Source organism: Ranitomeya variabilis, chromosome 4 (assembly GCF_051348905.1).
Source record: "Ranitomeya variabilis isolate aRanVar5 chromosome 4, aRanVar5.hap1, whole genome shotgun sequence".
In the NCBI taxonomy this organism is placed as follows: Eukaryota; Metazoa; Chordata; class Amphibia; order Anura; family Dendrobatidae; genus Ranitomeya; species Ranitomeya variabilis.
In genome coordinates this window covers 400,620,538-400,689,410 of record NC_135235.1, presented here as the reverse complement: position 1 = coordinate 400,689,410, position 68,873 = coordinate 400,620,538, and the positions used below count along the sequence as shown (strand labels likewise).

The 68,873-nt window shown below is 46.1% G+C and overlaps 1 protein-coding gene across 1 annotated transcript; it reads left to right on the top strand.

Moving 5' to 3' along the window:
• Positions 1–22,787: 22,787 nt before the first annotated feature.
• On the top strand, positions 22,788–67,882 carry LOC143764912 (oocyte zinc finger protein XlCOF7.1-like). The gene is made up of 6 exons (XM_077251014.1): positions 22,788–22,878; positions 24,556–24,765; positions 26,530–26,696; positions 58,932–59,108; positions 66,012–66,135; positions 66,225–67,882. The coding sequence occupies exons 3-6, from the start codon at positions 26,619–26,621 to the stop codon at positions 67,412–67,414; spliced, it is 1,569 nt and encodes a 522-aa protein (XP_077107129.1). The 5' UTR covers positions 22,788–22,878; positions 24,556–24,765; positions 26,530–26,618; the 3' UTR covers positions 67,415–67,882.
• The last annotated feature ends 991 nt before the right edge of the window (positions 67,883–68,873 follow it).

The following is a 68,873-nucleotide window of genomic DNA, read 5'->3' as shown; positions in this document are numbered from 1 at the left end:
TTTAATACTTTCTCAGTAAACTGGATGGGGATTTAACTGGAGGATGAGGATCCTCCTGGAGCCAGACAGTAAATTTACAGCTAAAAACTTGCAAAGATGCTTCTTATTAATTTTTTTTCTCATTTTATTGCATTGTTCTCAGTGGGAGAAACAACATACTGTAATAATCTTGTAGTCATGATAGCCTTAATATGGCCCATTCGGTACAAAAATAAAAAAGTTACATCTCTAAGAATTTGATGATACAAAAACAAATTCAGTTTTGTAAAATATTGTTTTTAACCCCTTCATGACCTTAGGATTTTCTGTTTTTCCGTGTTCGTTTTTCGCTCCTCTCCTTCCCAGAGCCATAACTTTTTTACTTTTCCGTGAATATGGCCATGTGAGGGCTTATTTTTTTGCGGAACGAGTTTTACTTTTGAACGACGTCATTAGTTTTACCATGTCGTGTACTAGAAAATGGGAAAAAAATTCTAACTGCGGTGAAATTGCAAAAAAAGGGCAATCCCATGCGTGTTTTTTGTTTGGCTTTTTTGCTAGCTTCACTAAATGCTAAAACTGACCGGCCATTATGATTCTCCAGGTCATTACAAGTTCATAGATACCAAACATGTCTAGGTTATTTTTTATCTAAGTGGTGAAAAAAAATTCCAAACTTTGCTTAAAAAAAAAAATTAAAAAATTGGTCCATTTTCCGATACCCATAGCGTCTCCATTTTTCGGGATCTGGGGTCGGGTGAGGGCTTATTTTTTGCGTGCCGAGGTGACGTTTTTAGTGATACCATTTTGGTGCAGATACGTTCTTTTGATCACCCGTTCTTACATTTTAATGCAATGTTGCGGCGACCAAAAAAACATAATTTCGGCGTTTCTAATTTTTTTCTCACTACGCCATTTAGCGTTCAGCAATCCTTTTTTTTTATTGATAGATTGGGCGATTCTGAACACGCCGATACCAAATATGTGTAGGTTTGATTTTATTTTTATTGTTTTATTTTGAATGGGGCGAAAGGGAGGTGATTTAAACTTTTATAGTTTTTTTATTTATTTCATATTTTTTAAAACATTTTTTTTTTTACTTTTGCCATGCTTCAATAGCCTCCATGGGAGGCTAGAAGCTGGCATAGCCTGATCGGCTCTGCTACATAGCAACGATCATCAGATCGCTCCTTTGTAGCTTAATTACAGGCTTGCTATGAGCGCCGACCACAGGGTGGCGCTCACAGCAAGCAGGCATCAGTAACCATAGAGGTCTCAAGTACCTCTATGGTTACTATCCTGATGCATCGCTGACCCCCGATCATGTGACGGGGGTTGGTGATGAGCGCTATTCCGGCAGAGCGGCCGGATGCGGTAGTTTAATGCTGCTGTCAGCGTTTGACAGCGGCATTTAACTAGTTAATAGCGGCAGGTGGATCGCGATTCCACTCGCCGCTATTGCGCGCACATGTCAGCTGTTCAAAACAGCTGATATGTCGGGGCTTTGATGTGAGCCCACATCAAAGCAGGGGATCTGACCTCAGACGTACTATCCCGTCCGAGGTCAGAAAAGGGTTAATGTGTAAAAGTCACAAAGCATAAAAAAATAAATCTGATATCTCTGTATTCGTACTGACCCAAAGAACAAATCGGTCTTATCAGTTTTACCGCACGGTGAATAGTGAAAAAAATAAAAACAATAACTGAATTGTTGGTTATTGTTCTTTCTGCATCTGAAAAAAAAAAAAAGCCCTCATACAGCTCTGTTCACCAAACAATAAAAAAGTTACAGCTTTCAGAATGTGTCAATGAATTTTTTTTTCTTTTAGAAAAACAGCATTTTTACTGTGTGACAGCAGCAAAGCATAACAAACTAAATCTGATATAGTTGAAATTGGAGTCACTTTTGATTGCAGCTTGTCTTTGTTTCCACGGAGTCCCATAATTTTAGGTGCCTTTTTAGTGCGCAAGTGCGAACAACCACAGTTTTGTGAACACCTAAAAATATGGATACCACCGGCACAGACGCCAAACGGACTCCAAAGCATCTCAATCTGCCTAATTATGGTCGGTGGTTCCATCAGGATTTCATCTGAATCACATTTTTGTGGAATTTACATGGAAACTGCTATGTAAGTGATCAGCGTAGAACACAAGAATGTGATTCCAGCCTTAATCTTAAAGCAATTATAAAATGTTATGCACCTCAAAATGTTGCGAATCAAAACCCCTAATTTATCCTGCACAATACCAGACCCAACACAGGTGTCATGTCGGACGCTGTTCAGACCAGGTCGTTCGACAGACAGCGGTAATTACGCTTTTGACCACTATTTGCTCATTGGCATCGGCTAGATTTTATCTAGCTGTTCCGGGGTTAATTTACCTGATCCTCGGATTGGAAGCTGGGCCATGCCCATTGCCTTTAAATAGTTCTCCTGATCATTGGGCGTCGCCGATTATAGCTTCTGTCTTGTGTGTTGTTATCTCGGTCTGGAGTGGTGAGCTGGTTGTTAAAGATTCGTTGCTGGTGGTGTATTTTCCTTTGTCTTATTTACTCCTTCCTATATTTGTATTTATTTTGCCCTGCACATTTATAGTGTATTCCTGAGTGACTGCGGCGTGGTGTATATTTTCCTTTATCCTTGTCTGTGCTAACTGTGGGTATTGGTGTATTACCTCTTCACTGGGTGGTGGGCGAAGGTTTCAGCCTAGGGTTGAAACAGGAGACAGGGTGAGGGTCGAGGCCTGGACATGCACACCATCAGTGTAAACTCCAGGTAGAGGGTCAGTCAGGATTTCCCTAGTCTGAGGGAAATTGCAGGGGCCCGGTTTAGTAGCTCTCGCCCACCTAGTCTCCCCGTGACATTATAATCGGCCCAACAACAAAAAAAAAAAGGGGGTTTCTTTTTTTTTGTGTGTGTTTTGTCATGGATCCCATGACTTCCGTAACCCGCCAGCTGAAGGCGCTGTCCCTACAGGTCACTGAGTTGAGGGGGGCAGTACAGCAACAGGGACTAGCAGTATCTAATGTGCAAGCTGGAGCGACAGGAAGTGTTGCTGAGCCTAAATTTCCTTTGCCTGAAAAATTTGCTGGGGAACGCAGTAAATTTGTTTCTTTTCGTGAAGCTTGCAAACTATATTTCCGTATGCGCCCGATCTCCTCGGGTAATGAGGCTCAGCGTGTGGGCCTGGTGCTGTCATTGTTAAGCGGGGATCCCCAAGCATGGGCGTTTTCTTTGCCATCTGATTCTGCTGCATTTGACTCTGTGGAGAGTTTTTTTCCTCTCTTGGAAAAATCTACGATGAACCTGACAGAATGGCTCTAGCAGAATCTAAGGCTACTTTCACATTAGCGTTTCCCTGATGTGCGGCAGGCTGCGGACTTCCTCTGTGAAGCCCAGCCCCCGGCCGCACCTCTGCTGCTAGCTCCGCCTACTTCTGCATGCGGCGCGCACGCGACCTCCGTACCTATCTTTAACATTAGGTAAGCAGGTCGTGCGGCTGTATGCTGATGCTGCCGCATGCGTCGTTTTGACGATGCGGAAAAAAAAAAATGCTACAGGCTGTGTCCTACGCTGGTCGCCGCATCGTCAAAATGACGCATGCGGCAGCATCTGCATACAGCCGCACAACCTGCGTACCTAATGTTAAAGATAGGTACGGAGGTCGCATGTGGGCCGCATGCAGAAGTAGGCGGAGCTATAGGCGGAGGTGCGGCCAGGGCGGGGCTTCACGGAGGAAGTCCGCAGCCTGCCGCACATCAGGGAAACGCTAATGTGAAAGTAGCCTTAGATACGCACTATTTGCCAGGGGGAGCGAGTTGCAGAGGATTACTGTTCTAAATTTCGTCGCTGGGTGATCGATACACAACGGAATGATCCAGCATTGCGGAGTCAGTTTATACATGGGGTTTCTGGAAGGGTTAAAAAAGCCCTTCTGATGTACGAGACTCCTGCTTCTCTAGATTCCGCTATGAGTCTGGTTGTCCGCATTGATCGCCGTTTGCCTCGGGGAGCATGAGACACCGCCTATGGGAGAGGGTTTAGGTTCACGTGAGGTTGCTGCAGGTGAGCCCACGGAGTCTATGCAAATCGTAGGGGTGTCACATGAGAAGCGTCGAGCCCCTGAACTCAGGAAGCAGGGAGCCTGTTTTTACTGTGGTAAAACTGGTCCTTTTATTAACATCTGTCCTCTGCTGTCTAAGAAAAACGCAAAGGCGGAAAACTTCTAAGCTCAGTGGGTGTGGAGGAGACCAATCTGGGCTTATGTATATCCTCCATGGTGGTTTCTCAATGCATGCTCCCTGCTAAGGTTTTTATCGCTGGCAGTGAGCTGCCAATAACTGTTTTTGTGGATAGTGGTTCAGCCACAAATCTCATTGATGAGGAGTTTGCGCGCACAGCAGGTTTTAGGATTGAAAAACTGTCTCATCCTATCCGCATGGTCACCATCAATGCTGCTCCTCTCTCTCAGGGGGAGATTACTGAATTTGTGGCTGAGGTGAAACTCCACATTGGAATTCTACATTCCGAGCGGGTTACATGTAAGGTGCTCAGGAATCTTCCTGCTCAGGTGGTTTTGGGTTTTCCTTGGTTGTCTATGCACAACCCAGTAATTGACTGGAAAACTCAGGACATAATTCAGTGGAGCGAGTTCTGCCAGAATTGCCTGGCCACATGTGTGGCTGCGGTGACTTCAAGCGTTCTGGAGTCACTTCTGGATTTTGTGGATGTGTTCTCTGAGAAGGGTTGTTCAGAGCTGCCGCCACATCATCCCTATGACTGTTCTATCAGGTTTAAACCAGGGGCAAAATTGCCTAAAGCAAGGATGTTTAACATCTCCGGTCCGGAGAGACAAGCGTTAAAAGATTACATTGCTGAAAGCTTGAGCAAAGGGCACATCAGGCCGTCATCCTCGCTGGTGGCAGCAGGGTTCTTCTTCGTGAAGAAGAAAGATGGCGGATTACGCCCGTGTTTGGATTTCAGGGAGTTGAACCAGATTACGGTTCGTGATCCATACCCTATGCCACTGATACCAGATTTGTTCAACCAGGTGGCAGGTGCTAAGTGGTTTACCAAGCTTGACCTCAGGGGGGCGTACAACCTCATAAGAGTCCGTCAAGGTGATGAGTGGAAGACGGCTTTTAATACCCCTGAGGGTCATTTTGAAAATTTGGTGATGCCATTTGGGTTGACTAACGCACCTGAAGTGTTCCAACATTTCATCAATGATGTGTTCTCGCATGTTTTGGGGAAATTCGTTATCGTGTACCTAGATGACATTCTCATATATTCTTGCGACCGTGATGCTCATTTAGATCATGTCAGGCAGGTGTTACAGCTACTCAGAGAGAATAAGCTGTATGCTAAACTTGAGAAATGTGTATTTTCTGTTCAAGAGTTGCCTTTCTTGGGTTATATTGTGTCTGCTTCTGGTTTTAAAATGGACGCCGCTAAGGTGCAGGCGGTGCTGCATTGGGATCGTCCTGATAACCTGAAAGCACTTCAGCGGTTCCTTGGGTTTTCTAACTACTATAGGAAATTTATCAAGGATTTTTCCATCATTGCTAAACGCTAACTGACATGACTAAAAAGGGTACCAATTTCTCCGTTTGGCCTGAGGCTGCTGTGCGCGCATTTGAATTTCTTAAGAACAGTTTTGTTTCAGCCCCCATTCTTGTGCAGCCAGACGTATCTAAACCCTTTGTTGTGGAAGTCGATGCGTCTGAGGTTGGTGTGGGGGCGGTACTATCTCAAGGCTCATCTTTGAGTGGTTTACGTCCGTGCGCCTATTTCTCCAAGAAACTGTCGTCCGCCGAACGTAACTACGATATCGGCAACAGGGAGTTGTTGGCAATTAAGTTGGCCTTTGAGGAATGGCGATACTTCTTGGAGCGGTCGGTACATCAGGTAACTGTTATTACCGATCATAAGAATCTGCTGTATTTGGAGTCAGCCAAGCGTCTGTCCCCCAGGCAGGCTCGCCGGGCATTGTTTTTCACGCGGTTCAATTTTGTTGTCACTTACAGACCGGGGTCTAAAAACGGTCATCTTGGTGATTGTTGATCGGTTTTCTAAAATGTCGCACTTTGTGTCTTTGCCTTCGTTGCCTAATGCTAAGACTCTGGCTCAGGTATTTGTGCAGGAGGTGGTCAGACTTCATGGGGTTCCATCTGACATCGTGTCTGATAGGGGGTCTCAGTTTGTGGCAAAATTTTGGAAAGCATTTTGCTCACGGCTGGGGATCAAGTTGTCTCATTCTTCGGCGTTTCATCCTCAGTCAAATGGTCAGACGGAGCGTATGAACCAAAATTTGGAACAGTACCTACGCTGCTTTGTCTCTGATAACCAGGAGGAGTGGTCTACCTTTCTTTCTTTGGCTGAGTTTGCCATCAATAATCACCGCCAGGAGTCGTCTGGGGAGTCTACATTTTTTTGTGTTTACGGGCTACATCCTCAATTTTGTACTTTGAGTCAGAGGGGCTCTTCCGGCGTTCCGGAGGAGGACCAGTTAGGAGCACAATTGTCATCAGTCTGGAGGAGAGTTAAACAGCGCCTGTTGAGTGTGGGTGCTAGGAACAAACATGTGGCTGACAGTAGGCGTGTGCCAGGTCCAGACCTGAGTGTGGATGACTGGGTGTGGTTATCCACAAAAAACATAAGACTCAAAATACCGACCCTTAAATTGGGTCCACGGTTTATTGGTCCATTTAGGGTCACCGCCGTCATTAACCCAGTAGCGTACCGATTGGAGCTCCCTACGGTGTATAAGATACACAATGTGTTCCACAGGTCTCTTCTAAAGAAGGTGGTGGGTTCTGTGGACGCGGCGCCTATGCCACCTCCAGTCTTGGTGGATGGTAATTTGGAGTTTGAAGTCTCCAAGGTGGTTGACTCTCGTGTAGTGCGTCGCACTTTACAGTACTTGGTACACTGGCGTGGTTATGGGCCTGAGGAGAGGTCCTGGGTACCAGCCTCGGACATTCATGCGGATCGGCTGGTCAGGTTTTTTCATCGTCGCCATCCAGACAAGCAGGGTCCTATAAGCCGTGAGGGCCCTGGGGTCCCTCGTAGAAGGCAGGGTACTGTCATGTCGGACGCTGTTCAGACCAGGTCATTCGACAGACAGCGGTAATTCCGCTTTTGACCACTATTTGCTCATTGGCGTCAGCTAGATTTTATCTAGCTGTTCCGGGGTTAATTTACCTGATCCTCGGATTGGAAGCTGGGCCATGCCCATTGCCTTTAAATAGTTCTCCTGATCATTGGGCGTCGCCGATTATAGCTTCTGTCTTGTGCGTTGTTATCTCGGTCTGGAGTGGTGAGCTGGTTGTTAAAGATTCGTTGCTGGTGGTGTATTTTCCTTTGTCTTATTTACTCCTTCCTATATTTGTATTTATTTTGCCCTGCACATTTATAGTGTATTCCTGAGTGACTGCGGCGTGGTGTATATTTTCCTTTATCCTTGTCTGTGCTAACTGTGGGTATTGGTGTATTACCTCTTCACTGGGTGGTGGGCGGAGGTTTCAGCCTAGGGTTGAAACAGGAGACAGGGTGAGGTTCGAGGCCTGGACATGCACACCATCAGTGTAAACTCCAGGTAGAGGGTCAGTCAGGATTTCCCTAGTCTGAGGGAAATTGCAGGGGCCCACGTTATTAGCTCTCGCCCACCTAGTCTCCCCGTGACAACAGGTGTCCGTAGTCTGTCACTGGAACTATAGGGGGTTCCCAAGTTATGGCTAGAACAAAGACTCTGGAAAACTGATACGGCTCCCGCCCCCTCAAATAAAATCCAGTGAAATCTACGCTACCAAATCCAAATGCCCCCCTCTTTCTGAGCCCCACTGTGCCTAAACCACAGTAAGTGGCCACGTTTGACATTATTGTAATGGTGAGAGAGCACTTAACAATTTACTGGGTGCATGTCGGCAGAATCACTATGTATGGGTGCGCTACATATGGGGGCACAATGTTTGGGCATTAAACTGGCAGATATGCGATTCTCCAGAATAAAGCACAGCATGGATATTATAAAATAGTGACTGCAGCTGGGGTCCAGTTTCACCTATTAACCCTTGTGTATCTGATAAATTTGCAGCAAATCAAAAATAATATATTTTACAACTAAAATGTTACATTTCCACGTCCCAATGTTATAAAATCCTCTGATGCACCTGTGGTATTAAAATACCCTGTATACCCATATATAAATTCCATAGGCAGTGAAGTTTTCAATATGAGGTCACCTGGGGGTTATTCTGCTGTTCTGGCACGTCAGGGGCTCAGCTAATGGAGCCCAGAATCTATTCAAATGGAATCTACGTTCTAAAAGCCAAGTGTCGCTCCTTCCCATCCAATCCCCACCGTGTGCTCAAACAGTAGTGTACAATCACGTATGGGTGCCGCATTCAGTAAAAATTGCATAACAAATTATGGGGTCCATTTTCTCCTAATACCCCTGGTGGAAATTATAAAATTGATTCTAAAACAGTATTTTAGTGGAAAAATGTCACTTTTTGTTTTCACATCTAAACAGTGCCACAAATCACCTGAAGGTTAGAGATACTCAGTACACAAATAGATTAACTCCTTGAGGAGTCTAGTTTCCAAAATGGGGTCACTTGTTGTGATGCTGTTTTGTTATGCCAGGGGCTCTGCAAATGCAACATGGCATTTGCAATCTATTCCAGACAAATTTATGCTCCAAAAGTCAATAACCTCTCTCCTTTCCGAGCACTGCCTTGTGCCGAAACAGAGGTTTTTGACCACATATGGGGTATCACCACATTCAGGAGAAATTGCATGACAAATTATGAGGTCTGATTTATCCTATTATCAATTGTGAAAATTATAAATTTGGGGCTAAAACAACATTTTAGGGAAAAAAGAATAATTTTCATATTCACATTTTAAAAAGTTCTGTTAATCATTTACTGGTTCAACACGCTCAACACACCCCTATATGAATACCTTGATCAGTCTGGATTCTAAAAGGTCACCTGTGGGGGGTTCTGCTGTTTGGGAACCTTATGCGACATGGGTGCCCACAATCTATTTTAGCCAAATTTATAATCCTAAATTCAAATAGTGCGCCTTCCATTCTGAACCTTGTTGTATGTCCAAACAAAACTTTTTGACTACATGTGTGGTATAACCACGCTCATAAGAAAGTGGGTAACAAACTGTGGGTCCACAGGATCCACCATTCTTATCACACAGGTGACCCTTCACAATTACCTTTGCACACTCAGTCAGAGTCTGCTCAGTCCTGCTATATGGATTTTCGGAATCAACAGGAAGTTAGAGCCTAAAAAACAACCCAAGTGGTCAGTGTGAAAAAAAGTTTTCATTTTTAATATAGATCATAATGAGAAATAAAAAATATGTAAAAAAATTACATTTAAAATAAAAACTTGATTTAAACAGTAGGTTATTTTCTGATGACACCTCTGGTTGCTGGTAATTTTGGACATTGGGATTGTAGTGTCAGAGGTGAGAAACATGTTCTTATGCTGTAGTTAAGTGAGACAAGTTCTTCCTCCCTCCATCTATGGTCACATTGTTTGGATTATTACTCTTGAACCAATCAGCAGTGCATCTCAGTATGTTGTGATGCCTGTGAGTATTCCCAGCAGTGCCATAACCATTAAGATTTCCTTGCACAATGTCTAAGCAAGGGCCTTCCCCATCTAATATACCCCAGCTAGGGAATGCCCCATAATAGTCAAATAGTATTGTCATATACACTGCATTGCCCCTTATACAGTGCCCCAGTCATAGTAGCCCTATCAATAATAGTTGGATCCTGTAGTTATGTATTTATGTCCTTTTGGGAGGATCACAGATGGCAGACTGGCTTCAAGACTGCAGGAAACTCATCCTTTCACTGGCACACCGCGGCACTACTCTCAAGCAGGACATTATTGCAGCATTTGGTGTCGCTCACCAATTTATCTATAGTGCTAGATAGGACTGCAGGTACAATTTACTTCATTATCTGTACTGAGTAATATCTCTGTGTTACTTGTGTTAATCACATCCTCTTTCCCCCAAAAAAATAACACAAGTGACACAGAAAACTCTGAGTATAGATAATGTAGTATATGTTAACTGCAGTCCTATGTAACACCACAGGTAACACACAGTGATAACTCAAGAGTACAGATAATCACCTCCCTTTCCCCCCCAAAAATTATCTGTACTCTGAAAAATCAGTGTTTTACCTGTGGTGTTACATAGGACTGCAGGTAATAGCTGCATTATCTGCACTCAGAGAATTGTCACTGTTATCTGCACAGTTATCATTGTGTGACCTGTGGTGTTACATAGGACTGCAGTCTACAGTACGCGCTCCACCTTATGCCCCCTCTGTTTCAAGCCAGCCAAAAATTTCTGAAGAAAAAGAGGGGCATGGATGTTCTCCCTGGGCTCCCAAGACGTCTCCTCGGGATCAAACCCCTTCCAATCCACAAGAAATTAGGTCTTTCCTCTGGGTGGCCAGAATGTTCTCTACCTCAAAAATGTTCTCAGTGCTGATAGGAGCTGGAGTGGAACTTGGAACCTTGAAGAAAGAACTGAGGACAACAGGTTTGAGAGGAGACACATAGAAGAAATTGTGGATTTGCAAAGAGGCCGGAAGTTTGAGTTTGTAGGCTACTGGATTAATTTGATTCAACACCTCGAAGGGAACCATGAAGCGAGGACCCAATTTATAGGATGGTATCTTGAGAAAGACATATTTGGATGAAAGATAGACCTTATCTCCGGGAAGAAACTGAGGTCAATCCAGACATCTATTGTCCATGAGTCTTTTTTCATCTGCTCTGTGAATTTTACTAAGGACGCTTTCTGATGGCACAGGCAAGGGGGCCAACCGACCGGTCAGAAGCTGCTTGGGAGTCTTACTTTGGACACGCAAGGGACAAGTAGAGATGAAATTCGCAATATCTTTGCGCAGGGTCGGCTACCAAGTGTCGAAAGATAAGGAGAGCTGTGTTCTGTCTGGAATGGCCTGCTACCTTAGATGAATAACCCCAGAGAAGAACCCGCTTTTTGTCAGGTTCAGCCACATAATTCTTAGCAGAGGAAAGACGAGATATGTCCAGCGGAGCAACTATGATTATTTTGTATGGCTCTATGATGTGTTTAAGCTCCTCTTCCTGGCCGGATGCCTGGAAGAACTAGGAGCGAGCGTCCGCCTTGACGTTTTTATCAGCCGGCCGAAAATGGAGAGTGAAGTTGAAGCTAGCGAAGAACAAAGACCACCAGGCTTGTCGAGGGTTAAGCCGCTGTGCAGATTGCAGATAAGCAAGATTCTTGTGGTCAGTGTATATAACCAAAGGGTGCAACGTTCCTTCCAGCAAGTATCGCCACTCCTCCAGAGCCATCTTGATCGCAACCAGTTCTCCATCACCAATAGAGTAATTGCGTTCCAGTGCAGAGAAGAGCTTAGAGAAGAAGCCACAGGACACCATGCGACCGGATGAAGACTTTTGAGTAAGAACGGCACAAGCCCCTTTGGAAGATACATCCACCTCCAGGGAGCACTCCTTGTTTGGACGATGGAGCTGAGGAGAATGTCTCCTTGAGGGATACAAAGGCTTCTTCTGCCTCTGGTCCATACCTTAGGATTGGCCCCTTTGCGGGTCAGGGCAGAAATAGGAGCAGTCCGGTAGGACAAATGCAAAATAAATTAGTGATAATTTGCAAACCCGAGAAACCGCTGGATAGCCTTAAGACAGTCCGGACGAGGCCACTAGCAAGTTTTTCCTCAATATGCTCAGACATGGCAGTAGTCTCGGCCTGGGACAGGGAATAGATTTGGCCTCATGGAGTTGATGCGACAGGCAGAAGGTCAATTGGGCAGTCAAATGGCCTATGAGGTGGCAAGGTCTCAGCCTCTTTCTTATCAAATAAGAGTTCTTGCCACCTGATGAAGATGGCGTCTGACCGTCAAAACGCGTTGTGAAATTAAGAAAGTGCTCTCTGCCACTGTGTCCTTAGCGCTCCTTTGAACGTGTTTTTTTGCACCTTACTTCTTCCCTCTTCTGAGGGCACATGGCTGGAGCTGCAGCGGACCCACTGTTTTTGAAAAAAAACTTTGCAACCTCCTGTGGTCTTTTCCTCAGAGCTCCCTTGAGACCGCAATCTCTTACTCTCTTTATTGTCAAAGACTTTTGCATAAATCCTATATGCCACAGGCAGGCCAGGCAAATTAGCAAGAGAAGTAGGAGACCAGACAGAACGAATGGGAGCAAGACAACTTTTGTGACAACCTGAACTCCAACTGAGTACTTCTCGAGAGCTCCAGTGTTGTGATTCGGTTCGTGGGCTCCCCCGGTGGTCTCTTGTGGTACTGGTGTCCTGCAAGCTTTGCCTTCTCAGTTCACCTGTTCCTATCAGGATGTGGGAGTATCCTATTTAACCTTGCTCCTCAGTCATTCTAATGCTGGCCATCAATGTATCCAGAGTGATTCTGTTGCATGTTCCTGCTCCCAGTTTTCTGCTCAGCTAAGTTGGACACTTTAGTCCTTAAGTCTATTTTTGTATGTTTTGTCCAGTTTGCACTTATGTGAATCTCTGCAGCTGGAAGCTCTTGTTGGGCTGAAATTACCACTCCAGTGGCATGAGTTGTCACATGAGTTAAGGTAATTTCAGGATGGTGTTTTGAAGGGTTTTGCAGCTGACCGCGAAGTCCTCTGTTGTATCTTTCTGCTATTTAGTTAGCGGGCCTCTCTGTGCTAAATCTGCTTTCATACTACGTGTGTCTTTTCATCTGCTCTCACCGTTATTATATGTGGGGGGCTGCTATCTCCTGTGGGGACATTCTCTGGAGGCAAGCCAGGACTGTGTTTTCTTCTACCAGGGATAGTTAGTTCTCCGGCTGGCGCGCGGCATCTAGAGACAACGCAGGAATGCCCCCTGGCTACTTCTAGTGTGGTGTGTAGGTTTAGCATCGCGGTCAGCTCTAGTTTCCATCACCCGAGAGCTTGTCCGTTTATTCTATGCTTCTGATGTTTCCTTGCCATTGGAAACCATAACAGTATGGCCAGCCCAAATGTTTAATCTATAGGCTGAAGCAGGAGAGAAAAGGAACTGTGTGAAACCTTTTTTTTTTTTTTTTTTCCTTCCTCTGAAGTTGCACTCCAGCTCTAATTGCAGTCTCCTGTTTTCCTCTCCTCTTAACCCCTGAATGGCTCAGACTTTATCTGTTGAAATATGGATCCCCAGAGTCTGGCTACCAATTTGAATAATCTTGCCTCTAAAGTTCAGAATATACAAGATTTTTTGTTACATGCTCCTCGGTCTGAACCTAAAATTCCTATACCGGAGTTTTTTTCTGGAGATCGATCTTGTTTTCTAAATTTTAAATACAATTGTAAATTGTTTCTTTCGCTGAGATCTCATTCTGCTGGAGATCCTGCCCAGCAAGTAAAAATTGTTATTTCTTTACTGCGGGGTGACCCCCAAAATTGGGCATTTTCATTGGCACCAGGGGATCCTGCGTTGCTCAATGTGGATGCGTTTTTTCTGGCTTTGGGGTTGCTTTATGAGGAACCAAATTTGGAGATTCAGGCTGAGAAAGCCCTAATAGCCCTCTCTCAGGGGCAAGATGAAGCCGAAATATATTGCCAAAAATTTCGAAAATGGTCTGTGCTTACTCAGTGGAATGAGTGCGCTCTGGCGGCAATTTTCAGAGAAGGTCTCTCTGATGCTGTAAAAGACGTCATGGTGGGGTTTCCTGCGCCTACTGGTCTGAATGAGTCCATGACAATGGCAATTCGGATTGATCGGCGTTTACGGGAACGCAAACCTGTGCACCAGTTGGCGGTGTCTTCTGAAGAGGCACCACAGAGTATGCAATGTGATAGCTTTCTGTCCAGAAGCGAACGACAGATTTATAAGCGCAAAAATCATTTGTGCTTCTATTGTGGAAATTCTACTCATGTTATATCAGCATGCTCTAAACGAACAAAGAAAGTTGATAAATCCTCTGCTATTGGCACTTTGCAGTCCAAGTTTATTTTGTCTGTAACTCTAATTTGTTCGTTATCTTCTATTGTTGCGGATGCGTATGTGGATTCTGGCGCCGCTTTGAGTCTTATGGATTGGTCCTTTGCCAGGCGCTGTGGGTTTGATCTAGAGCCTCTGGAAGTTCCTATACCTTTAAAGGGTATTGATTCTACACCATTGGCTAGTAATAAACCACAATACTGGACACAAGTGACTATGCGTATGACTCCAGACCATCAAGAGGTGATTCGCTTCCTTGTACTGTATAATCTACATGATGTGTTGGTGCTGGGATTGCCATGGTTGCAAACTCATAACCCAGTCCTTGACTGGAAAACAATGTCTGTACTAAGCTGGGGATGTCAGGGAAATCATGGGGACACATCTTTGGTCTCCATTGCTTCATCTATTCCCTCTGAAATTCCTGAGTTTTTGTCTGATTATCGTGAGGTTTTTGAGGAATCTACTCTTAATTCTCTTCCTCCTCACAGAGATTGCGATTGCGCCATAGATTTGATCCCTGGCAGTAAATTTCCTAAGGGTCGTCTATTCAATCTGTCTGTACCTGAACATGCTGCCATGCGAGAGTATATTAGGGAGTCCTTGGAAAAGGGACATATTCGTCCTTCTTCGTCTCCTCTTGGAGCGGGGTTCTTTTTCGTAGCTAAAAGCGATGGTTCTTTGAGACCTTGTATTGATTATAGACTCTTGAATAAGATCACAGTCAAGTATCAGTATCCTTTGCCATTGCTGACAGATTTATTTGCTCGCATTGAGGGGGCGAAGTGGTTCTCTAAGATTGATCTTCGCGGTGCGTATAATTTGGTGCGAATTAAGCAGGGGGATGAGTGGAAAACCGCATTTAATACGCCCGAGGGCCATTTTGAGTATTTGGTGATGCCTTTTGGTCTGTCAAATGCCCCTTCGGTCTTTCAGTCTTTTATGCACAATATTTTCCGTGAATATCTGGATAAATTTATGATTGTGTATTTGGACGATATCATGATTTTTTCGGATGACTGGGAATCTCATGTTCAACAAGTTAGGAGGGTTTTTCAGGTTTTGCGGACCAATTCTCTGTTTGTTAAAGGTTCAAAGTGTGTTTTTGGGGTTCAGAAGATTTCTTTTTTGGGGTACATTTTTTCCCCCTCTTCTATTGAGATGGATCCTGTGAAGGTTCGGGCTATTTGTGACTGGACGCAACCGACTTCTCTTAAGGGCCTTCAGAAATTTTTGGGCTTTGCTAACTTTTATCGTCAATTCATAACTGGTTTTTCTAGCGTTGTCAGGCCTTTGACTGATTTGACTAAAAAGGGTGCTGATGTTGCAGATTGGTCTCCTGCTGCTGTGGAGGCCTTTCGGGAGCTTAAGCGCCGTTTTTCTTCTGCTCCGGTGTTGTGCCAGCCTGATGTTTCTCTTCCTTTTCAGGTGGAAGTTGATGCTTCCGAGATCGGAGCGGGGGCGGTTTTGTCGCAGAAAAGTTCAGATTGTTCAGTGATGAGACCTTGTGCGTTCTTTTCTCGAAAATTTTCGCCCGCCGAGCGAAATTATGACGTCGGTAATCGGGAGCTTTTGGCGATGAAGTGGGCATTCGAGGAGTGGCGTCATTGGCTTGAGGGTGCTAAACATCAGGTGGTGGTCTTGACTGATCACAAAAATTTGATTTATCTTGAGTCGGCCAGACGTCTGAATCCTAGACAGGCGCGCTGGTCGTTGTTTTTCTCCCGGTTTAATTTTGTGGTTTCGTATCTGCCAGGTACTAAGAATGTGAAGGCGGATGCCCTTTCTAGGAGTTTTGAACCTGATTCCCCTGGTGATTCTAAACCTACGGGTATACTTAAGGATGGGGTGATATTGTCTGCTGTCTTCCCAGACCTGCGACGTGCTTTACAAGAGTTTCAGGCGGATAGGCCTGATCGTTGTCCGCCTGGTAGATTGTTTGTGCCGGATGAGTGGACCAATAGAGTCATCTCGGAGGTTCATTCTTCTGCGTTGGCAGGTCATCCGGGAATTTTTGGTACCAGAGATTTGGTGGCTAGGTCCTTCTGGTGGCCTTCCCTGTCTCGGGACGTGCGTACTTTTGTGCAGTCTTGCGATGTTTGTGCTCGGGCCAAGCCTTGTTGTTCTCGGGCTAGTGGGTTGTTGTTGCCCTTGCCTGTTCCTAAGAGGCCTTGGACACACATCTCTATGGATTTTATTTCTGATCTCCCTGTTTCTCAGAAGATGTCCGTCATTTGGGTGGTGTGTGACCGCTTTTCTAAGATGGTTCATTTGGTGCCCTTGCCCAAGCTGCCTTCCTCATCTGAGTTGGTGCCCCTGTTTTTTCAGAATGTGGTTCGGCTGCATGGTATTCCGGAGAATATCGTTTCCGACAGGGGATCCCAGTTTGTGTCCAGATTTTGGCGGGCGTTTTGTGCCAGGATGGGCATTGATTTGTCTTTTTCGTCTGCATTTCATCCCCAGACAAATGGCCAGACGGAACGTACTAATCAGACCTTGGAGACTTATTTGAGGTGTTTCGTGTCTGCTGATCAGGATGACTGGGTCTCCTTTTTGCCGTTGGCTGAGTTTGCCCTTAATAATCGGGCCAGTTCTGCCACTTTGGTCTCCCCTTTCTTTTGCAGTTCAGGGTTCCATCCTCGTTTTTCATCTGGTCAGGTGGAGTCTTCGGATTGTCCTGGAGTGGATACCATGGTGGATAGGTTGCATCGTATTTGGGGGCAGGTGGTGGACAATTTGGAGTTGTCCCAGGAGAGGACTCAACGTTTTGCTAATCGCCATCGTCGTGTTGGTCCTCGTCTTCGTGTTGGGGACTTGGTGTGGTTGTCCTCCCGTTTTGTCCCTATGAGGGTCTCTTCTCCTAAGTTTAAGCCTCGGTTCATCGGTCCTTATAAGATTTTGGAAATTCTTAACCCTGTGTCTTTTTGTTTGGACCTCCCAGCATCCTTTGCTATCCATAATGTCTTCCATCGGTCATTATTGCGGAGGTATGAGGTACCACTTGTGCCTTCTGTTGAGCCTCCTGCTCCTGTGCTGGTTGAGGGTGAATTGGAGTACGTGGTGGAGAAAATCTTGGACTCCCGTGTTTCCAGACGGAGACTTCAATATCTGGTGAAATGGAAGGGCTACGGTCAAGAGGATAATTCTTGGGTTACAGCTTCTGATGTTCATGCTTCTGATTTGGTCCGTGCCTTTCATAGGGCTCATCCAGATCGCCCTGGTGGTTCTTGTGAGGGTTCGGTGCCCCCTCCTTAAGGGGGGGTACTGTTGTGATTCGGTTCGTGGGCTCCCCCGGTGGTCTCTTGTGGTACTGGTGTCCTGCAAGCTTTGCCTACTCAGTTCACCTGTTCCTATCAGGATGTGGGAGTATCCTATTTAACCTTGCTCCTCAGTCATTCTAATGCTGGCCATCAATGTATCCAGAGTGATTCTGTTGCATGTTCCTGCTCCCAGTTTTCTGCTCAGCTAAGTTGGACACTTTAGTCCTTAAGTCTATTTTTGTATGTTTTGTCCAGTTTGCACTTATGTGAATCTCTGCAGCTGGAAGCTCTTGTTGGGCTGAAATTACCACTCCAGTGGCATGAGTTGTCACATGAGTTAAGGTAATTTCAGGATGGTGTTTTGAAGGGTTTTGCAGCTGACCGCGAAGTCCTCTGTTGTATCTTTCTGCTATTTAGTTAGCGGGCCTCTCTGTGCTAAATCTGCTTTCATACTACGTGTGTCTTTTCATCTGCTCTCACCGTTATTATATGTGGGGGGCTGCTATCTCCTGTGGGGACATTCTCTGGAGGCAAGCCAGGACTGTGTTTTCTTCTACCAGGGGTAGTTAGTTCTCCGGCTGGCGCGCGGCATCTAGAGACAACGCAGGAATGCCCCCTAGCTACTTCTAGTGCGGTGTGTAGGTTTAGCATCGCGGTCAGCTCTAGTTTCCATCACCCGAGAGCTTGTCCGTTTATTCTATGCTTCTGATGTTTCCTTGCCATTGGAAACCATAACACTCCAGTCCAGAACTGGCTTGTGTTTTTGCAGCCATGGGAGATCTAAAAACAGAGGATAAGGTAGACCAGACAGCACATAGAGAGAAATCTTCTCAGAATGGAGCATCCCCATCTGAAGTTCCACGGGCTCCGTTATGAACTGGACGGTCTAATGTAGAGGCTTTCCATCCACCGAAGAAATCACCAACGGTTCCGGAAGATTTAAGATCGGGAATTTATACCACTCGACCACAGCCACAGCAAAATTGCCCGCGGAGCCAGAGCCCAGGTGGGTCAATTAAACAAAAGACATTTTGCCGCAGGAGACCGATACAGTCAGGGTCAACGATGGAGAGGAGGAAGTCTGGCCGAAGGTGGCCTGGCTCTGTCTGAGCCTAGGCACTGGTGTTTCCCGATTTCTCTGGGCAGAACTGCAACAAAAGCATGTTCCTTCAGAGTGACAAACCTCCTGGTGGCATTTAGATAGTTTCACCTGGTCAATCTGCATAGATTCAAGGAAGGATGTCACAGAAAGAACTTGCTTAGTGATCGACTATTGAAAGGTGAGAGCAAAGCACACCGATCTCCTTTCGCGGTTCATCTCTTTGGTCCGCTCTTGGAACCTGATGTCAATCCAGGTTGCCAGGGACATCAGGTCATCCAGAGAGGTGGGTATCTCCCGACCAACCAGTTCATCCTTGATCCGCCCGGAGAGGCCCTTCCAGAAGGTTGCCACCAGAGCCTCATTATTCCACACGAGTTCAGAGGACAAGGTACAGAAATGGACTGTATACTGGCCCACGGAGAGATTACCTTGGAATAACCAGAGTAGAGAAGAAGATTCAGAACAAACGTGGCCAGGCTTGTCAAAGACTTAACGGAAGGCTTCCAATAAGGGCTGTAGGTTCGACACCAAAGGATCCCTTCTCTCCCACAGAGGATTGAGCCATGCTAGGGCATCACCAGATAGATGGGACATGATGATGGCCACTTTGGCTCTGTCTGACCCGAACTGACAAGCCAGAAGTTCGAAGTGCAGCGTGCACTGGTTAATGAACCCAGGACACAGGCCAAAAAGTGGAGGAGCCAACAAACGATGTCCGGAATCTGGTGCATAACTGGCAGCCTGATGGGTTACCGTCATGGTAACTGCCGCTTGAGAAAATGAGGAAGCGGCCTTTACTGCCAGTGTGTCCAGACGGGTATTTAAAGTCCGCAGATAGGATAAAATCTTATCCTGCTGATCCTACTGACAGGACCTCTCTTGGTATAGGTACGAGATGGAAGATACCTGAGAGCCAGCGGATTCCATGGCCTGTGCAAACTGTAATGGGCAGGGTGGTGGAACCACTGTGCCGAAGTCCACGGAAGACCTGGAGGAGCGTGACTAGGAACCTCACCCAATCAGACAGACCATGGATATGCAGCAGCATACAACATCGAGATCTGAGGAGAAACAAGGGAGGAGGTCCAGGTGCTACTCCAGAACTGACGCTGGGTAGATGGCAGCTAACCTCCTAGGATCAGGTAGCTGGGGCGTCCTAAGGGAATGTCCAACAGATACAGGTAGGAGGAGTAAGATGACAGGTACCGGCTGACAGAGAGATGAGCATTAGCAAGTGCAACTGGACCAGGTGATGTTGAGATGGGCACTTGCAGGTGCAACGGGACCGACTGATGTTGAGATGAAAACGGGCAGGTGCAGTGTGACCGAATGATGTTGGGATGAGCCTGGGCAGGTGCAACTGGACTGTCTGACATTGAGATGAGCGCTGGCAAGTGCAGTGGGACTCTCTGACGTTGAGATAAGCACTGGCAGGTGCAGCGTACTGGGATATGAGTGCTGGGACCTGAGAACTCACAATATTGTTAGGAAACAAACACAGCATTGCACAGACACCGCCATGTTGCAAGAGGTGCTTTAAAGTGTCCTGCAGATATTGGCTGGGGACACTTTTGGCTCCTTTAAGAAAGGGGAAGTGTGTGCGCGCACGCTCCCTAAGCATAGTGCCTGGGGACCTGTGTGCTCTGCACGCACCCGGGTAGCAGCAGACCCGGAAGGAGCAGGACGGGGGCTGCGGCAGTATGTTTGTTTCTCTGCAGGGAGAGAGGGACTGCAGGTAGAGACGCTGGTGCTACACATTATACTATATGCGTATAATTGGGTTCTGCAGCAGCTCGGGTGCATATTATCGTGTTCTGCACAAGCTCGGGTGTGTATAATAGGGTTCTGCAGCAGCTCAGGTGCATCTAATAGGGTTCTTCAGCAGCTCAGGTGTGTATAATAGGGTTCTGGAGCAGCTCAGGTATGTATAATAGGGTTCTGTAGCAGTCCGGTTACATATAATCATGTTCTGCAGCAGCTCGGGTGCATATAATAGGGTTCTGCAGCAGCTCGGGTGCGTATAATAGGATTCTGCAGCAGCTCAGGTGTGTATAATCGGGTTCTGCAGCAGCTCAGATGCGTATAATCCGGCTCTGCGGGTGCATATAATAGGGTTCTGCAGCAGCTCATGTGTGTATAATAGAGTTCTGCAGCAGCTCAGGTGTGTATAATAGGGTTCTGCAGCACCTTGGGTGCATACAATAGGGTTCTGCAGCAACTCGGGTGTGTATAATAGGGTTCTGCAGCAGCTTGTGTATGTATAATAGGGAACTGCAGCAGCTCGGGTGCGTATAATAAGGTTCTGCAGCAGCTCAGGTTTGTATAATAGGGTTGTGCAGCAAATTGGGTCCATATAATAGGGTTCTGCAGCAGCTCAGGTGCGTATAATCGGGTTCTGCAGGAGCTCAGGTGTGTATAATAGGGTTCTGCAGCACCTCGGGTGCATTTAATAGGGTTTTACAGCAGCTCAGGGGTGTACAATAGTGTTCTGCAGCACCTTGGGTGAGTATAATAGGGTTCTGCAGCAGCTCAGGTGCATATAATCGGGTTCTGCAGCAGCTAAGGTGCGTATAATCAGGTTCTGCAGCATCTCGGGTGCGTATAATATGGTTCTGCAACACCTTGGGTGAGTATAAAAGGGTTCTGCAGCAGCTCAGGTACGTATAATCGGGTTCTGCAGCAGCTAAGGTGCGTATAATCGGGTTATGCAGCACTTCAGGTATGTATAATAGGGTTCTGCAGCACCTCGGGTGCATATAAAAGGGTTCTGCAGCAGCTCGGGTATGTATAATCGGGTTCTGCAGCAGCTTCGGTATGTATAATAGGGTTCTGCAGCAGCTCGAGTGCATATAATAGGGTTCTGCTGCAGCTCGTGTGCGTAGAATAGGGTTCTGCAGCAACTCGGGTGTGTATAATAGGGTTCTGCAACAGCTCGGGTATGTAAAATAGAGAACTGCAGCAGCTCGGGTGCGTATAATAAGGTTCTGCAGCAGCTCAGGTTTGTATAATAGGGTTGTGCAGCACCTTGGGTCCATATAATAGGGTTCTGCAGCAGCTCAGGTGCGTATAATCAGGTTCTGCAGGAGCTCAGGTGTGTATAATAGGGTTCTGCAGCACCTCGGGTGCGTATAATAGGGTTCTGCAGCAGCTCAGGGGTGTATAGTAGGGTTTTGCAGCACCTTGGGTGAGTATAATAGGGTTTTGCAGCAGCTCAGGTGCATATAATCGGGTTCTGCAGCAGCTAAGGTGCGTGTAATCAGGTTCTGCAGCATCTCGGGTGCGTATAATATGGCTCTGCAGCACCTCGGGTGATTATAAAAGGGTTCTGCAGCAGCTCAGGTAAGTATAATCGGGTTCTGCAGCAGCTAAGGTGCGTATAATCGGGTTATGCAGCACCTCGGGTGCGTACGATAGGGTTCTGCAGCAGCTCGGGTGCGTATGATACAGTTCTGAAGCAGCTCAGGTGTGTATAATAGGGTTCTGCAGCACCTTGGGTGCGTACAATAGGGTTCTGCAGCAACTTGGGTCTGTATAATAGGGTTCTGCAGCAACTTGGGTGCGTACAATAGGGTTCTGCAGCAACTTGGGAGTGTATAATAGGGTTCTGCAGCAGCTCGTGTATGTATAATAGGGAACTGCAGCAGCCGGGGCGCGTATAATAAGGTTCTGCAGCAGCTCAGGTTTGTATAATAGGGTTGTGCAGAACCTTGGGTCCATATAATAGGGTTCTGCAGCAGCTCAGGTGCATATAATCGGGTTCTGCAGGAGCTCAGGTGTGCATAATAGGGTTCTGCAGCCACTCGGGTGCGTATAATAGGGTTCTGCAGCAGCTCAGGGGTGTATAATAGGGTTCTGCAGCACCTTGGCTGAGTATAATAGGGTTCTGCAGCAGCTCAGGTGCATATAATCGGGTTCTGCAGCATCTCGGGTGCGTATAATATGGCTCTGCAGCACCTTGGGTGAGTATAAAAGGGTTCTGCAGCAGCTCAGGTACGTATAATCGGATTCTGCAGCAGGTAAGGTGCATATAATCGGGTTATGCAGCACCTCTGGTGCGTATGATAGGGTTCTGCAGCAGCTCGGGTGCCTAGGATACAGTTCTGAAGCAGCTTGGGTGCGTATAATAGGGTTCTGCAACACCTCGGGTGCGTATAATCCAGTTCTGCAGCAGCTCGGGTGCATATAATAGGGTTCTGCACCAGCTCAGGTGCGTATAATCGGGTTCTGCAGCACCTCGGGTGCGTATAATCATGTTCTGCAGCAGCTCGGGTGCATATAATAGGGTTCAGCAGCAGCTCGGGTGAGTATAATTATGTTCTGCAGCAGCTGTGCCACGTCTTGACATTACAGTACCACAGCCTGTCAGCCATGTTACAGTTCAGTCTTCCACATGCTTTCCTTCAGACTTGCTCTCTTCTATTTCCTTCCTAGGAGGAGTGTAGGGTACAGACTACATTCCCCATAATGCATTGCTACAACATACCAGCTTGGACTGACAGGACTGCACGATCCCTGTACAGTAGTGATGGGAAATCTAGTTCATTTTGGTGATTAGTTCACCATGAACTAGTTCACTGAAAAGATTAGTTCAAAAGATTAGTTCATTTAGTTCATTTAGTTCAGTAGTGCTCTGGATTCTGCTGAGAAGAGATGGATCAGTTCTAGTTCGTTACACAGAAGCTGTGGCTCCTAGGATGAGTTATAGTTTTGTTAAAATGATCAGAAATAGTTAATACATCTGATCATTAAATAACAAACTCTTGTTAAAGGGGTACTCAGTCTGGAGAAAAAAAATTCTAAAGTTATTTATTCAAGTTAGTAATTTCTTTTTTTTTCTTTGTGAAATATTCAAGCCTCCCAGTGCGCAGTGTGTTATCTGCACACATTATGGTCACTTGCAGTGTCTCTGGTATTCAGCACTGAGCAGACAGTATTCATTTCACACTACTGCAATAGGTTACAAAAGGAAGAGATGGGGTGAAACTACACAGAACTACAGATTTACCAAGCTGCCTTAGGGTATGTGCACACGTTCAGGTTTTTTCGCATTTTTTTCGCGTTTTTTCACAATAAAAACGCTATAAAAACTCATTAAAAACGCATACATTATGCATTCTATCATTTAGAATGCATTCTGCGTGTTTTGTGCACATGGTGCGTTTTTTTCCGCGGAAAAAACGCATCGCGGTAAAAAAAGCAGCATGTTCATTAATTTTGCGTTTTTTTTGCGTTTTTCCAGCTATTCTATGCATTGGGAAAAAACGCACAAAAAACACGTCAAAATCGCGGTAAAAACGCATGCAGATTTCTGGCAGAAATGTCCGGTTTTTGTCAGGAAAATTTCTGCCAGAAATCCTGATGTGTGCACATACCCTTACAGTAAATGGATCTTTTGCTGCCCATAGCAACCAATCACAGCTCAGATTTCACTTGCCAGAGCACTGCACTACTGCAGTATCAGAAAGCTGACCTGTGATTGGTTGCTATGGGGCAAAGAAAATCTTCCTATTAGACAGCCTGATAATTCTCCACCCTAGCTCCTGTGAGGAGCTGATAGGAAATGCATCATGTCATGTGACCTGTGAACTAAATGAACTATGTGAACTAAATGAACTGCTGAACTAGATGTTCTGTTGAGAATGACTCAGGACAGCCTAGTTCAACGTGATGCATCTCACTGAGCCCAGCAGCCATTCCCCCTGTATTAGTGTAGAGTACTGACTCCTAATGATTGTGTATGAGGGAGCTGAGAAGCCGTTCAGCATCCTGAGAACAGAACAGGAGCCAGTGGTAAAGATTTTAGCAAGGCTGATCCTGTACAGGAGGCTGATCTTATCATAAAGACTGGTGAGGGGGGGCATGAACCACACCACAGAATCACTCTCATACACACATGAGCTGGGTCTGTCTACTGTACAATTTCAGTTTTTATTATTACTATTATATTTGTATTTGATGTGTGGTATAGTGTTTTATTACCTTCTTTTCCAGCATCAGGAGCTATAAAGAGCAAGTGTGAGACCAGGGATCTTCAGTGTGAGGAGCTGTATGAGGGATCATTCTCTGTCTCCTCCCACTTGCTGTTTAGTTCATAATGAACTAATCTCTGTCAGGATGGTGAACTAGATGAACTAGTTCACTCTGAAGATTAGTTCATTTTGAACTACTCACTCACGAACTACCCATCACTACTGTACAGCCACTGCCTCACTGTGCCAGGCATGATAGGTGCTGTAGTCCCCCAGCCTCCAGTCACTCCACCTCCTGCCTGAGCAGACTACAGGCTGGAGAAGACATACAACCTGGAAGTGAAGTGAGACGCAGCAACAGGAAGTGGAGGGGCAGGAGAAAACTTTTATCTCCCAGCAGCTAGTGAGGAAGAGGAGCTGCACCAAGTGCCTGCCTGCAGGTAATGCTGTGTATGCTGCTGCTGTAAGCAGTGTGCCCACCTCAGACTGTCCTGCAGTCAGCACAGATGAAACATGTCCACAGGGGTGGGGAGTGTGACATTAGGGTCTCCTGATGCAATGGTCTGGCTGTAGGGTGTGCAGACGTTGCCCTTGTACGCAGGGTCTGGCCCTATATGTGTCCACAAGGCAGTAATTCTTCTGGGTTTTCAGTGCGACATGATCATAACTTCACAGTATTGTGTTCACAATAGGGACTAATGTGTTGTAGTATCACGATTGTAGGCTCCATGTCCCCCTGACAAGTCATAGTGTGAGCTCAGTAATGTGGCACATAAAACTCTAGCATCAAAGGGGTTAATACGCAAGAGATCTAGTTCAGCAATAAGGGGCGAAGTCCTGTGTCAAGGGTTCATTGGGTATTAATGACCTATGGAACTCGGTGCCTGCAGTGTAAGGGTATGTGCACACGCTGCGGATTCGCAGCGGTTTCCCATGCATTTACAGTACCATGTAATGCTATGGGAAATGAAATCCGCAGTGCACATGCTGCGGAAAAAACCACGCGGAAACGCAGCGGTTTATTTTCCGCAGCATGTCAATTCTTTGTGCGGAATCCGCAGCGGTTTTTCACCTGCTCCAATAGGAAACTGCAGGTGAAAACCTGCAGCGGAAACCGCAATAAAAACCGCGATAAATCCACAGTAAAAACCACAGCAGTTTTGCACTGTCGATTTATCAAAACCGCTGCGGAAATTCCGCAATGGAATCCGCAGCGTGTGCACATGGCCTGAGGGTTTACACCAACACCTTCCAAATTGTCTGTTTTCCATCTGGACAGTCTTCCACATGTTCGTTTTCCCTATCTGTACTGCTTCCTTGTCCACACGGATGGTTACATGAACAGGTTAAAGGGAATCTGACAGGTGGCCCGCCTGTACGACTAGTGCACAGTGCGGCTCAGTCCCCGGCACCTTTATAAGTATGTTTTTCCTTGAAACATCGCAGTGTTTCAGAGTCAGACATACATGGTTGCGATCGTACAGCTTGTGACTGATACAAAGCGACCTGCTTTTTGGGCAGCATGTATCACCTGTCGGGTTCCCTTTAATAAATAATAAAGGATAAATATAGTTTTCTATCTTTATAATTGTAATCCTGACATACAGATGGCAACCCATATGTGATATGTTTTTTTGCACACCCCTTGATTTATAATTTGGGAGTCGGATCCAGAATACGGAGCATGCTGCGATTTTTCCCATGCAGACCATATGTCCGTCTACGTAATTGTTCATGTGAACTAGCAGATTGACTTGTCTTGGTCAGTGTGCTGCAGCCATGCAGGGTCCTTAAAGGTAAGGGGGCAAACTTCCACCTCCAAGCAGCAAGCGTAAAAAGGTGCCAGTATACTGTTCCCATAAAAGTGCTCCCGTGTTCACCACTGGGTGACATGCCAGTGACCTGGCAACAGAACCTCAACACTGAGGTCTCACAGGCTGCCACATGGGAACTTGACATGGAACCATGCTGACTGTGACACCACTCCATTATGTATGATGATTGGGAATACATGCTAATGGATCAGTTTAGAGTCATTTCATTTTGATACTCACCTTAGGGAAAAACCATGAAATCTTACATTATGTGCAAAGCCAAAACTTTTTGTCCACTGGTGTCAATCATTGAGGATGTTCACATTTGTAGAGCTCTGAGGTTTTCTAAAAAATAAATAAATGTTTGTTATATCAACATTGACTTTTTAGAGACTCTCCTCCAACAAAAGAAAAGTCAAAGTGAATCCTATGTGTTTGAAAAAGGGTTTCACAGACGTCATCTGACATATCCACAGAGGATGGACAAGAACCCGAACCATCTTACCAACAAGATACTAAACCTCACTCTGGAGATAATCTTCATTCTAACTGGAGAGGTAAATGATTATGGTAATTGTCTCTGTAATGTGGCAACTGGACAGGTCCTGGACGGGAGGTATGTATCACTGAGGTGACAAGCCTCTGTGATGTAGGACTTGGAGAAGCAGGCTCTAGTGCGTACAGTGCTGACAGGTGTTTTTAATGGGCCCAGATTTTGGGTCAGAGTTTTAGGAACTGCCAAAGAGCTGGGTGGGACTTGACGTTCCCTGTTGTGAATTTGCTTTTTGCTCCCTCTAGTGGTTACTAGTTTTTTGACTCTGGTTTTTCTGTCATTCCTTTTATCCGCACCTGGGTCGTTAGTTAGGGGTGTTGCTATATAAGCTCCCTGGACCTTCAGTTCTATGCCTGGCAACGTAGTTATCAGAGCTAGTCTGCTGTGCTCTTGTCTACTGATCCTGGTTCCAGTTATATCAGCTAAGTCTGCCTTTTGCTTTTTGCTATTTGTTTTGGTTTTGTATTTTTGTCCAGCTTGTTCCAAATCTATATCCTGACCTTTGCTGGAAGCTCTAGGGGGGCTGGTGTTCTCCCCCCGGACCGTTAGACGGTTCGGGGGTTCTTGAATTTCCAGTGTGGATTTTGATAGGGTTTTTGTTGACCATATAAGTTACCTTTCTTTATTCTGCTATTAGTAAGCGGGCCTCTCTGTGCTAAACCTGGTTCATTTCTGTGTTTGTCATTTCCTCTTACCTCACCGTCATTATTTGTGGGGGGCTTCTATCCAGCTTTGGGGTCCCCTTCTCTGGAGGCAAGAAAGGTCTTTGTTTTCCTCTACTAGGGGTAGCTAGATTCTCCGGCTGGCGCGTGTCATCTAGAATCAACGTAGGAATGATCCCCGGCTACTTCTAGTGTTGGCGTTAGGAGTAGATATATGGTCAACCCAGTTACCACTGCCCTATGAGCTGGATTTTTGTATTCTGCAGACTTCCACGTTCCTCTGAGACCCTCGCCATTGGGGTCATAACAGTTTGCCAGGCCAGTATTAAATGTTTAATGCATTGCAGAAGAGGGATTATAAGAAAGAAGATTCTGAGTTTTTTTTTTTTTCTTCTTCCCCTTTACCTCAGAGTGGCTATGCTTGCTGCAGACATGAATGTCCAGACCTTGATTACAAGTGTGGACCAGCTGGCTACTCGTGTGCAGGGCATACAAGATTATGTTATCAGAAATCCTAGGTCAGAACCTAAAATACCGATTCCTGAACTGTTTTCCGGAGACAGGTTTAAGTTTAGGAATTTCGTGAATAATTGTAAATTGTTTTTGTCCCTGAGACCCTGTTCATCTGGAGATTCTGCTCAGCAAGTAAAAATTGTTATTTCGTTCTTACGGGGCGACCCTCAGGATTGGGCTTTTTCGCTGGCGCCAGGAGATCCGGCATTGGCTGATCTTGATGCGTTTTTTCTGGCGCTCGGTTTACTTTATGAGGAACCCAATCTTGAGATTCAGGCAGAAAAGGCCTTGCTGGCTATGTCTCAGGGGCAGGACGAGGCTGAAGTGTATTGCCAAAAATTTCGGAAATGGTCCGTGCTGACACATTGGAACGAGTGTGCACTGGCCGCTAATTTTAGAAATGGCCTTTCTGAAGCCATTAAGAATGTTATGGTGGGTTTTCCCATTCCCACAGGTCTGAATGATACTATGGCACTGGCTATTCAAATTGACCGGCGGTTGCGGGAGCGCAAAACCGCAAATTCCCTCATGGTGTTGTCTGAACAGACACCTAATTCGGTGCAATGTGATAGAAAAACCGCAAATTCCCTCATGGTGTTGTCTGAACAGACACCTGATTTAATGCAATGTGATAGAATCCTGACTAGAAATGAGCGGAAAATTCATAGACGCCGGAATGGCTTGTGCTACTACTGTGGTGATTCTACACATGTTATCTCAGCATGCTCTAAACGTATAGCTAAGGTTGTTAGTCCTGTCACCGTTGGTAATTTGCAACCTAAACTTATTCTGTCTGTAACTTTGATTTGCTCACTGTTATCTTATCCTGTCATGGCGTTTGTAGATTCAGGTGCTGCCCTGAGTCTCATGGATCTCTCATTTGCTAAGCGCTGTGGTTTTACTCTTGAACCATTAGAAAATCCTATTCCTCTTAGGGGTATTGATGCTACACCATTGGCAGCAAATAAACCGCAGTATTGGACACAGGTTACCATGTGCATGACTCCTGAACACCGCGAGGTGATACGTTTCCTGGTTTTACATAAAATGCATGATTTGGTTGTTTTAGGGCTGCCATGGTTACAGACCCATAATCCAGTCCTGGACTGGAAGGCTATGTCAGTCTCAAGTTGGGGCTGTCGTGGTATTCATGGGGATTCCCTGCCTGTGTCTATTGCTTCCTCTACGCCTTCGGAAGTTCCGGAGTATTTGTCTGATTATCAGGATGTCTTCAGTGAGTCTGAGTCCAGTGCACTGCCTCCTCATAGGGACTGTGACTGTGCTATAGATTTGATCCCAGGCAGTAAATTTCCTAAGGGAAGACTGTTTAATCTGTCGGTACCTGAACATACCGCTATGCGTTCATATATCAAGGAGTCTCTGGAGAAGGGACATATTCGTCCGTCTTCTTCCCCTCTTGGTGCGGGATTCTTTTTTGTGGCAAAAAAGGACGGATCTTTGAGACCTTGTATTGATTATCGGCTTTTAAATAAGATCACTGTCAAGTTTCAGTATCCTTTACCGCTGTTGTCTGACTTGTTTGCCCGGATTAAGGGTGCCAAGTGGTTCACCAAGATAGACCTTCGTGGTGCGTACAACCTTGTGCGCATTAAGCAAGGTGATGAATGGAAAACCGCATTCAATACGCCCGAAGGTCATTTTGAGTACTTGGTGATGCCTTTTGGGCTCTCCAATGCGCCTTCAGTTTTTCAGTCCTTTATGCATGACATTTTCCGGAAGTATCTGGATAAATTTTTGATTGTTTATCTGGATGATATTTTGTTTTTTTCTGATAATTGGGATTCGCATGTGGAGCAGGTCAGGTTGGTCTTTAAAATTTTGCGTGAAAATTCTTTGTTTGTCAAGGACTCAAAGTGTCTCTTTGGTGTACAGAAGGTTCCCTTTTTGGGGTTCATTTTTTCCCCTTCTGCTGTGGAGATGGACCCAGTCAAGGTCCGAGCTATTCTTGATTGGACTCAGCCCTCGTCAGTTAAGAGTCTTCAGAAGTTCTTGGGCTTCGCTAACTTCTACCGTCGTTTTATCGCTAATTTTTCTAGCATTGTGAAACCTTTGACGGATATGACCAAGAAGGGCTCCGATGTAGCTAACTGGGCTCCTGCTGCCGTGGAGGCTTTCCAGGAGTTGAAACGCCGGTTTACTTCGGCGCCTGTTTTGTGCCAGCCTGACGTCTCACTTCCCTTTCAGGTTGAGGTGGATGCTTCGGAGATTGGGGCAGGGGCCGTTTTGTCGCAGAGAGGCCCTGGTTGCTCTGTTATGAAACCTTGTGCCTTTTTCTCTAGGAAGTTTTCGCCTGCCGAGCGAAATTATGATGTGGGCAATCGGGAGTTGTTGGCCATGAAATGGGCATTTGAGGAGTGGCGTCATTGGCTCGAGGGTGCTAAGCATCGTGTGGTGGTCTTGACTGATCACAAAAATCTGATGTATCTCGAGTCTGCTAAACGCCTTAATCCGAGACAGGCCCGCTGGTCATTGTTTTTCTCCCGCTTTGATTTTGTTGTCTCGTATTTACCAGGTTCAAAGAATGTGAAGGCCGATGCTCTTTCTAGGAGCTTTGTGCCTGATGCTCCTGGAGTCGCTGATCCTGTTGGTATTCTTAAAGATGGAGTTATCTTGTCAGCTATTTCTCCGGATCTGCGACGTGTGTTGCAGAGATTTCAGGCTGATAGGCCTGAGTCTTGTCCACCTGACAGACTGTTTGTCCCGGATAAGTGGACCAGCAGAGTCATTTCCGAGGTTCATTCCTCGGTGTTGGCAGGTCACCCGGGAATTTTTGGCACCAGAGATCTGGTGGCCAGGTCCTTTTGGTGGCCTTCCTTGTCAAGGGATGTGCGGTCATTTGTGCAGTCCTGTGGGACGTGCTCGAGCTAAGCCTTGCTGTTCTCGTGCCAGCGGTTTGCTCTTGCCCTTGCCTGTCCCGAAGAGACCTTGGACACATATCTCCATGGATTTCATTTCTGATCTTCCGCTATCTCAGGGCATGTCCGTTATCTGGGTGATATGTGATCGCTTTTCCAAGATGGTCCATTTGGTTCCTTTGCCTAAGCTGCCTTCCTCTTCCGATCTGGTTCCTGTGTTTTTTCAGAACGTGGTTCGTTTGCACGGCATCCCTGAGAATATTGTGTCAGACAGAGGATCCCAGTTCGTTTCCAGGTTCTGGCGATCCTTTTGTAGTAGGATGGGCATTGATTTGTCGCTTTCGTCTGCTTTCCATCCTCAGACTAATGGACAGACGGGGCGAACTAATCAGACTTTGGAGGCTTATTTGAGGTGTTTTGTCTCTGCTGATCAGGACGATTGGGTGACATTCTTGCCGTTGGCTGAGTTTGCCCTTAATAATCGGGCTAGTTCCGCCACCTTGGTTTCGCCGTTTTTCTGCAACTCTGGTTTCCATCCTCGTTTTTCTTCGGGTCATGTGGAGCCTTCTGACTGTCCTGGGGTGGATTCTGTGGTGGATAGGTTGCAGCAGATCTGGAATCATGTGGTGGACAACTTGAAGTTGTCACAGGAGAAGGCTCAGCGCTTTGCCAACCGCCGCCGCGGTGTGGGTCCCCGACTACGCGTTGGGGATTTGGTATGGCTTTCTTCCCGCTTTGTTCCTATGAAGGTCTCCTCTCCCAAATTTAAACCTCGTTTTATTGGGCCTTACAAGATATTGGAAATCCTTAATCCTGTATCTTTTCGTCTGGATCTTCCTGTGTCGTTTGCTATTCACAATGTATTTCATAGGTCCTTGTTGCGGCGGTACATTGTGCCTGTAGTTCCTTCTGCTGAGCCTCCTGCTCCGGTGTTGGTTGAGGGCGAGTTGGAGTACGTGGTGGAGAAGATCTTGGATTCTCGCCTCTCCAGGCGGAGGCTTCAGTACCTGGTCAAGTGGAAGGGCTATGGTCAGGAGGATAATTCCTGGGTGGTCGCCTCTGATGTTCATGCGGCCGATTTAGTTCGTGCCTTTCATGCCGCTCATCCTGATCGCCCTGGTGGTCGTGGTGAGGGTTCGGTGACCCCTCACTAGGGGGGGGGGTACTGTTGTGAATTTGCTTTTTGCTCCCTCTAGTGGTTACTAGTTTTTTGACTCTGGTTTTTCTGTCATTCCTTTTATCCGCACCTGGGTCGTTAGTTAGGGGTGTTGCTATATAAGCTCCCTGGACCTTCAGTTCTATGCCTGGCAACGTAGTTATCAGAGCTAGTCTGCTGTGCTCTTGTCTACTGATCCTGGTTCCAGTTATATCAGCTAAGTCTGCCTTTTGCTTTTTGCTATTTGTTTTGGTTTTGTATTTTTGTCCAGCTTGTTCCAAATCTATATCCTGACCTTTGCTGGAAGCTCTAGGGGGGCTGGTGTTCTCCCCCCGGACCGTTAGACGGTTCGGGGGTTCTTGAATTTCCAGTGTGGATTTTGATAGGGTTTTTGTTGACCATATAAGTTACCTTTCTTTATTCTGCTATTAGTAAGCGGGCCTCTCTGTGCTAAACCTGGTTCATTTCTGTGTTTGTCATTTCCTCTTACCTCACCGTCATTATTTGTGGGGGGCTTCTATCCAGCTTTGGGGTCCCCTTCTCTGGAGGCAAGAAAGGTCTTTGTTTTCCTCTACTAGGGGTAGCTAGATTCTCCGGCTGGCGCGTGTCATCTAGAATCAACGTAGGAATGATCCCCGGCTACTTCTAGTGTTGGCGTTAGGAGTAGATATATGGTCAACCCAGTTACCACTGCCCTATGAGCTGGATTTTTGTATTCTGCAGACTTCCACGTTCCTCTGAGACCCTCGCCATTGGGGTCATAACAGTTTGCCAGGCCAGTATTAAATGTTTAATGCATTGCAGAAGAGGGATTATAAGAAAGAAGATTCTGAGTTTTTTTTTTTTTCTTCTTCCCCTTTACCTCAGAGTGGCTATGCTTGCTGCAGACATGAATGTCCAGACCTTGATTACAAGTGTGGACCAGCTGGCTACTCGTGTGCAGGGCATACAAGATTATGTTATCAGAAATCCTAGGTCAGAACCTAAAATACCGATTCCTGAACTGTTTTCCGGAGACAGGTTTAAGTTTAGGAATTTCGTGAATAATTGTAAATTGTTTTTGTCCCTGAGACCCTGTTCATCTGGAGATTCTGCTCAGCAAGTAAAAATTGTTATTTCGTTCTTACGGGGCGACCCTCAGGATTGGGCTTTTTCGCTGGCGCCAGGAGATCCGGCATTGGCTGATCTTGATGCGTTTTTTCTGGCGCTCGGTTTACTTTATGAGGAACCCAATCTTGAGATTCAGGCAGAAAAGGCCTTGCTGGCTATGTCTCAGGGGCAGGACGAGGCTGAAGTGTATTGCCAAAAATTTCGGAAATGGTCCGTGCTGACACATTGGAACGAGTGTGCACTGGCCGCTAATTTTAGAAATGGCCTTTCTGAAGCCATTAAGAATGTTATGGTGGGTTTTCCCATTCCCACAGGTCTGAATGATACTATGGCACTGGCTATTCAAATTGACCGGCGGTTGCGGGAGCGCAAAACCGCAAATTCCCTCATGGTGTTGTCTGAACAGACACCTAATTCGGTGCAATGTGATAGAAAAACCGCAAATTCCCTCATGGTGTTGTCTGAACAGACACCTGATTTAATGCAATGTGATAGAATCCTGACTAGAAATGAGCGGAAAATTCATAGACGCCGGAATGGCTTGTGCTACTACTGTGGTGATTCTACACATGTTATCTCAGCATGCTCTAAACGTATAGCTAAGGTTGTTAGTCCTGTCACCGTTGGTAATTTGCAACCTAAACTTATTCTGTCTGTAACTTTGATTTGCTCACTGTTATCTTATCCTGTCATGGCGTTTGTAGATTCAGGTGCTGCCCTGAGTCTCATGGATCTCTCATTTGCTAAGCGCTGTGGTTTTACTCTTGAACCATTAGAAAATCCTATTCCTCTTAGGGGTATTGATGCTACACCATTGGCAGCAAATAAACCGCAGTATTGGACACAGGTTACCATGTGCATGACTCCTGAACACCGCGAGGTGATACGTTTCCTGGTTTTACATAAAATGCATGATTTGGTTGTTTTAGGGCTGCCATGGTTACAGACCCATAATCCAGTCCTGGACTGGAAGGCTATGTCAGTCTCAAGTTGGGGCTGTCGTGGTATTCATGGGGATTCCCTGCCTGTGTCTATTGCTTCCTCTACGCCTTCGGAAGTTCCGGAGTATTTGTCTGATTATCAGGATGTCTTCAGTGAGTCTGAGTCCAGTGCACTGCCTCCTCATAGGGACTGTGACTGTGCTATAGATTTGATCCCAGGCAGTAAATTTCCTAAGGGAAGACTGTTTAATCTGTCGGTACCTGAACATACCGCTATGCGTTCATATATCAAGGAGTCTCTGGAGAAGGGACATATTCGTCCGTCTTCTTCCCCTCTTGGTGCGGGATTCTTTTTTGTGGCAAAAAAGGACGGATCTTTGAGACCTTGTATTGATTATCGGCTTTTAAATAAGATCACTGTCAAGTTTCAGTATCCTTTACCGCTGTTGTCTGACTTGTTTGCCCGGATTAAGGGTGCCAAGTGGTTCACCAAGATAGACCTTCGTGGTGCGTACAACCTTGTGCGCATTAAGCAAGGTGATGAATGGAAAACCGCATTCAATACGCCCGAAGGTCATTTTGAGTACTTGGTGATGCCTTTTGGGCTCTCCAATGCGCCTTCAGTTTTTCAGTCCTTTATGCATGACATTTTCCGGAAGTATCTGGATAAATTTTTGATTGTTTATCTGGATGATATTTTGTTTTTTTCTGATAATTGGGATTCGCATGTGGAGCAGGTCAGGTTGGTCTTTAAAATTTTGCGTGAAAATTCTTTGTTTGTCAAGGGCTCAAAGTGTCTCTTTGGTGTACAGAAGGTTCCCTTTTTGGGGTTCATTTTTTCCCCTTCTGCTGTGGAGATGGACCCAGTCAAGGTCCGAGCTATTCTTGATTGGACTCAGCCCTCGTCAGTTAAGAGTCTTCAGAAGTTCTTGGGCTTCGCTAACTTCTACCGTCGTTTTATCGCTAATTTTTCTAGCATTGTGAAACCTTTGACGGATATGACCAAGAAGGGCTCCGATGTAGCTAACTGGGCTCCTGCTGCCGTGGAGGCTTTCCAGGAGTTGAAACGCCGGTTTACTTCGGCGCCTGTTTTGTGCCAGCCTGACGTCTCACTTCCCTTTCAGGTTGAGGTGGATGCTTCGGAGATTGGGGCAGGGGCCGTTTTGTCGCAGAGAGGCCCTGGTTGCTCTGTTATGAAACCTTGTGCCTTTTTCTCTAGGAAGTTTTCGCCTGCCGAGCGAAATTATGATGTGGGCAATCGGGAGTTGTTGGCCATGAAATGGGCATTTGAGGAGTGGCGTCATTGGCTCGAGGGTGCTAAGCATCGTGTGGTGGTCTTGACTGATCACAAAAATCTGATGTATCTCGAGTCTGCTAAACGCCTTAATCCGAGACAGGCCCGCTGGTCATTGTTTTTCTCCCGCTTTGATTTTGTTGTCTCGTATTTACCAGGTTCAAAGAATGTGAAGGCCGATGCTCTTTCTAGGAGCTTTGTGCCTGATGCTCCTGGAGTCGCTGATCCTGTTGGTATTCTTAAAGATGGAGTTATCTTGTCAGCTATTTCTCCGGATCTGCGACGTGTGTTGCAGAGATTTCAGGCTGATAGGCCTGAGTCTTGTCCACCTGACAGACTGTTTGTCCCGGATAAGTGGACCAGCAGAGTCATTTCCGAGGTTCATTCCTCGGTGTTGGCAGGTCACCCGGGAATTTTTGGCACCAGAGATCTGGTGGCCAGGTCCTTTTGGTGGCCTTCCTTGTCAAGGGATGTGCGGTCATTTGTGCAGTCCTGTGGGACGTGCTCGAGCTAAGCCTTGCTGTTCTCGTGCCAGCGGTTTGCTCTTGCCCTTGCCTGTCCCGAAGAGACCTTGGACACATATCTCCATGGATTTCATTTCTGATCTTCCGCTATCTCAGGGCATGTCCGTTATCTGGGTGATATGTGATCGCTTTTCCAAGATGGTCCATTTGGTTCCTTTGCCTAAGCTGCCTTCCTCTTCCGATCTGGTTCCTGTGTTTTTTCAGAACGTGGTTCGTTTGCACGGCATCCCTGAGAATATTGTGTCAGACAGAGGATCCCAGTTCGTTTCCAGGTTCTGGCGATCCTTTTGTAGTAGGATGGGCATTGATTTGTCGCTTTCGTCTGCTTTCCATCCTCAGACTAATGGACAGACGGGGCGAACTAATCAGACTTTGGAGGCTTATTTGAGGTGTTTTGTCTCTGCTGATCAGGACGATTGGGTGACATTCTTGCCGTTGGCTGAGTTTGCCCTTAATAATCGGGCTAGTTCCGCCACCTTGGTTTCGCCGTTTTTCTGCAACTCTGGTTTCCATCCTCGTTTTTCTTCGGGTCATGTGGAGCCTTCTGACTGTCCTGGGGTGGATTCTGTGGTGGATAGGTTGCAGCAGATCTGGAATCATGTGGTGGACAACTTGAAGTTGTCACAGGAGAAGGCTCAGCGCTTTGCCAACCGCCGCCGCGGTGTGGGTCCCCGACTACGCGTTGGGGATTTGGTATGGCTTTCTTCCCGCTTTGTTCCTATGAAGGTCTCCTCTCCCAAATTTAAACCTCGTTTTATTGGGCCTTACAAGATATTGGAAATCCTTAATCCTGTATCTTTTCGTCTGGATCTTCCTGTGTCGTTTGCTATTCACAATGTATTTCATAGGTCCTTGTTGCGGCGGTACATTGTGCCTGTAGTTCCTTCTGCTGAGCCTCCTGCTCCGGTGTTGGTTGAGGGCGAGTTGGAGTACGTGGTGGAGAAGATCTTGGATTCTCGCCTCTCCAGGCGGAGGCTTCAGTACCTGGTCAAGTGGAAGGGCTATGGTCAGGAGGATAATTCCTGGGTGGTCGCCTCTGATGTTCATGCGGCCGATTTAGTTCGTGCCTTTCATGCCGCTCATCCTGATCGCCCTGGTGGTCGTGGTGAGGGTTCGGTGACCCCTCACTAGGGGGGGGGGTACTGTTGTGAATTTGCTTTTTGCTCCCTCTAGTGGTTACTAGTTTTTTGACTCTGGTTTTTCTGTCATTCCTTTTATCCGCACCTGGGTCGTTAGTTAGGGGTGTTGCTATATAAGCTCCCTGGACCTTCAGTTCTATGCCTGGCAACGTAGTTATCAGAGCTAGTCTGCTGTGCTCTTGTCTACTGATCCTGGTTCCAGTTATATCAGCTAAGTCTGCCTTTTGCTTTTTGCTATTTGTTTTGGTTTTGTATTTTTGTCCAGCTTGTTCCAAATCTATATCCTGACCTTTGCTGGAAGCTCTAGGGGGGCTGGTGTTCTCCCCCCGGACCGTTAGACGGTTCGGGGGTTCTTGAATTTCCAGTGTGGATTTTGATAGGGTTTTTGTTGACCATATAAGTTACCTTTCTTTATTCTGCTATTAGTAAGCGGGCCTCTCTGTGCTAAACCTGGTTCATTTCTGTGTTTGTCATTTCCTCTTACCTCACCGTCATTATTTGTGGGGGGCTTCTATCCAGCTTTGGGGTCCCCTTCTCTGGAGGCAAGAAAGGTCTTTGTTTTCCTCTACTAGGGGTAGCTAGATTCTCCGGCTGGCGCGTGTCATCTAGAATCAACGTAGGAATGATCCCCGGCTACTTCTAGTGTTGGCGTTAGGAGTAGATATATGGTCAACCCAGTTACCACTGCCCTATGAGCTGGATTTTTGTATTCTGCAGACTTCCACGTTCCTCTGAGACCCTCGCCATTGGGGTCATAACAGTTCCCTTACCTTCAGATCCAGGACTCCAAACAAGCTATTTGACTCCTTCACGACCTTAGATGTATCCATACCTCCTGGTTGGGATGCCCACACTGATTCCGGCAGTTTAACTCACTAAATGCTGCGATCAATATCGACTGCAGCATCTAGAAGGCAGGGAGATACTACGATTGGCGCTCCGCAATGAGGCACAAAACTATGCTTTTTTATCATACCGCCGAAGAAAAAGTGGTCTAAAATGTGATAAAAAAAAGACGAATTTAAATAAATTTCATCTTGTTCTGCAGAAAACTAGCCACCCTACAGCTCCATCAGCTGAAAATTTTAAAAGTTATAGCTCTCAGAATACAGCGATGCAAAATTAATTTTTTTTTTGTAAAATAGTTTTTTTTGTGTAAAAGTACCAAAACATAAATATATAAATGTAATATCGCTGTAATCGCACTGACCCGAAGAATAAAGCTGCCTTTTCAATTTTACCATATGTGGAACAGCATAAAAAACAAACAAAAAACAATTCCGGAATTGCTGTTTTTTGTTAATTTTGCCTCCCAAAAATCAGAATAGAAAGCGATCAAAAAGCCATGTGCCCAAAAATGGTACCAATAAAAACGTCAAGTCGTTCCACAAAAAAACAAGCTCTCTTAGGACACTGTTGGCAGAAATATGGAAAAATTGTATCTCAAAATATGCCAATGAAAAATCTAGTTTCCCCCTCCTCCATAAAAGTAAGTGTTTCAGTGTGCGACAGCAACCAAGCAGAAAAAAATGTAAATCTGGTATCACTAATTTTGCACTGACCCAAAAAATAAAGTCCTGTAATCACACACTGCACGAGGAACGGCGTAAAAAATAAATAAAACCAATTCTTCACCTGCTGTTGATTTGTTCATTCTGCCTCCCAAAGATCGCATAAATATTCAACCCACATTCATCTTGCGCTCTGTGCTGAGCGCTTGCACCGGGGTTTCCGTTTAAATCTCTGAAATACGTGATTCAACCGCAACTCCCGACAGAAGATTCCCTATAATGAGGCAGGTGGAGGCGCTGTGGATGCCTTCTGGGCTATGATCCAGCAGTGTACATCTTTTTAGGTGTGCATAAAAGCGCTGTCAACCACTGTTTTAGAGCACAGGATAAAGGTGATCCAAAATGTTATGGAAAATGTTTCCAATAAAAGATTCAACTCAATCCACAAAAATAATCAAGTACCCATTCAGATCTGTCAATGGAAATATAGGGGACTTTTAATACTTATGCCCTTAAACCAGAGTTATGTCACATAAAATGGTTAATAAATAACATCTTCCACATGTCTGCTTTACATCTGCATCATTTTGAAACATAATTTTTTTTTTTTTTGTTAGGAAGTTTTACTTTTAATCAGAAAAATGTTACTGTAGCTCCATTTTTTTTTTTTTTACTTTCACAAGAGTAACAAATATGTAATTCTGGAAATACTGATACCCCATATCTGGGGGAAAGCTAGTGTTTGAGTGCATGGCAAAGCTCGGAAGGGAAGGTGCACCGTTTGACTTTTTGAAAACAAAATTGGCTGGAATTGAGAGCAGACGCCATTTCGAGTTTGGAAAGCCCCTGATGTGCCTAAATAGTGGAAACCCCAAAAAAGTGACCCCATTTTTTAAACTACCCCTCAAGGAATCTATCTAGTTGTGTGGTGAGCACCTTGAACCCCACGGTGCTTCAAAGTTGTTTATAAAGTTGAGCCGTGAAAATAAAAATAAAACAAAAAAATAAATCACATTTTTCCCCCAAAAATTTTTCTTTTAGACCCAATATTTACAAGGGTAACCGGAGAAAATGGACCCCAAAATTTGTTGTGCAATTTCTCCTGAGTATGCCGATACCCAGGGCCGTTTTTAGAGTTTATGCTGCCCTAGGCACTTTTCGTGCTGCCTCCCCCATTGGTGAGTATGACACTATCGGCAGTGACTTAGGCTAGTTTCACATCAGCGATTTTTGCTATTCGCGGCAGATCCGGCAGCTTTTCCACATCCGCATAAAAAGAAAAAAAAAAAACCTTGCTCAGGTGCACCCCCTCCCCCGCATCCTGGTGCCCTCAAGTGACTAGTGACAAATACGGCACTGCTGCCAGGTTACACTCAGCAAGTATGTGGAGGTTAGAGGGCCTGGGACCTGGGAGCAATGGGTTGCTTGACCATTGGGGCAGGGACAAGTAACATTCGACCCTCCAGCCACAATACACTGGCCACAGCAGTGCAGGAGGCACTGGGCACCACAACACATGGGGCACAGCAGTGCAGGTGGCACAGGGCACCACAACACACGGGGCACAGCAGTGCAGGAGGCACTGGGCACAATACATGGGGCACTGCAGTGCAGGAGGCACAGAGCACCACAACACACGGAGCACAGCAGTGCAGGTGGCACAGGGCACCACAACACACAGGGCACCACAACACACGGGGCACAGCAGTGCAGGAGGCACAGGGCACCACAAACAGGGCACAGCAGTGCAGGTGGCACTGGGCATCATAATACACGGGGCACAGCAGTGCAGGAGGCACAGGGCACCACAATACATGGGACACTGCAGTGCAGGAGGCACAGGGCACCACAACATACAGCAGCACATGGAGCACAGTACTATAGGAGCACAGCAGCACAGTGTACAGTAGTGTAGGGGGCACAGCAGCACATGGGGCACAGGGTACAGTATTGCAGAGGCACAGCAGAACATGCGGCACAGGGTACAGTAGTGTAGGGGGCAGAGCGGCACATGGGGCACAGGGTACAGTAGTGTAGGTGCCACAGGGTACAGTAGTGTAGGGGGGGGGGGCACCAGAGGTGTATCTAGGGTTTCTGGCACCAGGGGCAATAATTCATTTTGGTGCCCCCCCCCCCCCTCCGCCAAGGACATATGTGATTTGCACACTCAGTCATGTGCCCACGAGATCCTCTCCCTAATGCTCTCAATGTTCAGTGAAAAACTGAGAGAAACGGGAAGAGAAGCTCGGTGTCACAGGACCATAAGTGTGAAAGTCGCATGTGAGTGAAGTGTCCATGTGACGGCTACTGGAACCTGCAGAGCTGAATCCTGACATCGCAGCTTCTGAATTCTCACAACGCATGCACTGCACACTTTTAGGATTCTCCCTTGCCGGTGGACGGTCATGTCAGCACAAGCTTGCGATTTGTACACTTCTGACCACATTCCGACTAGACGTGCCCGGCCTCGCTTAGTTCATTTTCATTGACAGAGGCCACACATGTCTAGTCAGCATATGACCGCATTAATGTAAATCGCCAGCATGAGAGAATTCTGACAGCGTGCAGTGCGCACTGTGAGAACTCAGAAGTCTGCAGTCACAAAGAATGACTGCAGACTCATTACATACCTGGACATTCCCTTTAATGCTCCTAGCATAAATAAAAACATGAGAGTTGGCATCACAAATAACATTTACATCCAGGTACCTTATAGATGACGTCGCCTCTGGAGTCATTCTTCTTTTCTTCATCTTGTCCAGATCCCATGATGAGTTTTCTCATCCACAGCCGTCTCTGCAGACTTACATCTTCTCTGGTCTTTTGCAGAAAATCTCCACATGACGCCCTTAAAGATACAAGTGTCATTATAATGCTCCTGAATAAAAAATTGCCCCTCACTATATTGTCTGCACAAAATATGACCCCCACACTGTCCCTCTTATGGTACATACTCTTCACACTGACCTCTCCTTTCTATACCGACCCCCTCTTCACACTGTCCTCTTACACTGTGTCCCCCCTATAGGGCCAAGTATTTATACTCCGTATTTATACTCCGTATTTATACTCCATCCTCCCACCCTGTGTGCATGGCTCCCCTATCCTCCCACCCTGCGTGCATGGCTCCCCCATCTTCCCACCCTGTGTGCATGGCTCCCCTATCCTCCCACCCTGCGTGCATGGCTCCCCCATCATCCTCCCCTGCGTGCATGGCTCCCCCATCCTCCTCCCCTGCGTGCATGGCTCCCCCATCCTCCACCCCTGCGTGCATGGCTCCCCCATCCTCCTCCCCTGCGTGCATGGCTCCCCCATCCTCCCACCCTGCGTGTATGGCTCCCCCATCCTCCCACCCTGCGTGTATGGCTCCCCCATCCTCCCACCCTGCGTGTATGGCTCCCCCATCCTTCTCCCCTGCGTGCATGGCTCCCCCATCCTTCTCCCCTGCGTGCATGGCTCCCCCATCCTCTCACCCTGCGTGCATGGCTCCCCCATCCTTCTTCCCTGCGTGCATGGCTCCCCATCCTTCTCCCCTGCGTGCATGGCTCCCCCATCCTTCTCCCCTGCGTGCATGGCTCCCCCATCCTTCTCCCCTGCGTGCATGGCTCCCCCATCCTTCTCCCCTGCGTGCATGGCTCCCCCATCCTTCTCCCCTGCGTGCATGGCTCCCCCATCCTTCTCCCCTGCGTGCATGGCTCCCCCATCCTTCTCCCCTGCGTGCATGGCTCCCCCATCCTTCTCCCCTGCGTGCATGGCTCCCCCATCCTTCTCCCCTGCGTGCATGGCTCCCCCATCCTTCTCCCCTGCGTGCATGGCTCCCCCATCCTTCTCCCCTGCGTGCATGGCTCCCCCATCCTTCTCCCCTGCGTGCATGGCTCCCCCATCCTTCTCCCCTGCGTGCATGGCTCCCCCATCCTTCTCCCCTGTCATACTCACCTCTCACCGCGCGGCGCAGAACTTCCCAGCATCTCTGCAGCGTCTTACTTCCTGTATGAGCGGTCACGTGGTACCGCTCATTAAGGTGATGAATATGCACATATTCATCACCTTAATGAGCGGTACCACGTGACCACTGAAGACAGGACGCTCTGCCGGCGCTGAGACTGAGTTGCAGCCACCGCTGGAGGAAGGTGAGTATGACGTCTTCAGGGAGGGGGGCGGGAAGGAGGAGCGGGGGCGGGCACTTGACCCCGGACTTTTATAAAAAAAAAAAAATAGAAAAAACCTAGCTCGAGTGCGCCCCCCCCCCACATCCTGCCGCCCTAGGCACCTTCCCTCAAGTCCATAGTGGCAAATACGGCCCTGCCGATACCTAATATGTGTTGTAAAACTACTGTTTGGTCACATGGCATGGCAAGGAAGGGAATGAGCACCATTTGACTTTTTTAAAGCAAAATTGTCTGGAATCGTAGGGGATGCCATGTTGGGTTTGAAGAACTCCTGATGTGCGTAAACAGTGGAAAACCCCCACATGTAACATCATTTTGGAAACTAGACCCCTCAAGGAATTTATCTAGACGTGTGCTGAGCACCTTGAACCCACAGGTGCTTCACATAATTTTACAACGTTGAACTGTGAAAATAAAAAAAAATACTTTTCTTGCACAAATGTTGGTTTGCCTCAAATTTTTCATTTTCACAAAGGTAAAAGGAGCAAAATGGACCCCAAAATTAGTTGTGTAAATTCTCCTGAGTTCACCGATACCCCATATGTGGTCGAAAACTACTTTTGAGGCACAGTACAAAGCTCAGAAGGGAAGACGTGCCATATTTGAGGTTAGATTTTGATAGACTAGTTTGAGGATGCCATGTCACATTGATAGAGCCCCTGAGGAGCCAGAACAGCAGAACCCCCTATAAGTGACCCCACTTTACAAACTATACACCCCGATTATTTTATCTGGGGTGCAGTGAACATGTTGACACCACATGTGCTTCACAGAATTTTATACCATGGGGCAGTGACGGAAAAACTGCATTATATTTTTAACGCAAAAATGTTGTTTTAGCCCTAAGTTTTTAATTTTTGTAAAGGCTAGTAGGAAAAAATGGACCTCTGTTTGTTGTGCAATTTCTCCTGAATGCGCCAATACTCTACATGTAATCGGGAACTACTTTTCAGGCACTGTGCAAAGGTCAGAATGGAAGGAGCACCACATTATAGTGGAGATTTTACTGTTATGGTTTGTGGGTGCCATGACCCACTTGACAAGCCCCTGAGGTGCCAGAACAGCACAGCAGAACTCCCCATGAGTGACCCTATTTTACAAACTACACTTCTAAATGAATTCATCTATGGATGCAGTGATCATATTGACACCATTAGTGTGTCAGAGAATTTTATACCATTGGACAGCGAAGAAAAAATAATTACGTTTTAAGCACAAAAATGTTGTTTTAGCCCACGATTTAGCATTTTTAGACTGGTAAATGGGTAAAAATGGAATTAAAATTTGCCATACCATTTCTTTTGAATGGGGAAATACCCCATATGTGGCTGTACAGTACTGGTAGCCACACGGCAAGACTCGGGACCGAGTGCTATTTGCTCCCCGGAGCACAGATTTTCCTAGAATAGTTTGCAGACTCCATATACATAGCTCTTAAGTGCTAGAAGAGCAGAATACTCCATTTTGGAAATTATACCTCTTTGGGAATTTACACTTATGGGGGATTCTGCTGTCCTGGCACCTCAGGGGCTCTGCCAATGTGACATAGCACCCTCAAACCAGTCCAGCAAACTCTGACCTCCAGTATGACGCTTCTTCCCTTCTTAGCTTTGAACTGTGCCTCCAAAGTAGCTGTAGACCACATATTTGGTATCGGTGTACTTAGGAGGAATTGCACAACACATTTTTGGGTCCATTTTCTCCTGCTATACTTGTGAAAATAAAAACATTGTGGCTAAAACAACAATTTTGTGAGAAAAATATATATTTGTTTATTTTCACAGATCAACGTTGTAAAATCGTGGATTCTCCAAACGCGACATGGCATCCGCAGAACATTCCATCAAAATCTGAGTTCCAAAACGTCACTCCATCCTTTCTGAGCTCTGCTGTGCTCCCAGATAGTAGTTTTAACCTCTTTCTGACCTCGGACGGGATAGTACGTCTGAGGTCAGATCTCCTGCTTTGATGCGTGCTCTGGCGGTGAGCCCGCATCAAACCCGGGACATGTTAGCTGTTTTGAACAGCTGACATGTGCCCGCAATAGCGACGGGTGGAATAGTTAAATGCCGCTGACAGCGGCATTTAACTACCGCTTCCGGCCATCGGGCCGGAAATGAGCACATCGCCGACCCCCGTCACATGATCGGGGGTCAGCGATGCGTCGGCATAGTAACCAGAGGTCTCTTTGAGACCTCTATGGTTCCTGATGACGGCTTGCTGTGAGCATCACCCTGTGGTCGGCGCTCATAGCAAGCCTGTAATTCAGCTACATAGGAGCGATCTGACGATCCCTCCTATGTAGCTGAGCCAGACAGTTGTGCCAGCTTCTAGCCTCCCATGGAGGCTATTGAAACATGACAAAAGTGAAAAAGAAAAAAAAAAAAAAAAAAGTTTCAAAAAATATAAAAATAAAAACAGTATAAAAGTTTAAATCACCCCCCTTTCGCCCCATTCAAAATAAAACAAAAAAAAAATCAAACCTACACATATTTGGTAACGCCACGTTCAGAATCACCCAATCTATCAATAAAAAAAGGATTAACCTGATCGCTAAACGGCGTAGCGAAAAAAAAATTAGAAACGCCCGAATTACATTTTTTTTTGGTCGCCGCGACATTGCATTAAAATGCAATAACAGGCGATCAAAATAACATATCTTCACAAAAATGGTATAATTAAAAACGTCAGCTCGGCATGTAAAAAATAAGCCCTCACCCAACCCCAGATCATGAAAAATGGAGACGCTACGGGTATCGGAAAATGGCACAATTTTATTTTTTTTTTTAAGCAAAGTTTGACATTTTTTTTCTTCACTTAGATAAAAAAGAACCTAGACATGTTTGGTGTCTATGAACTCATAATGATCTGGAGAATCAAAATGGCAAGTCAGTTTTAGCATTTAGTGAACTTGGCAAAAAGCCAAACAAAAGACAAGCGTGGGATTGCATTTTTTTTGCAATTTCACCGCACTTGGAATGTTTGTTTCTGTTTTCTAGTACTCGGCATGGTAAAACCAATGATGTCGCTCAAAAGTAAAACTCGTTCCGCAAAAAATAAGCCCTCACATGGCCATATTGACGGAAAAATAAAAAAGTTATGGCTCTGAGAAGGAGGGGAGCGAAAAAACGAACACGGAAAAACGGAAAATCCCAAGGTCATGAAGGGGTTAACCCGCATATGAAGTATCTGTACTCAGGAAAAATTTAGCAACAAATTTTTGGGTCCATTTTCTCCTGTTACCCTCGTGAAAATAAAAAAAATCGGGGGTAAGAACATTTTTGTAGAAAAAATTTGATTTTTTTTTTTTTTTTAAGTTTAGGTAAGTTCCTTGAGGGGTCTACTATCCAAAATGGGGTTAATTGTGGGGGTTTCCATTCTTTAGTCACATCAGGGGCTCTCCAAATGTGACATGGTATCCGTTAATGATTCCAGCAAAGTTTGCATTCAAAAAGTCAAATGGTGCTTCTCCCATTCCGAGCCCTGTCATCCACCCAAAAAGTAGTTTACCTCCACATATTGGGTATCGATGTTCTCAGGAGAAATTGCACAACAAATTGTATGGTGCATTTTCTCCTGTTACGGTTGTGAAAATAAAAAAAATTGGGTCTGAAATAAAATGCTTGTGAAAGACGTTAAATGTACATTGCTTCAGTTCCTTTGAAGCATCTGAAGGGTTAATAAACTTTTTTAATTTGGTTTTGAGCACATTGAGGGGTTCTGTTTTTAGAATGGTGTCACTTTTGGGTATTTTCTGTCATATATGCTTGAATGGTAAGCATATCATTCATTCTCTGAACTGAAATATCCTGCATGTCTATTGCTCCATTCCCTGACAGCAAGCAGCTTGAATGGTAAACATATCATTCATTCTCTGAACTGAAATATCCTGCATGTCTATTGCTCCATTCCCTGACAGCAAGCAGCTTGAATGGTATCTGAGTCATTCTATCTTCGGCATTGAATCCTGCATATATCTATACTAGCTATTGAACCCGTTCTACGCCCGGGTGGCGAGCATTTATATTGGTATATGGTCTCCATCCTGGTATGTGCTGCTCCCATCTTGCTCTCCCATCCTGTCATGTGCTGCTCCATCCTGCGCCCCCATCCTGTCATGTGCTGCTCCACCGTGTCATGTGCTGCTCCATCCTGCGCCCCCATCCTGTCATGTGCTGCTCCACCGTGTCATGTGCTGCTCCATCCTGCGCCCCCATCCTGTCATGTGCTGCTCCACCGTGTCATGTGCTGCTCCATCCTGCGCCCCCATCCTGTCATGTGCTGCTCCACCGTGTCATGTGCTGCTCCATCCTGCGCCCCCATCCTGTCATGTGCTGCTCCACCGTGTCATGTGCTGCTCCATCCTGCGCCCCCATCCTGTCATGTGCTGCTCCACCGTGTCATGTGCTGCTCCATCCTGCGCCCCCATCCTGTCATGTGCTGCTCCACCGTGTCATGTGCTGCTCCATCCTGCGCCCCCATCCTGTCATGTGCTGCTCCACCGTGTCATGTGCTGCTCCATCCTGCATCCCCATCCTGTCATGGGCTCCCATCCTGCGCCCCCATCCTATCACGTGCTGCTCCATCCTGCGCCCCCATCAGTGCGGGCGGCTGTGCTGAGTGCGGGCGGCTGTGCTGAGTGCGGGCGGCTGTGCTGAGTGCGGGCGGCTGTGCTGAGTGCGGGCGGCTGTGCTGAGTGCGGGCGGCTGTGCTGAGTGCGGGCGGCTGTGCTGAGTGCGGGCGGCTGTGCTGAGTGCGGGCGGCTGTGCTGAGTGCGGGCGGCTGTGCTGAGTGCGGGCGGCTGTGCTGAGTGCGGGCGGCTGTGCTGAGTGCGGGCGGCTGTGCTGAGTGCGGGCGGCTGTGCTGAGTGCGGGCGGCTGTGCTGAGTGCGGGCGGCTGTGCTGAGTGCGGGCGGCTGTGCTGAGTGCGGGCGGCTGTGCTGAGTGCGGGCGGCTGTGCTGAGTGCGGGCGGCTGTGCTGAGTGCGGGCGGCTGTGCTGAGTGCGGGCGGCTGTGCTGAGTGCGGGCGGCTGTGCTGAGTGCGGGCGGCTGTGCTGGGTGCGGGCGGCTGTGCTGGGTGCGGGCGGCTGTGCTGGGTGCGGGCGGCTGTGCTGGGTGCGGGCGGCTGTGGGTGGCTGTGCTGGATGCGGCGGCTGTGCTGGATGCGGCGGCTGTGGACGGCTGTGCTCGGTGCGGCGGCTGTGCTGGGTGCGGCGGCTGTGGACGGCTGTGCTGGCTGCGGCGGCTGTGCGTGGCTGTGGGCGGCTGTGCGTGGCTGTGCTGGGTGCGGCGGCTGTGCTGGGTGCGGCGGCTGTGCGTGGCTGTAGGCAGCTATGCGTGGCTGTAGGCGGCTGTGCTGGGTGCGGCGGCTGTGGGCGGCTGTGCTCGGTGCGGCGGCTGTGCTGGGTGCGGCGGCTGTGGGCGGCTGTGCTCGGTGCGGCGGCTGTGCTGGGTGCGGCGGCTGTGGGCGGCTGTGCTCGGTGCGGCGGCTGTGCTGGGTGCGGCGGCTGTGGGCGGCTGTGCTCGGTGCGGCGGCTGTGCTGGGTGCGGCGGCTGTGGGCGGCTGTGCTCGGTGCGGCGGCTGTGCTGGGTGCGGCGGCTGTGCTCGGTGCGGCGGCTGTGCTGGGTGCGGCGGCTGTGGGCGGCTGTGCTCGGTGCGGCGGCTGTGCTGGGTGCGGCGGCTGTGGGCGGCTGTGCTGGGTGCGGCGGCTGTGGGCGGCTGTGCTCGGTGCGGCGGCGGCTGTGGGCGGCTGTGCTCGGTGCGGCGGCTGTGCTCGGTGCGGCGGCTGTGCGTGGCTGTGCTGGGTGCGGCGGCTGTGCGTGGCTGTAGGCGGCTGTGTGTGGCTGTGGGCGGCTGTGCTGGGTGCGACGGCTGTGCTCGGTGCGGCGGCTGTGCGTGGCTGTGCTGGGTGCGGTGGCTGTGGTGGGTGCGGCGGCTGTGGGTGGCTGTGCTGGGTGCGACGGCTGTGCTGGGTGTGGTGGCTGTGCTGGGTGCGTCGGCTGTGGACGGCTGTGCTGGGTGCGGCGGCTGTCGCCACCTGATTCATTTCCGCCGCCATTTTCTTGGTCCTGCTCCCGGAATCGGCGCCTGCGCAGTCCGCGCTTTCCGGCGCCATTTTCTTGAAGACACACTGCAATGTGTCTTCAAGAAAATGGCGCAGGAAAGCGCGGACTGCGCAGGCGCCGATTCCGGGAGCAGGACCAAGAAAATGGCAGCGGAAATGAATCAGGTGGCGTAAGTAACAAATAGCTGTGGCATGAAGTGCCACAGCCTCATGGCACAGCAATTTGTTACTTGCGCTACCTGATTCCTTTCCGGCGCCATTTTCTGTGTCCTCCTGGTGCCAGAATCGGCACCTGCGCAGTCCGCGCTGTCCGGCGCCATTTTCTTGAAGACACACTGCAATGTGTCTTCAAGAAAATGGCGCCGGAAAGCGCGGACTGCGCAGGCGCCGATTCCATCACCAGGAGGAGCAAGAAAATGGCGCCGGAAAGGAATGGCGGGCGTAAGGAACAACTTGCTATGGCGGCGGCAAGGAATGGCGTACGTAACAAATTGCTGTGGCATGAAGTGCCACAGCATAATCAGGGCGGAAATATTGGACGGTGTCCCCCTGCTCCCGACCCCCTGCTCCCGGCAGTCCGCGCCTTCCGGCGCCATTTTTTTTTTTTCCTGACACTATAATGTAACGCTAGGAGCGTCGCGCCTGCGCAGTCTATAAAGGCTTCGGACAGAGTGACGCTCCCAGCGTTATATTATAGATATGTTAGTCATGTTATTATGCATTTGTTTGTGTTTATAGATATGTAACTCACTTCTGCTTGTCCTCATGCAGAGAGATCACATAACTGTTTCAAAGGGGTTTATGATCCATGTAGACCTGGACATTTGTTTATCTGATCACTACATTTATTGTGTCCTACTGTCTCAACTGAGTTAGATTGATTCGTAACGAGATGGGGAGAAACGCCCCCCCCAAAAAAAAAGTGAGATCTAAGAGCTAGCCTTCTATAAATGAAGACATAGTTTGTGGATGCATTCGTGCACTATTATTCGTGTACTTTTATTCAAAGTATTTTTTTCTAAGTATTCGGCAGTTATAACATGGCAGACAGGGCAGGAGACAGGTAAGACAAGCTAAACCTATTCACTTGAAACAGAACAAATACTCACCATATGTATCTGTATAATCTATATCCTGGCTGCTGCATTAACTCACATTCACCGCCCTTGCATAAACTCTTTACACTCCATCCATATCGGCCCCTCTGTCCTCTCCTCTTCTATGTATAGCACTCGTGCTCTGTTCACATTGCTTAACAGCGCAGATCCATTCAGTCCCACCATCCAACAAAAGAGACGCTCTCACAAATCACTTAACCATCTGCTCACTCTTTCTATTCTCCTTCTCCTAGTCGCTGGAGACATCTCTCCCAACCCCGGTCCCCCATGTTATAGCCAGTCAAACCTCCCAATTGCTACACCCAGAAACCCCTCTAACCTTATTAATATTCCATGCATGCCTTCTGTCTCTTTCAATTGTGCCCTTTGGAATTCTCGCTCTGTGTGTGTAATAAACTCTCCTTCATTCATGACTTTTTCCTTTCTAACTCTCTTAATCTCCTGGCTCTTACTGAAACCTGGATCCAGCAGTCAGACACCACCGCTGCTGCTGCTCTTTCATATGGTGGACTACACTTTTCTCATACCCCAATATCAGACAACAGAGCAGGTGGAGGCGTTGGTCTGCTCCTTTCACCCAAATGTACCTTCCAAGTTATCCCCCAAGTACCCTCACTTGTATTCCCTTCCTTTGAGGTCCATGCTGTCAGACTCTACTTCCCCTTCTCCATGCGAGTGGCGGTGGTGTATCGTCCTCCCGGCCCCTCTCATCAGTTCCTGGATCACTTTGCCACCTGGCTTCCACACTTTCTCTCCTGTGACACCCCCACCCTTATCATGGATGATTTCAACATCCCCATTGCTTCTCCCCTCTCCCCATCTGCTTCTCACCTTTTATCTCTAACCTCTTTCGGCCTCTCGCAGCATACTAACTCTCCAACGCATGAAGATGGAAACTCCCTTGACTTTGTCTTCTCCCGGCTTTGCTCAGTGGATGATTTCACAAACTCCCCTCTCCCGCTCTCTGACCACAACCTTCTTTCATTCTCTATCAAGAACTGCCACCCCGCTCAGGTCACCCCCACTTTCCACACTTATAGAAACATACAGGCCATTAACACCCAGAAACTTATGAAGAACTTGCAGCCCTCATTGGCCCCAATCTTCTCCATCTCATGTCCTGATTCTGCTCTGAAGCATTACAATGAAACCCTGCAAAGTGCCCTGGATGAAGCTGCACCTCCTATACATAGAACAACTCGGCACAGACGGCGACAACCGTGGCACACGCTGAAAACATGTTTCCTGCAGCGGTGCTCCAGGTGCGCCGAACGTCTGTGGAGAAAATCTAATCTACCCGAAGATTTCATCCATTATAAGTTCATGCTAAAAACATACAACTCTGCCCTTCACCTCTCCAAACAAACCTATTTCAACACCCTCATCACCTCACTGTCAAATAACCCTAAACGTCTCTTTGACACTTTCCAGTCCCTACTCAACCCAAGAGAGCAGGCCCCAACCACAGATCTCCACGCTGACGATCTGGCCAATTACTTCAAAGAAAAAATTGACCACATTGGACAGGAAATCATCTCCCAATCTCTTCATACCATGCACTGTCCTCCCTCCCCCACTGCATCTAGTTCACTCTCTGACTTTGAACCAGTTACAGAAGAAGAAGTAAGCAGGCTCCTTGCATATCTCGCCCGACCACTTGCACCAGTGACCCCATTCCGTCACATCTCCTCCAGTCCCTTTCCCCGGCTGTCACCTCTCACCTAACAAAAATATTCAACCTTTCCCTCACTTCCGGAATTTTTCCCTCCTCATTTAAGCATGCCATCATACATCCATTACTTAAAAAACCCTCCCTTGACCAAAATTGTGCCGCTAGTTTTAGACCTGTCTCTAATCTTCCCTTCATCTCTAAACTCCTCGAACGCCTGGTCCACTCCCGTCTTACCCGCTATCTCTCAGATAACTCTCTTCTCGACCCTCTTCAATCTGTCTTCCGCTCTTTACACTCTACTGAAACTGCCCTCACTAAAGTCTCTAATGACCTACTAACAGCTAAATCTAATGGTCACTACTCCATGCTAATTCTCTTGGATCTCTCCCCAGCATTCGACACTGTGGATCATCAGCTCCTCCTCACTATGCTCCGCTCCATCGGCCTCAAGGACACCGTTCTCTCTTGGTTCTCCTCCTATCTCTCTGACCGATCCTTCACTGTATATTTTGCTGGTTCCTCCTCCTCTCACCTTCCCCTTACTGTTGGGGTTCCTCAAGGATCAGTCCTAGGCCCCCTCCTCTTCTCTTTGTATACTGCCCCTATTGGACAAACAATCAGTAGATTTGGTTTCCAGTACCATCTCTATGCTGACGACACCCAATTATACACCTCTTCTCCTGATATCACGCCTGCCTTTTTAGAAAACACCAGTGATTGTCTTACCGCTGTCTCTAACATCATGTCCTCCCTCTATCTGAAACTGAACCTGTCAAAAACTGAACTCCTCGTGTTCTCTCCCTCTACAAACCTACCTTTGCCCGACATTGCCATCTCTGTGTGCGGTTCCACCATTACTCCAAAGCAACATGCCCGCTGCCTTGGGGTCATCCTTGATTCCGAGCTTTCATTCACCCCCCACATCCGATCACTGGCTCGCTCTTATCTGCATCTCAAAAACATTTCTAGAATTCGCCCTTTTGTTACTTTCGACTCTGCAAAAACTCTTACTGTCTCACTTATTCATTCTCGTCTGGACTATTGTAACTCTCTACTAATCGGCCTCCCACTTACCAAACTCTCCCCGCTCCAATCTGTCCTGAATGCTGCTGCCAGAATCATATTTCTCACCAACCGTTACACCGATGCCTCTACCTTGTGCCAGTCATTACATTGGCTACCCATCCACTCCAGAATCCAGTACAAAACTACTACCCTCATCCACAAAGCACTCCATGGCTCAGCACCGCCCTACATTTCCTCTCTGGTCTCAGTCTACCACCCTACCCGTGCCCTCCGCTCCGCTAATGACCTCAGGTTAGCATCCTCAATAATCAGAACCTCCCATTCCCGTCTCCAAGACTTTACACGTGCTGCGCCGATTCTTTGGAATGCACTACCTAGGTTAATCCCCAATCCCCACAGTTTTAAGAATGCCCTAAAAACGCATTTGTTCAGACTGGCCTACCGCCTCAACGCATTAACCTAACTATCCCTGTGTGGCCTAATAAAAAAATAAATAAATTTAAAAAAACAATCAGGTTCCTCGCATCATGTTCTCATACACTTTATGCAGTCAATAGCCTCTGTGTCTGTGCTGCTACATACTTATGCAGTTAACTGGTTCATGCAGCTTTACATGAACACCCGAGCCTTACACTATGGCTGGTCCAAATAACTAAAGCAATTGTTACCATCCACCTCTCGTGTCTCCCCTTTTCCTCATAGTTTGTAAGCTTGCCAGCAGGGCCCTCATTCCTCCTGGTATCTGTTTTGAACTGTGATTTCTGTTATGCTGTAATGTCTATTGTCTGTACAAGTCCCCTCTATAAGTTGTAAAGCTCTGCGGAATATGTTGGCGCTATATAAATAAAAATTATTATTATTATATATGCCCCTCAAAGTCACTTCAAATGTGATGTGGTCCCTAAAAAAGGGGCTTTGTAAATATTGTTGGGAAAATGAGAAATTGCTGGTCAACTTTTAACCCTTATAACTTCCTAACAAAAAAAAAGTTTCAAAAATTGTGGATCTGTAAAGTAGACATGTGTGAATGTTATTTATTAACTATTTTGTGTGACATAACTCTCAGATTTAAGAGCATAAGCATTCAAAGTTTGAAAACTGCTAAATTTTTAACATTATTGCCAAATTTCCACAAATAAACGCAAGTCATATTGAGCAAGCTTTATCAGTGTCATGAAGTACAATATATCATGAGATATGTCTCAGAATCCCTGAGATCCGTTGAAGCGTTCCAGAGTTATTACATCATAAAATGACACTGGTCATAATTGAAAATATTGGCCTTTTCAGGAAGGTGAAAACAAGCTTCCTGGTAAAGGCGTTAAGTACTATGAGCTGGTCAAAAATGTTCTGCAAAGTCTTCTGCACTTTTAGAAACAGTGTGAAAAGTCCATCTGTCAATCTGTCAACAGATATTCACTGTTTATATGTTATACTGTCTGCCATAGCCTCTCCGAATGATTTAGTATTTTTGCTTGGAGAGCCATTACTGAAGGACATTTTTTTTTTTTTGTAGATATTTACTTAGCAGATTGAATTCAGGACAAGTCATGAAACTTTTTTTTATCTTATTTGGAAAATATAGACCCTACACTTTCAGACCACAGGCTTATTTTTTTGAAGTATGATCCATTTGAAATTCCAACTTGAATTTTGGTACAGATGTGGCTAGGCACATAAGAGACGTGAATTTTTTGAAATTTTTATATCATATAGTTTTTTAGAAATACTTTTCTAAATTTTGAGTTTAAGTCTGCATGAGTAAAATATTAACAAAGATATTCTTGTGACATATCGGGTGAAAGCCTGTATATTTCTGAGTGTAATGGTGTTTCCGTTTCTCTATCTTGGTTCTGGCCTGAGTTATAAGGAGAAACGTAAAGGCATGTGTAGCGCCCCCACTGCCGCAAGGCCGAGGGGTACCCGGTACCGGGCCTCTGAGTCTCTGCTCTGGGGGTTGTCACGGTGGCGAGGCCCGGTCCGTGACCCTGCTGAGGGGCGTACAGTAATAGATGTGGATGGTGGTGGTGGTGCGATGCAGTAAATAACGAGGACACCAGGTTGCAGTCTCTTTACCTCTTTACTGAAGGCTTCAGGGTCCTCAGTCTGGAATACGGTCAACCAGGCTGCGCAAGTCCGGCCGGTCCGATGGCACCTCCAGAGTTCCCTTTGCAGGTGGAAATCTGTGCCTTCCTGCTAGCGCTATGTGTTGTGGTCCTCCCCTGCTGTGCTTACGGGATAGTCCCCACAACTGTTGTGTCTGTTTCTGATGTTCCCTCACAACTCGATTAGATGGTGTTCTGCTAATCCGTCCCTTCCTGATGTTACGGTTGGGACGCACCCATATGACGGGTAGGCTCGGAGCTCTTCCGGGACCCTAGAGTCGCCCCTCTCCACAGGTTGCCCCCTATGTCTTCCTAGGTGATTTAGGTGAGACAGCCCGCCTATGACTGACTGTCCTGCCGTTGGTTTGAAGTATTGCCTGAAGCTGTATATAGAAATACTTGCTCGGCGTTCCGGCCGCCGGTTGTGCGCCTCAGTAGGATGTTGCCTCGGTCTTACAGCACGACTCCTACTGGTATTCTCCTTCTTGCTTTGATCTCGTTTCTCACTCAGCACAATAAATCTCGCTTCTTGTCCTTTCTTAGGGCACCGCCGCTATGAAGTGCAGGCACGGTCCCGTAGCTTTCTCTCTGATTGCCAGGCCTCTGTCAGGATCCCACCCCTGACAGGGACCCTACCGAATCTTCCCCTACAACACCCTCTGCCACAAGGTGTTGCCTGGTTCCAACCCAGTCAGCGTTCTCTCTAACTTCCTGCCTGACCCCCAGTTTTACCAGTATGTGAGGAGTGGCCTAATGAATAGTACCCTTAGCTCCCCCTGGAGGCCCGACTGTGAAATGTATTGGTGTCTGTGATACCTGGTCAGATGAACTCCTTCAGTGCCATCAGACGTACCATAGCCCCCCTTAGTGGCGGGGCCACAGTACTGCAACGACCAGGACATTTTTTTCAAAACTTTGAAAATTAATTAAAAAAAAATGTAAACACTTTCTGACCTCTGACGTAATAATCCATACCGGTGCCCTGGGCCTATTTCACCAAGGCCGTATTATGACGTCATCGCGATCGCCTGCGCACACGGGCTGTGCATGGCGATCACCGACGGGTGTCAGCTGATTCTGACAGCTGACACCCGGCACTAAGTGCCATGCGCGGTCACGGACCGCTCCTGGCACTTAACCCCCTGAATGCTGCTATCGCATTCGATCGCAGCATTCCAGATGCCGGCAGAGGGATGACAGCCCCTCTGCCTTTGGATTGGAGACCCCGCTGAGTGACGCCAGGTCTTGATGGTTGGGATGGTGACCCGATGTCGTCATGATGACATCCGTGTCACCAGAGCTAGGAAAGTTGCTTGATCATGTGCAGTGCATTATCAGCAACTTTCTCTGTCAGTGCAGAGCTGACACTTTGCATAGTATGGGGATGCTGCTGCATCCCCATGCTAGACAACAAAATTTCCCTGATACATAGGGTTAATAATAAATCAGAAAAACTAAATAAATGCAGATATCAACGAACCCCGACAAGCTGATTCAAGCAAAAAAAAGGGTCAAAGAGTATTTTAGACAATACATATAAATTTTATTAATGAATTATACATATCTTAAAATAAAATACAGACAGCACTAACTACTAAGCAGGCACTAAGAGGGGGTCCCAGTAACAAATTTTGCTGTCAAAACTCCCATATAAAAAGTATGCAATTGGCTGTATTTAAAAATGTAAAAACAAAAACTAACTGCACAATATGGACAAAATATATAAATAAATAATGATGCCCACTAGAACTTCAGAACAGTTTCGATCTGCCACTCCAATATCTTGGTTAGATGAAATTTAAGGGAGTGGATATCAAAGCAAAAGTGTCAAAAGCAAAGGCAAGTAACATGAAGTACATAAGGTGCATCACGTGCATGGAAATAGATATAAATTGAAGTGCATATAGTGAGCTGGTACTTACAAAACAAAATAAAGACCAAATCCCCCGGCCTGCCACCCCTACGCGCGTTTCGCCGTAACTTCGGCAGGAGGTGCCTCCATGGAGTCAAAATCGTCACTACACCTGTAGATAAATTCCCAAAGGGGTATAATTTACAAAATGGGGTCACTTGAGGGGGGATTCTGCTCTTCTAGCAATTAGGGGCTCTGTATATGGAGTCTGCAAACACTTCTAGGAACATCTGCGCTCCAGGAGGCAAATAGCGCTCCGTTCCTCCCTAGTCTATCTGTATGGCTAAGTAGTACTGTACAGCCACATATGGGTATTGCCACATTCAGTAGAAATTGTGGGACAAAATTTCGTGCCATTTTTACCCATTTCTTGTGTGAAAATGTAAAATCTGGGGCTAATGCAAAATTTTGGTGGTAGAAATGTAGTTATTTTTTCTTCACTGCCCAATGGTATAAAATTCTGTGACACACCCATACTGTCCATATGAAAACTGCACCGCTAGATAAATTCATTGAGAGGCGTATTTTGTAAAATGTGGTCACTAATAGAGGATTCTGCTGTTCTGGCACCTCATTGGCTTTTGCAGTGGGTCATGGGATCTGCAAACCATAACAGTAAAATCTGCTCCTTGCCTTCCAGTTTGTTGTCAAAAAAATTCCTATTAGCCCTAAGAAAAAAAAAAGAAAACTTGTGGCTAAAACAACATTTTAGTGTCAAAAATGTAATTTATTCTTTCTTCACCGCTCGCTGGTATAAAATTCTGTGAGGCACATGTGGTGTCGATATGATCACTGCACCCCTAGATGAATTCAGTGGGGAGTGTAGTTCGTAAAATGAGTTCACATATAGGGTGTGACATGGCACCCTCAAACCAGTTCAGAAAAATCTGAACTCTAATATGGCGCCTCGTCCCTTCCGAGCTTTGCATTTTGCCTTAAAAGTAGTATTCCCCCACATATGTGGTATCGGTGTACTCAGGAGAAATTGCACAACAAATTGTATGGTGCAATTTCTCCTGTTTCTCTTATGAAAATGCAATATTTTGCGCTAAAAACATCTGTGGGGAAAATTTGATTTTTTTTTTTTTTTTTTTTAACGGCTCAATGTTATAAACTTCTGTGAAGCACCTGGGGCTTCAATGTGCTCACCACACATCAGAACAGTTCTCTGACTAATCTAGTTTCCAAAATGATGTCACTTTTTAGACACATCAGAGGCTCTGCAATCGTGACAAGGCGTCCGCCAATTGTTCCAGCAAATTTTACATTCAAACGGTGCTCCTTCCCTTCCGAGCCATGTTGTGCACCCAAACAGTGGTTTTCTCCCTCATATGGGGTATCAGCATGCTTGCATATGAAGTAAATTTTTTGTGGGAAAAAAACTTAAATGTTCATTTTTTTTTTTTCATATTCCAAAAATTCTTGTGAAGCACCTGAAGGGTTAATAAACTTCTTGAATGTGCTTTTTGAGCACCTTGAGGGGTGCAGTTTTTAGAATGGTGTCACTTTTGAGTATCTTCTATCGTATAGACCCCTCAACCTGACTTCAAATGTGAAGTGGTCTCTAAAAAAATTGTTTTGTAAATTTTGTCGGAAAAATGAAAAATCGCTGGTCAACTTTTAACTCTTATAACTTCCTAACAAAAAAAAAGTTGGTTCCAAAATTGTGCTGATGTAAAGTAGACATGTGGTAAATTTTATTTATTACCTATTTTGTCTGACATATCTTTGTGATGTATGGGCATGAAAATTTAAAGTTGGAAAATTGCGAAATTTTGAAATTTTTTGTCAAATTTCCGTTTTTTTTTTTCACAACACAAGTCATACCAAAGAATTTTTACCACTAATGTGTAGTACAATATGTCACGAAAAAACAAACTCAGAATTACCGGGATCCGTTAAAGCGTTCCTGAGTTATAACCTCATAAAGGGACAGTGGTCAGATTTGTAAAAATTGGCCTGGTCATTAACAGGGAAACCATCTTAGGGGGTAAAGGGGTTAAAATATATAGAAATTTTTTTCTGCACATTTTGCATTCTTGTAGACACTATTACCAAAGCACAAAATCTCAAAAGAATTTAAAGTATGGAAGAGAATTGCATTGGTTCACTTGAAATGGAATAACTAATTTTTACATTTTTTTTTATTTTTTTTTTTTACCTTTTTATTTCGTTTTTCTGAGACTTTAACTTTTATTAGTCTGATTGCTGGTATGCATTGCAATGCATTATACCTGTCAGTGCTACAATGACAGAAGCCTCCTGGACCATGTTCTTGGCATGTTCTAAACAGGCCACCGTAGCTGGCAGACCTGGAGGCGTGCACCTCTCAATGAATTTGGTGTATCTTGATCCTGCAAGCCCCTTGTTAAGACTGGCGCATGAAGCTGGGCATTAATATACTGTATATAAGATTGCGTATAACATATTTGTCTTTCTCTGCACAGGATTATGCAGCAGTGAAGAAATCTGGAGAGTTTGTCACCCCCAGCAGCTGTCCCAGTGTGTCTGGCGGATACAGCAAAATGACAAGGTCTTCACCTTCCTCACATGAACACAAGAGAAACAAGGAGCAGAAGATCCTGGACCTCACCAACAAGATCACTGAACTGCTGACTGGAGAGGTGAGAACTGCTGGGAATACTGAGACACTAAAGTAATTTTGGTGGGACCAGCTGACTATCTAGTGGTTATGTTAAAGGTATCTTCACACTGAACAACTTAACAACGATATCGCTAGCAATCCGTGACGATGCAGCGTCCTGGATAGCGATATCGTTGTGTTTGACACGCAGCAGCGATCTGGATCCTGCTGTGATGTCGTTGGTCAGAGCTAGGAGGCCAGCACCTTATTTCGTCACTGGATCTCCCGCAGACATCGCTGGATCGGTGTGTGTGACACCGATCCAGCGATGTCTTCACTGGTAACCAGGGTAAACATCGGGTTACTAAGCGCAGGGCCGCGCTTAGTAACCCGATATTTACCTTGGTTACCAGCGTAAAAGTAAAAAAAAAAAAACACTACATACTTACATTCCGCTGTCTGTCCCCCGGCGCTGTGCTTCTCTGCATTGTGTAAGTGCCAGCCGGAAAGCAGGGCACAGCGGTGACGTCACCGCTCTGCTTTCCGGCCGCTGTGCTTACACAGTGCAGAGAAGCAGAACGCCGGGGGACAGACAGCGGAAGGGAAGTATGTAGTGTTTGTTTTTTTTAACTTTTTCGCTGGTAACCAGGGTAAACATCGGGTTACTAAGCGCGGCCCTGCGCTTAGTAACCCGATGTTTACCCTGGTTACCCGGGGACCTCGGCATCGTTGGTCGCTGGAGAGCTGTCTGTGTGACAGCTCTCCAGCAACCAAACAGCGACGCTGCAGCGATCTATTGCTGCAGCGTCGCTAAATGTGACGGTACCTTTAGACTCTCCCACTGCAGCAGATGTGAAGGTCTCATTACCTAGAGAAAAAGTATGTTAAGCCCCACTTACACATTATACTAATGTCAGCCAAACTCGCCAACAACGGGTTCCACCAATGGACTAATGTGTTTGGGAGCCCCAGTTGTCACAGGAGCTAAGGATCCAGCCTGTTTGATTTCCTTTTGTTCTCCCAAAGATAAGCCACTACCAGATATATATGATTATTGGCTATCTCATAGATAACACAGGAGCGGACGAGCGAGTCCTATTGTGCATGGGAGAGATGGAAAATATAGTTGCCAGATGATTATTCGTTGACAGTCAGTCATCTCGGGGTCTTTACAATTTAATATGCAGATCATCTGTTCCTCTGGAAGAAGCTACTGCCAGACTTGATTTACAGATTTTGAATACTTAAGATAAAAGTTGGCTAAACCCCAGAATGGTCTGACAGTGTTATCGTATGCTTATAATGACCTCCTGACATCTTCTTTCGGGGACATACTTTTTAATGTACAAACGGTAACTAGCCTCTGCTAGGCCATTATGACAAGGGATTATTTGACATTGGAATATAAGGAGCTACCATGTTGTAATCTAACATCGTAGCTTGTTATATTCCCATGTGAGATAAACCTCTACCACAAAGGTCTAGCAGTAGCTTCTTCCCTTCTCCACATTAAAAACACATTGGGATCTAAGAATATATATTTATGGGGGAGCCAGATGTTGTTCAACAGCTATATAAAAGTATATAAGTGTATTTTAACCCCTTAAGCCCCGAAGGTGGTTTGCATGTTAATGACCGGGCCAATTTTTAAAATTCTGACCACTGTCCCTTTATGAGGTTATAACTCTGGAACGCTTCAACGGATCTTGGCGATTTTGACACTGTTTTCTCGTGAGATATTGTACTTCATATTAGTGGTAAAATTTATTCGATATAACTTGTGTTTATTTGTGAAAAAAGCGGAAATTTGGCAAAAATTTTGAAAATTTCACAATTTTCCAACTTTGAATTTTTATGCCCTTAAATCACAGAGATACGTCACGCAAAATACTTAATAAGTAACATTTCCCACATGTCTACTTTACATCAGCAAAATTTTGGAACCAAAATTTTTTTTTGTTAGGGAGTTATAAGGGTTAAAAGTTGACCAGCAATTTCTCATTTTTACAACACCATTTTTTTTTAGGGACCACATCTCATTTGAAGTCATTTTGAGGGGTCTATATGATAGAAAATACCCAAGTGTGACACCATTCTAAAAACTGCACCCCTCAAGGTGCTCAAAACCACATTCAAGAAGTTTATTAACCCTTCAGGTGTTCCACAGGAATTTTTGGAATGTTTAAATAAAAATGAACATTTAACTTTTTTTCACACAAAATTTACTTCAGCTCCAATTTGTTTTATTTTACCAAGGTTAACAGGAGAAAATGGACCCCAAAAGATGTTGTACAATTTGTCCTGAGTACGCCGATACCCCATATGTGGGGGTAAACCACTTTTTGGGCACATGACAGAGCTCGGAAGCGAAGGAGCGCCATTTGACTTTTCAATGCAAAATTGACTGGAAATGAGATGGGACGCCATGTTGCGTTTGGAGAGCCCCTGATGTGCCTAAACATTGAAACCCCCCACAAGTGACACCATTTTGGAAAGTAGACCCCTTAAGGAACTTATCTAGATGTGTTGTGAGCACTTTGACCCAACAAGTGCTTCACAGAAGTTTATAATGCAGAGCCGTAAAAATACAAAATCATATTTTTTCACAAAAATGATCTTTTCGCCCCCAATTTTTTATTTTCCCAAGGGTAAGAGAAGAAATTAGACCACAAACGTTGTTGTGCAATTTGTCCTGAGTACAAGGATACCCCATATGTGGGGGAAAACCACTGTTTGGGCGCATAGCAGAGCTCGGAAGGGAAGGAGCGCCATTTGACTTTTCAATGCAAAATTGACTGGAATTGAGATGGGACACCATGTCGCGTTTGGACAGCCCCCGATGTGCCTGAACATTAAAACCCCCCACAAGTGACACCATTTTGGAAAGTAGACCCCCTAAGGAACTTATCTTGATGTGTTTTGAGAGCTTTGAACCCCCAAGTGTTTCACTACAGTTTATAACGCAGAGCCGTGAAAATATAAATTCTTTTTTTTTTTTCAGAAAAATGATTTTTTAGCCCCCAGTTTTGTATTTTCACAAGGGTAACAGGATAAATTGGACTCCAAAAGTTGTTGTCCAATTTGTCCTGAGTACGCTGATACCCCATATGTGGGGGGGAACCACTGTTTGGGCGCATGGCAGAGCTCGGAAGGGAAGGAGCGCCATTTGGAATGCAGACTTAGATGGATTGGTCTGCAGGCGTCACGTTGCATTTGCAGAGCCCCTGATGTACCCAAACAGTACAACCCCCCACAAGTGACCCAATATTGGAAACTAGACCTCCCAATGAACTTATCTAGATGTGTTTTGAGAGCTTTGAACCCCCAAGTGTTTCACTACAGTTTATAACGCAGAGCCGTGAAAATATAAATTCCTTTTTTTTTTCAGAAAAATGATTTTTTTAGCCCCCCAAATTTTTATTTTCCCAGAGATAACAAGAGAACTTGGACTCCAAAAGTTGTTGTCCAATTTGTCCCGAGTACACTGATGCCCCATATGTTGGGGTAAACCCCTGTTTGGGCGCACGGGAGAGCTCGGAAGGGAAGGAGCACTGTTTTACTTTTTCAACGCAGAATTGTCTGGAATTGAGATCGGACGCCATGTCACGTTTGGAGAGCCCCTGATGTGCCTGAACAGTGGAAACTCCCCAATTCTACCTGAAACTAATCCAAACATAACCCTAATCCCAACTGTAACCCTAACCACACCCCTAACCTTGACACACCCCTAATTTTAATCCCAACCGTAAATGTAATCCAAACCCTAACTTTAGCCCCAACCCTAACCCTAACTTTAGCCCCAACCCTAACTTTAGCCCCAACCCTATCCCTAACTTTAGCTCCAACCCTAGCCACAACCCTAACCCTAACCCTAGCCCTAGCCCTAACCCTAGCCCTAACCCTAGCCCTAATGGGAAAATGGAAATAAATACATTTTTTTTATTTTATGATTTTTCCCTAACTAAGGGGGTGATGAAGGGGGGTTTGATTTACTTTTATAGCGTTTTTTTATATCGGATTTTTATGATTGGCAGCTGTCACACTAAAACAGAGGTCCCCAACCTTTTTTGCACCAGGGACCGGCTTGAAGCAAGACCAGTTTTCCATGGCCCGGTGGGGGTGGGGCAGGGGCGGGGCTTTGGTCATATGGGGGTGGGGTTATGGAGGGATGGAGCTTAGTGCATACTTATCATATAATTATGACATTTATAATGAGAATGTGATTCAACTTACCATAGGTTCAGAATGAGTGGGAGCACCATGCTTGTTTCCCTGGTGCTCTGCACCATTATTGCCCCATAGCTGTGCCATATAGTGCTCTGCACCATTATTGCCCCATAGCTGTGCCATACAGTGCTCTGCACTGTTTATTATTGCCCCATAGCTGTGCCATACAGTGCTCTGCACCATTATTGCCCCATAGCTGTGCCGTATAGTGCTCTGCACCATTATTGCCCCATAGCTGTGCTATACAGTGCTCTGCACCGTTCATTATTGCCCCATAGCTGTGCCATGTAGTGCTCTGCACCATTCATTATTGCCCCATAGCTGTGCCATACAGTGCTCTGCACCATTATTGCCCCATAGCTGTGCCATATAGTGCTCTGCACCATTATTGCCCCATAGCTGTGCCATACAGTGCTCTGCACCATTATTGCCCCATAGCTGTGCCATATAGTGCTCTGCACCATTGCCCCATAGCTGTGCCATATAGTGCTCTGCACCGTCCATTATTGCCCCATAGCTGTGCTGCTGCTGCTGCAATAAAAATAATAAAACACATACTCACCTCTCTTGCTTGCAGCTCCTCGGCGCCATCTTCCCGGCGTCTCTCCGCACTGACTGATCAGGCAGAGGGCGGCGCGCACACTATATGCGTCATCGCGCCCTCTGCCTGCAGTCAGTGCGGAGAGACGCCGGGAAGATGGAGACAGCGCCCGGCGTGTGGAACGAGGATAGGTGAATATGTCATACTTACCTGCTCCCGGCGTCCCGCTCCTTCCCCCGGACAGCGGGTCTTCGGTGCCGCAGCCTCTTCCTCTATCAGCGGTCACCGGCACCGCTGATTAGAGAAATGAATTATGCGGCTCCGCCCCTATGGGAGGTGGAGCAGCCTATTAATTTCTCTAATGAGCGGTCCCACGTGACCGCTGAACAGGGGCGCCGCGGACCGGCTGAAAAACCCCAACGGCCCGGTCCTGGTCCGCGGACCGGCGGTTGGGGACCTCTGCACTAAAAGACGCTTTTTATAGCAAAAAAGTTTTTGCGTCTCCACATTTTGAGACCTATAATTTTTCCGTATTTTGGTCCACAGAGTCATGTGAGGTCTTGTTTTTTGCGGGACGAGTTGACGTTTTTATTGGTAACATTTTCGGACATGTGACAGTTTTTGATCACTTTTTATTCCGATTTTTGTGAGGCAGAATGACCAAAAACCAGATATTCATGAATTTCTTTTGGGGGAGGCGTTTATAACGTTCCACGTTTGGTAAAATTGATAAAGCAGTTTTATTCGTCGGGTCAGTACGATTACAGCGATATCTCATTCATATCATTTTTTTATGTTTTGGCGCTTTTATACGATAAAAGCTATTTTATAGAAAAAATAATTATTTTGGCATCGCTTTATTCTGAGGACTATAACTTTTTTATTCTTTTGGTTATGATGCTATATGGCGGCTCGTTTTTTGCGGGACAAGATGACGTTTTCAGCGGTACCATGGTTATTTATATCCGTCTTTTTGATCGCGTGTTATTTCACTTTTTGTTTGGCGGTATGATAATAAAGCGTTGTTTTTTGGCTCGTTTTTTTTTTTTTTCTTACGGTGTTCACTGAAGGGGTTAACTAGTGGGACAGTTTTATAGGTTGGGTCGTTACGGACGCGGCAATACTAAATATGTGTACTTTTATTGGGTTTTTTTGTTTTTTTTAGATAAAGAAATGTATTTATGGGAATAAAATTTTTTTTTTTTTCTTCTTTATTTAGGATTTTTTTTTTTTTTTTTTTTTTACACACGTGGAAATGTTTTTTTTTTACTTTGTCCCAGGGGGGGATATCACAGATCGCCGATCTGATAGTTTGCGTAGCACTTTATCAGATCGGCGATCTCAATCACAGCGCTGCAGGCTTACCAGCGCCTGCACGGCACCCGGAAGTACTCCCTGCAGGACCCGGATGCAGCCCCGCGGCCATTTTGGATCCGGGGCCTCCAGGGAGGAGACGCTCTGTACAAGGTGAGTACATTCCCTTGTACCGATCGTCTCAGGGAAGCCCGCAGGGAGCCCCCTCCCTGCGCGATGCTTCCCTGTACCGCCGGTACACCGCTATCATGTTTGATCGCGATGTGCCGGGGGTTAATGTGCCGGGGGCGGTCCGTGACCACTCCTGGCACATAGTGCTGGATGTCAGCTGCGATAGGCAGCTGACACCCGGCCGCGATCGGCCGCGCTCCCCCCGTGAACGCGGCCGATCGCTATGACGTACTATCCCGTCACTGGGAATTAAGTCCCAGGTCACCTTGACGGGATAGTACGTCATATGGGATTAAGGGGTTAAGAATCTATATAAAGTATTCTTAAAAGTAATTTTTTTACATTTTGAGTTTTTTTTCACCACTAAAATATATATTTTTTTACATGTCTGCAATTGCCGTAATCAAACTGACCTGCAGAAATATGTTGTCAGGTCATTTTTACCACGCAATGAATGCCGTAACAAAAAAAAGAATGGCTCAAATGTGTTTTTTTCATAGTTTCACCTCGCTTGGCATTTTGTTTTCTAGTTTTCCAGTAACTCTTCTTGTTATGTTGGTGGAAAAATAAAAATTATGGCTCATGTAGGAAGGGGAGAAAAAGAAACCTATATTGCAAAAGCTAAACTTTTCTGAGACAGGAAGCAGTTAAGAAAGATATCTAGATGATGACTTTATCATTATGTGTCAGGTTCCTATAAGGTGTCGGGATGTCACTGTCCATTTCTCCATGGAGGAGTGGGAGTATATGGAAGGACACAAGGAAATGTACAAGGACATCATGATGGAAAACCAACAGTCTCTCACATCGCTGGGTAAGAAACGTAATTACCTTTAGTATGATCAGTAGAAACTCTGTGTAATTGTAAATGTTTTATCTTATTTGTTTTTTTACTTTGAACAGATTTACTAGTAAATATCACATCTGAAAATCGTTTGGCTGATGGTAATGAGCCAGTGTCAAGTGATGGCGCAGACCCCAGAGACACAGAAACATGTACACCTATAAACCATTTACAGCGATCTCCATCTCCTAATATTAAAGAACAACCAGCGAGATTTGAAGAGGTAAATCTTCTTCATCCTGAAGTATATACACCTTCAGATCTTATACACTATAAATCTTTTCATATTAAGGAGGAACTATGTGATGAAAGATATCTCACAGATCCAGAAATGTATGCAACCACAGAACATATCCAACAATACTCATCTCCATACATTAAGGAGGAACCAGTCTCTTGGGAAGGAAGTCCTCTTCTAGACATTGACTTTTATGCTTCCAGAAATCATCTGCAATACCCTCCTACTCTTATTAAAGAGGAACCGGGTTCATTGGAAGAAGGGGCGTTCAAGAATGCCAACATTTACAGACCCGTGAATAACACAAAGACGCGATTCACAGCTCTAAATCAAGCAACCCATGCCTCAGGCCAAGCATACTATATATTTGAGGATGAAACCCATCTCAACAGCTCTGATTTCTTAGGACATAAAGCTTCTCAATTGTTTGAATGTTCAAAATGTGGGGATTGCTTTAGAACAAGATCATTATTTGATGTCCATCAGAGAATTCATAAAGGAATGAAAGTATATCCTTGTCAGGAATGTGGGAAATGTTTTAGTTGCAGTGCCCACCTTACTCTTCATCAGAGAGTCCATACTGGGGAGAGACCCTTTTCTTGTTCGGATTGTGGGAAATGTTTCAACCGTAATGCTCACCTCACTGTGCATCGTAGGATACACACAGGAGAGAGGCCATACCCTTGCAATGTATGTGGGAAGACTTTTAATTGTAGCGCAAGCCTTATTGTCCATCGGAGAATTCACACAGGAGAGAAGCCTTACCCATGCCACGAGTGTGGAAAACGTTTTGCCACCAACTCCGACCGAGCAAAACATGAAAAGGTCCACACTGGTATAAAACCTTTCTCTTGTTTAGACTGCAAAAAAAGTTTTGGTTGCAGTTCGCATCTGATAAAACACGAGAAAATTCACATTAGGGAGAAGCCTTATTCTTGTACTGCCTGTGGGAAACGTTTTGTCCAGAAAACACTGTTGACTTTGCATTTAAAGACACATTCACAGCAGTGACTAGATCTTAATTTTGCTTAGAAAAATCTGATTATACCTTCCTATAGAAAGCTTTAGTAAAGCTAAATTATTTGGCGTAATTGCACCTAATAAATACCTCCTCAGCAAGATGCTAAATTGAATCCCTTATAATCTAATGGCGTTTATTTCCCATTGGTGTGTCCTTACAGTCAAAAGCACCAAAGCAATTTCTTTATTAACTAAGGATCTTATGGTGCTCTAAATTTGTGTATGAAGATACAGCATATGCTGACATATACAGTACTGTGCATAGGTTTTAGACAGGTGTGGAAAAAAACATTGCAAAGTAAGACTGCTTTAAAAAAATAGAAGTGTTAAGTTTACTTTTATTAAGTAAGGAAGTGAACGTACAAAAGAGAAATCTAAAAAAAAAAAAAAAAAAAAAAAAATCAATATTTGCTGTGACCGCACTTTTCCTTCAAATCAGCATCAATTCTTCTAGATACACTTTTAGGCTACGTTCACATTTGCGTTGTGCGCCGCAGCGTCGGCGCCGCAGCGCACAACGCAAACAAAAACGCGGCAAAACGCACGCTAAAACGCATGCGTAAACGCGGCGCAAAACGCAGCACAACGCATGTCCATGCGCCCCCATGTTAAATATAGGGGCGCATGACGCATGCGGCGCCGCTGCGGCGCCCGACGCTGCGGCGCTGACCGCAAATGTGAACGTAGCCTTACATAGTTTTTAAATGAACTCCGCAGGCAGGTTATTCCAAACATCTTGGAGAGCTAACCAAAGATCTTCTGTGGATATAGGCTTGCTCAAATCCTTTTGCCTCTTCAAATGGTTCTTAAAGAATTTATCCGGGACTAGTTTATTTTTTTTACTCTGGGTCTAAGAATAAGCACGCAGTTGCTAACTACTTACCTGTTCTACCTGGCGCTGACTTAGAGCTATCACAGAGCGCTCCTGCTGGCGAGTCTGCTGTTTCACGTCAACAGAGCAGCTCTTCTGGGTTGGCTTTGTTGATGGTGCTCGACTACCGACATCATGCTTGTTGACAGCCAACTTCCAATTATTCAGCGGAGAGCCTGCTGTTATTCAGCATGACATCAGTCATGCCTTGTCAATAGAGCGGAAGAGAAGCAGCTGCTCTGTCGATGTATCGTCAGCAGAAGCTGAAGAATCGCCGGCAGGAGCAGGCGGTGACCGCTGTGAGCTAGCAGAGATCAGCGGCAGGCAGAAATGACAGGTAGTTAGCAACTAAAAGAGCTTATCTCTAAATTAGAATATCATCAGAAAGTTAATTTATTCCAGTTCTTCAATACAAAAAGTGAAACTCATATAGAGTCATTACAAACAGAGTGATGTATTTCAAGTGTTTATTTCTGTTAATGTTGATGATTATGGCTTAGAGCCAATGAAAACCCAAAAGTCATTATCTCAGTAAATTAGAATAATTATCAAAAAACACCTGGAAAGGCTTCCTAAGCA

Excerpts from the sequence above, each read along its gene's own strand:
- LOC143764912 (XM_077251014.1), top strand. The coding sequence starts at position 26,619 with ATGGACAAGAACCCGAACCATCTTACCAACAAGATACTAAACCTCACT. Across the intron at positions 26,697-58,931 it reads TCTTCATTCTAACTGGAGAG|GATTATGCAGCAGTGAAGAA; the intron begins GTAAATGATTAT and ends TTCTCTGCACAG. Across the intron at positions 59,109-66,011 it reads CTGAACTGCTGACTGGAGAG|GTTCCTATAAGGTGTCGGGA; the intron begins GTGAGAACTGCT and ends ATTATGTGTCAG.